This window comes from Crassostrea angulata, chromosome 6 (genome assembly GCF_025612915.1).
Source record: "Crassostrea angulata isolate pt1a10 chromosome 6, ASM2561291v2, whole genome shotgun sequence".
NCBI classification, from domain to species: domain Eukaryota; kingdom Metazoa; phylum Mollusca; class Bivalvia; order Ostreida; family Ostreidae; genus Magallana; species Magallana angulata.
In genome coordinates this window covers 26,311,466-26,362,565 of record NC_069116.1, presented here as the reverse complement: position 1 = coordinate 26,362,565, position 51,100 = coordinate 26,311,466, and the positions used below count along the sequence as shown (strand labels likewise).

At 31.4% G+C, this 51,100-nt stretch overlaps 6 protein-coding genes across 6 annotated transcripts in view; all 6 read left to right on the top strand.

Annotated features, from left to right (window-relative positions):
• The first annotated feature begins 8,159 nt into the window (after window positions 1-8,159).
• On the top strand, window positions 8,160-11,669 carry LOC128187998 (uncharacterized). Its single transcript, XM_052858745.1, has 6 exons — window positions 8,160-8,639; window positions 9,091-9,140; window positions 9,236-9,394; window positions 10,333-10,507; window positions 10,681-10,712; window positions 10,872-11,669. Exons 1-6 carry the CDS (start codon window positions 8,563-8,565, stop codon window positions 11,210-11,212), a joined length of 834 nt encoding a protein of 277 aa, XP_052714705.1. The 5' UTR covers window positions 8,160-8,562; the 3' UTR covers window positions 11,213-11,669.
• A 4,799-nt stretch (window positions 11,670-16,468) lies between these two features.
• Window positions 16,469-19,080, top strand: LOC128187999 (multiple epidermal growth factor-like domains protein 10). The gene is made up of 6 exons (XM_052858746.1): window positions 16,469-16,652; window positions 16,931-16,980; window positions 17,079-17,237; window positions 17,848-18,016; window positions 18,186-18,217; window positions 18,354-19,080. Exons 1-6 carry the CDS (start codon window positions 16,573-16,575, stop codon window positions 18,662-18,664), a joined length of 801 nt encoding a protein of 266 aa, XP_052714706.1. The 5' UTR covers window positions 16,469-16,572; the 3' UTR covers window positions 18,665-19,080.
• Window positions 19,081-20,732: 1,652 nt separating this feature from the next.
• LOC128187997 (protein draper-like) lies at window positions 20,733-24,471 on the top strand. Its single transcript, XM_052858744.1, has 6 exons — window positions 20,733-20,920; window positions 22,697-22,746; window positions 22,898-23,059; window positions 23,414-23,579; window positions 23,753-23,784; window positions 24,010-24,471. Exons 1-6 carry the CDS (start codon window positions 20,841-20,843, stop codon window positions 24,420-24,422), a joined length of 903 nt encoding a protein of 300 aa, XP_052714704.1. The 5' UTR covers window positions 20,733-20,840; the 3' UTR covers window positions 24,423-24,471.
• A 2,201-nt stretch (window positions 24,472-26,672) lies between these two features.
• LOC128187995 (protein draper-like) lies at window positions 26,673-33,252 on the top strand. Its single transcript, XM_052858742.1, has 7 exons — window positions 26,673-26,884; window positions 27,423-27,472; window positions 27,562-27,720; window positions 29,716-29,724; window positions 30,920-31,088; window positions 31,245-31,276; window positions 32,624-33,252. The coding sequence occupies exons 1-7, from the start codon at window positions 26,805-26,807 to the stop codon at window positions 33,052-33,054; spliced, it is 930 nt and encodes a 309-aa protein (XP_052714702.1). The 5' UTR covers window positions 26,673-26,804; the 3' UTR covers window positions 33,055-33,252.
• A 409-nt stretch (window positions 33,253-33,661) lies between these two features.
• Window positions 33,662-36,040, top strand: LOC128187994 (uncharacterized). Its single transcript, XM_052858741.1, has 6 exons — window positions 33,662-33,814; window positions 34,266-34,315; window positions 34,411-34,569; window positions 35,150-35,324; window positions 35,495-35,526; window positions 35,688-36,040. The coding sequence occupies exons 1-6, from the start codon at window positions 33,738-33,740 to the stop codon at window positions 36,038-36,040; spliced, it is 846 nt and encodes a 281-aa protein (XP_052714701.1). The 5' UTR covers window positions 33,662-33,737.
• Window positions 36,041-47,500: 11,460 nt separating this feature from the next.
• LOC128187996 (uncharacterized) overlaps window positions 47,501-51,100 on the top strand; it is a 5,901-nt gene continuing 2,301 nt past the window's right edge. Inside the window, exons 1-5 of the mRNA XM_052858743.1 lie at window positions 47,501-47,716; window positions 48,316-48,365; window positions 48,554-48,727; window positions 50,265-50,412; window positions 50,569-50,600. Coding sequence (XP_052714703.1) covers window positions 47,637-47,716; window positions 48,316-48,365; window positions 48,554-48,727; window positions 50,265-50,412; window positions 50,569-50,600 — 484 coding nt within the window. The 5' untranslated portion in view covers window positions 47,501-47,636. The remainder of the gene's footprint in view (window positions 47,717-48,315; window positions 48,366-48,553; window positions 48,728-50,264; window positions 50,413-50,568; window positions 50,601-51,100) is intronic.

Here is a 51,100-nt window from a genome sequence, read left to right as displayed (position 1 = left end):
TACACTTGTTTATCTTTCTTTACTTTCTTAAGAAAATATGAATTGCGTTCTTTATCATCTTATTCAGTAAATGAATTGAACATTGTTGTTGATTGTTTCCTGTTTTTATCAAAACAATAAATATTCATAAAAACCAAACCCTGATCTACTTGTTCATTTACAATAACAATTGCAAACCTCCATCAACAAAAATATTAGAACACCTAATTTGCGTCAAAACCACAAACAAATGCACTTCTGTTCAAGGTTGACTAATCAGTCTAGCTGAAGGTCTGTAGTTTCCGTCTAAAAAATTTGGATGAATGACTTGAGAACTACAGTGCCATTCATTGAAAAAATTGTGCATTCCTTGCGCATAAAAATGTGCGCTAGTTTTGGACTAATCAACCTTCTTTATTCACAAATTCTGTTTAAAAAATTAGCACATGTACCATTAAATTCTTCATGCAATTTTCTACTGATATCTCTCTTAATACTTGCTTCTGATAGTATTTTAAACGCCATCACCAGCCCTGTAAAGTAAGGTGCAGTTTGTTTACATGTAAAAATGGCAACTCTAGATCTTGATGAGAATTCAACATACATTTGGGTTATTTCTGAGATCAGTAGCATGTTCCAGAGACAGTCCGGGGCAAGTAAGAGACAATTAATATCAGTAATATAATTTGCATGAAGAATTAAATGGTACTTATTTTTTCCACAGAATTTGCAATCTGCTGAAATTGGATACCAGCTTGTGCTTGGAGTTAACCTGCGATGGACTGGTGTCCCATCCAGAAAAAGTAAATGATTCTCATCTGCTAAGCACCACAGAAACCGGGGATATTCAACGTCTTTATGCTCCTAATGGCACAGAGAAGAATTTGATTTAACGTTTCTTAAATGCTCCCCCAAATAAGGGGGGGGGGGGCTCCACTGTAGTTAATTATTTATTTATTTATATGAAAATTTATGAAAAATGTCCACTGAAAGAAAAAGTTGGGGTCCAGGCCCCCTGGTTCCCCTGATGCTACGTGCCTGAAAGGCAAGTTGCAGAATCCCACATGTAGTGTCATTGCCTCTGTTACAGCATCGATCAATCATTTTACATGCATGCACGTAAAAATGAACCATAACGTTATCCTTTCAAGTTATTTTTGTATCAACGAAAGGGATTGAATAGAAGCAAACTATTACGCATTAAAAATATGTTGTTGGTTGTAATTAGTTGTTGTAGTGCGGTATCATCAAAAAGTATTGACAATTAATATGTTCTTACCACTCTTTCTTCGTAAAATCAAGTAGGATATTTAAAGCGCACACTACTTGACAAACCTACTACAGTACAGATAACCACCTTCCGGATAGCATTTCAAATTAATATTGAAGAGATCTTTTCTTTTCCTTTTTCGATAACATGTCATTATGCAATAGAGACTTTGTAAAGATCAAGGAGTAAAGAAAAGGAGCAGTCTCTGAGAAATTTAAGAAAGTAACAATCAACAATTGGCATTATTATTATATATAACTTCAATTTCACTACTCATTTCCTAATTTTTTACATACCCCCAAAAAGTGGGGGGGGGGGGGGGGGGGGGGGCCAACTCAATGATAATTCCATTTTCTATATGTAAATTTTAAAAAATTTGTTGCTGCGAGAAAAAGTGGGGGGGCCAGGCCCCCCCCTGGCCCCCCCCTGATGCTACGTGCCTGTACATGTAGATAGTACGCCAGCCCCCCCCCCCCCCCCCCTTACCAGTTTATCAAATGAACACAAACTGCAAGTTCAAACATAATTTCAAATCGCGGAAATATATTTATTTCTCAAAGCTACTCGAGATGTTTTTGTATGATGATAGTATATACATGTATTTCAATGTATTTATTATGTATATGATATAGGATTGATTTGTAACAGTATATAAAAAAAATAGAAATCATGAAACCGCATCCCCTTACACCCGTACACAAAAGACTCAGAATAAATCACATGTACAAATGATTTACTAAACAGTAGATTTTTGAGAATTAAACAAAATCAAGGAGCGACCACTCTAACCTGACAAACAAAACAAAAAATTACAAATCCTTAGTTTACGGCTTAATTAATTAAAAAATTAAACAAATTAAGTTAACAATTTAATTGTATTATTTAGAGTGATAATAACAGAACAGAAATTTAGAACTGTTTCTCCTGATTTCGCTCTGTGTTCGGTATACTCTGGTGTATAAACCATGTTTGTCCCACGTACAAGCAACCGAAGAATACAATTGTGAGACTCATGCCTGCCGCGCAGGATTCAAATATCTAATGTTATTGCTTTATAATCCTCTAAATCGGAGAATAGTTTTTATAACTGAATTCAACAAATTTTAAAATATTACATAAATTTATATGAAATTTTCCTGTTGGCATCAAACATCTATATTTTTACCTCGTGTGTGAAATTAAATTGTAGACAACTGATAGGAAGTGACAACTGCGATGCAAATATGAAATGAGGACCGTTGCTCTGTTGATGGAATACATTTTATTGCACTGTACGTAAAACAATGCTGTCCCATTGTAGTGTCATCGTCATTCTTATGATGGCTATAAGACATAACGATGGAGGGTGCCTTGTTAATGACTGGTGAGTGTTTTTTGGACGCAGTTTAATAAATATATACACGCCAAAGTATCCAATGCGACTTACGTCTACCACTGAATGCCAAAATATGTTGTACTGTGTAAGAATGCAATCAAATTGATGTTATTTATGAATTCCATGCATTTTTTAATGCATATGTATTAATTACCTACCAATGCTATACTATTTAAATGATATATACGCACAAACTTTGCATATCAGGGGTGGATGATTTTTTACAAAAAAATATTGATTCAAACATAATACATGCAAAAAACATACAATTTTAATGAGACTAAATATTTATAATACAGATCACTTTTTTTTATCATAACGTTTAAAATTTTTCTAACAGGCCGCACTCATGTCAAGTCAACTTTAGAATAGGACCCCAAAGATGTGAACGTAAGATAGTTTACAAATCTATTTTTTTGGGCATAAAGTCATGTACATGTAGGTATCGATCTATAGATATATATTTATGTGACATTACAGCCTGTGAGTCGGGTAGTTATGGCTGTAACTGTTCAGAACCGTGTCCCTATGGTACATACGGTCAGGGATGTTACCATGTTTGTGATTGTTCTGATGAACAATTCTGTGATCCTGTAGTAGGTTGCACAAACAACAATACAATTATAGATGTAACAACAGGTAAATAATTTCAAAAAAAGAATAACTTTAAAAATTTGTAAGGTTTATAAAGAATGAAATGCAATAAACCAATATCATGTTAAGTTAACAAAATAAACAAATATTTTTCAAAAATAAACATTATTTAGTTATATATTGACTTTATAATTCATTACTTCTTTACTAAAATCATAAAGAAATCATAAATCAGACTACAATTACATAACAGAAGTATTGTATTCTTCTAGGTGTTAAACATAAAGTTGAATCAACACCACATGTGGAAGGCAATACGAAAGATTTGACAAGCACTCCTTCGTTAATGTCTGAAACAGACCAACTGTCAATTTTGACAGTTGTCGGAATAACCACTGGAGCTCTACTATCAATTGGTGTTGTTTCCAATGTAGTGTGCTTCCTTTTTCTATGCAGGTACACATAACTAAAACAAAATCAATGGTTTGTGGTTGTACAAGTATTGTAGGTAATGAAAATATCAATTTTTACTCTTCATAAATTTGCAAAATTTTCATGTTTTTGAATGACAATTTTTTTCCAAGTAAAAATGTGTAATCGGAAGCTTAATCACAATCATGATGTTCCAAAAATTTCAAGTTGAATAAAATAAATGTCATCTTAGCCAAGCGATACAGAATCATTTATGACTGTAATGCAAATGTATGATTGAATTTTATGCAGACGAAAATCAGGACCAATAACTCTTGAAAAAGGTACAGATTTTGCAAAACATTTTCGTAAACCAGTAAAGTTATTAAGTATCATAGCAAGACAAATGGTAGCAAAAATATCGTTTCAGTATGACATTTAATAAAATGATCTTTACGTACACATTTATATACCAAAATGTTAATCTATTGAAGTAAACCAAGATTTGAAATCAGCTGAAGGGGTACTTGAACTTGGAACCAGTGACGAAAACATCGATGTTCATTCATATCTAACGATCAGTGACAGGTCTGTCAGATTATATACAGATGTCCATTATAACGAGGCGGAGGAGGGAAAAAGTAGTCCATCCTTATCACTACACAGTAAAAAAGAGGACCCACGCATCGAAAGTAAAACATTGTCAAGTCCTTCCTTATCCCTTCACAGCAAGAAAGAAGAGGATGCAAGCATTAAAAGTGATACTAGTAAAATATCACAGGGTTATCTGACTCCTGTGACAACAGCCGAGGAAACCAAATCGGGTAGTCAACGATCTAGTGATTATGAAGAATTTGAAGAAATCGATAAATGTACAGAAAATTCTACGTAATCAATCCGAGTTTCAAGTCCGGTTCACTGTTCCCAAATGCAATATTAAACTTTAGACCTAAAGTTACTCTAAAGATAATGGGTGAATAAGGCGTGTAAACTGCCTATATGAGGATAGATAAGATACTATAAAATTAAAATATAAATAAATCTCATAATTTTTTTCTAAATTAAACTTCTAAGTCATTGAAAACAATGTATATTTACAATACCATCGATTTATAACCCTTAAATATGTTAAATATTTAAAATACTCTAAGTTGATTTAAACTGGCGTATGCGTGTCAAAACCTCAAAATAGTGTCATTTTTAGAACCTCAATGCCTTTACTTTTCTTTTATAGAGTGGGTCTGAGCTCCATATTTTTGTCATAGTCTATATAAGGTTTAAAGGAAATAAGATCGATTTCAATAAAAAAAAAACGTGGAGAGAAGACCCACTATATTTTAGAACTGTCATTTTGTATCCCAACAGTTGATCGTTTTAGAAAAAATACTTCAAGTTCGTAAATTCGTGGATGAAGTCGCAAAAAGCATTTAACAATGAAGTTTGTTGTGACTGAAATGGCTCAGTGGTTAGAGCACCAGACAGTAACTAACATTATAGAGGTTTTTAGGTTGTGGGTTCGATACTACAAAAACTTTAGAACTCATTTTTCTCCTTATCGTCTGTTTAAATATTCAAAACTGAATATAGTTAGAAACTCTGCTTTTGTAAACTTGTATTAGAACAATATCAAGTATATTTAGTTGGAAAAAATTAAATTTGAAATTGTATTTTACGACTAAAACAAATGGACATTTGCGCTATCTTGTTCCCCATCTTCTTTGAATGCTTTCAAGATGCCATTTTTTTTTCAGACAAAAATTAGTAATATTTTGTAACAGATCAATAAAAAGAATACAATAATACAAAACTTATAGGAATATTGTATTTGATATTAATGTTCAAATGTATATTTTATCCTCCACTAATTGTATGGGACATCATTGAAGGAGTATACTCAGATTTTATTCAATGCATTGTTTTTGTTGTTGTTTTGAAATATCAATATGCTATCTTTTCTCATATTAATATGCAATCTTTTAATTGATATCATTGTTCTAATGAATTAGTGTTGACAGTGTGATCATTTTCATCATTATTAAAATGTAAACTGATTTTGATTTACTTAAAAAAATGAAACACATGAATGTAACAATTAAAGGCGTTGTTTGCGGTACACATTTACAAGAGGATAAACATGCATGTGATGAAGTAATTCATTGGTTTTTAAAAAGGTACTTCACTTTACCTAGACTTGTACTTTTTAAGACACTACGTCACAAGATGCCGATTTAAATGTTTAGTTACATTGTTTATATAGTTCGATTGGGTAGTATAGCGTTGTAGCTCAGTGCTTGAAGTATTGGGCTTATGAACCGCGGATCATGAGTTCGAATCCGCCTGGAGCTTTTGCCCATGTTTACTGAATAAAATTTTCGAAAATGATACTTTTCATTGAATATTGCACAATTTTTTTTTTGCATATTTGACTTAAATATCTTTTTACCCATTATGATATTTATCATAATCAAGTAAATTTCTGCTGATTTGAGAAAATATTCCAAGGTGTAGTGAGCCACCTTAAATATATACATATGACGGAAAAATACTTTTATATAGTCTTGGACTGTTGGTCCCAGGCATATTTTCAATAATTTTACTAGACCCTCCCCCCCCCCCCTCTTGATCTGCACATGACTCTATAAAAAGTATTTTTGATCGTTGTATATGTGGCTGCTAATTTTCCGCATTTTAACAAATAAATCACAAGGACAATCAAGGTGATTGATCAGAATATTTAATTTTTTAAATGAAAGGGAAAGTCAGAATAGACACATAATCGAACTGATGTAATATTTCATCAATTTCATAGTTTTATTTTGTTTCCTGATTATTTTGATTTTATATTAAGACCGATTTTTTAAATAGATATTTTCTATGTGTATAACCGAGTTGTTTTTCTACAAGAAAGCGATTTTTATCAAGTTATTTATTAAACACAAATACATAAACACAAATTATATAAATTGTTAATATTAACGACCTGATTCAAGAATTCCTTTTCATCATGTTATGAAAAAAAAAATAAACAGGAGGATCGAAACGATATTTGCATCATAATGTTGGCTCCGAAAATGTTCCAATGTTTGTTTTTTTCCTGCATTTTTCTAAATTAACTGAAATAATTCATCACAATGTAACGAATGGTAAGGGATGCTCACATAAGGGCAAAAAATGCCACAAGTTTCAAAGATGCTCTCACGGTCATCATAGCGATGAACTTATATATAGTTTGTCCAAAAGTGCAAGATATTGGTACAATGAAGAATATTATTTTCGCACTTAAATGTATGTTTTTTTATCGATAGAAATTTGCCTAAATTTGCACATTATTTAACTGTGGAAAACCGGTACAAAAGAGATTAAAAGAGATTGAGTTATTAAAGATTGAATCAATTTTTACAGTACATGTACTAGTTTTCTATAGGGGGTTAAGCATACCTGGATCCCCTACTCCGAGGAGTGGGGTCATTTCTAATTACATGTATGTATCATTTTTAAACATATGAATATCTCTCTTCCTGTAAAATTTTACTGAAAATTAGAATAATTGTTGATAATCACATCGTTTCCTGCATGAACACTGAAATGAATTAAAGTTGAAGTGGAATTTTAAAAGCGGAAATAAATTCAACATTGTTGTATTTGTATACATGAACTAATAAAATGTAATTTCAAAATTGATATGATCGTTTGAAATACATTTTGTCGTATAGTATCAAACTGTATTATCCTAAAGAAAGGAGATCTAATAAAATATGACAAACTTGTGAATGATTTTCTTAGAAATACACCTTTGTGACTAAAAACAAATTAAGGAGAGACAAATCCAGCCTGACAAACTTTATATAATTTCGAAATGCTTACATCCACTCCCTTTTTTGTCCTCCATTTCTCAAGAAAATCGAATGCAATACATTCAGCTCTAAACTGAAATTTTACGCGATGTCAGGGTATCCTTTAACTTAAAAAATTGGTTAAAAATCATATATATTTTAATATGTTTTGTATTGACTTTGCATGGATTACTTATTGATCACCGAAACTGAAACTACACCAACAGCACGGACAATTTGGACATGTAGGGACTGACTCCATCATTCCAAGTAGTAACAGTTACCACAGTAGCTTTCAAATATATGGTACACTACCTGTTCCTTTTGTGTAACGTCATGATCGACAATAATAATATTTACAAACTTTTACTCACTTTACACAAACAATTGATACAATAATTCAGATATGAATGTAAATGTTATCCGTTTAAATGTTTTCTCTTATTATTCATACGCTCTATGCTGGCTACATGTACCTTCATGCCCGCATGAATCGCAAAAAAACCCCAAAATCAAAGACATATCACCCCACCCCCAACCCCTCAAAACACCCCACCCAAAAAAAAAAACCAACGAAAAAAAGCAAAAGGCCCCCAAAACCTTTTATTGTTTAAATTAAAGAAGTATAAACTAAGTTCACTATTCATATTACATTATCATTATACGTAAAACCTCAAGTAATCAACTTTTTTATATAGTTTGCTTTGGGTTTGGTGCAATCGATTCGAGTCGCTGCCCCACTTAAGAGAACTTTCCTACAATCTTAGCGCATTGATAGACATATATATCGTGTCAAGTATGTCTTATTAAAGCACCCAAACAATACACATGTTGGAACCTACAGTACTGTATGCTTACTGCGCAAACTTACAAATATGCATGGTTTTTAAATGCATAACCGCTTGAATATTCTCTAAACCGCGATCTATATTTTATCAGTGAATTAAACAAATTAATTGCAATATATATAGAGAGAATTTTCCTGTTGAAATCCTAAATCTATAGCTTGGCCAAACAATAGGAAGTGACATATGAGATGCAAATATGAAATAAGGACTGTTGATAGTTAGAATACAAGTCATTATACCATTCCAACAGCGATGGCATATTGTATTGTTATTGCACTTCTTATGGTAGTTGTACACTATAGTGATGGAGGATGCCATGTTAATGACTGGTAGGTGTTTGTTTAGACGTATTTTACTTTTTAGTTATCTGTATTTATATGTATTATGTCTATTCCAGAATTCGAACGTATTTTGCATGGTGTATGTAAGCAGCTTTTATATTGACCTAACCATGAAAATAGACAATCAACGCGCACTAAACATATTCATGCCATGCAAGTTCTATTAAATTTAAAATAATCTTAAAGATGATCTGATCATGTTACATTCAATATTCGAAAAAGATCGATGTTGCTTCTCAATTTATTTAGGTTAAAATTTAAAAATAAATTTTATATCACATCATTGTTATGATTATCAAATTTTATTTGATATGATATATTTTTTATGAACAAGGTTGTATAAAAGAGGGAACCTTGTTTTTAATTCAACATGTAAATATGACACAATTTTAACTACGACAATGACATGTTATCATAGCTTATATTATTTTCTTAACAGGCCGCACTCGTGTCAAGCCAACTTTAGAATAGGACCTCAAAGATGTGAACGTATGCTTTTTTAAAAGATTGGTTATTTAAAAATAAGCCACAACAAATGTACGTACTATCAATATCATTTTGTACATATTTACGTGTCATTACAGCCTGTGAGTCTGGTAGTTACGGCTGTCACTGTTCAGAACCGTGTCCCTGTGGTACATACGGTCAGGGATGTTACCATGTTTGTGATTGTTCTGATGAACAATTCTGTGATCCTTTAGTAGGTTGTACCAACAACAGTAGGACTACAGATATAACAACCGGTAATAAAACATTTAGCATATTAGGTACTGTGCAATAAAATTGCTTATGGGTGAAGTATGGTGTACCTCGAAGTCAAGTCAGATTAAAAATTAAGGAACAAATATATCTTTAAGAAATTATTTAACCTATAACATGTAACATACATTTTAATATATTTTAAATTTTAAATTTTAAATTACATGTACTGTTAAACCTCATTTGAAAGACAAGAATATAATGTGATTCCAGGTATAAGTCAGATTAAAAGCTAAACTTTAAATCGAACACTGAATGTTTTTGCACCAGATATGAAACAGGATTGAAGTTTGCACGGAAGTTTTCTATTCAGACTTGAAATAACTAAGCTTGTAAACCATACTATAGCATCACATGATGTACGGACAATTCCTTTTTGTGCAATGATTACTGGTTTGGCGGGCAGTGTAATTTGTCAATGACTATTTTAGTTGTGAACATTAAAAATATTGAGTAAATATGAAAATATCTGTTCACGCTGGTTTTTACGTTTGTTTTTAATCAAAGCCATTTTAAAGTAAAAGTACTTTTCAATAATTACAACCATTCTGGGGTACATGGCTTCATTATCTTCATGTTTTAACATTTAATATGGCTTTATATTTTAGGCACATGTAAAAATTTCAAAAAGCTATAAAGATTATGCCATAAACTCCAAAACACATTATTGGTCCCTAGAGTTTTTATAAAAAATCTTTTTGAATCGATCATATTCTAAATTTGTATTGAAAAGAGAAAACTAATAATACATGTCGCTTAGAATAGAAAGAGTAGTGAAAATTAAAAAATTGTATCTTATCACTTGCTATATACATGTGATTAAATGAAAATATTAATATTTTGATAAATTTACAAAATAAATTTGAATGTTACTTTTGATAGAATACAATTAATTGTGAAACAGTCTTGTATTCTACTGTAGGTAAAGTTGAATCTACGCCATATATTAGAAGTAATACAGGAGATGTGAAAAGCACCACTTCGTCGAAGAGTGATAAAGACCAACTGACAATTTTGACTATTGTCGGAATAACCACTGGCACGCTACTGTCAATAGGTGTTATTTCCAATGCACTTTGCTTCTGTTTCTTATGCAGGTAACTTAAAAACAAAATATACATGGGTAGCCGTCGTAGAAGTAATGTTATTTATGAAAATTAAACAAAGTTGTGTTCTCAAAAGCCAAAATAACTGCTGAAAATAATTTTACGTTGATCGATGCTGATTATGCAAAACGAAAAATGCACAATTTTGTTTTTTGTTTCTGCAGACGAAAATCAGACTCGTTTTCTCTTGAAAAAGGTATATATTTTAAATATTTTTTTAAACAAATTAACTCTATTGAGTATATTAATAAATGAATATGAAAACAATGCAAAAAGAATGTTTAGTTCAAATTAAACAAAATGTTTTTACTATACATATAAAAACATATTTGATAATATATGAATGACACCACAGATGTAAAATCAACTGAGGGGGTACTTGAACTAGGAACCAATGAAGAGGACATCGATGTTCATTCATATCTCACTATCAGTGATAGATCAGTCAGATTGTATGCAGCTGTCCATTACGACGAGGCAGAGGACAAAAAAAGTAGTCTTTCGTTATCACTACACAGTGAAAAAGAGGACTTAAGCATCGAAAGTAAAACAAGTCCTTCCGTATCCTTTCACAGCAAGAAAGAAGAGGATATAAGCATTAAAAGTGATACCAGTAAGATATCACAGGGATATTTGACTCCTGTTGTGACAAAAGCCGAGGAAACCAAATCGGATAGTCAACGATCTAGTGATTAGGAAGAATTTGAAAAAGTCACAAAGTGTTCAGAAAATTTCGAATCTCCAGCCAGCTTGAGTTTCAAATTAGGTACACTGGTCAAAATTGACAGTGTTCAACTTTGATTAAGGATAAGCCAAAAGAATCGCTAAAATAATACATTAAGATAAAAGTTTTTCTTCCCTCTTTTCATATGGATACCTAGGTTATGATCTTTTTGTTAAAGACGTTAACTAGAATTTATTTTTCTACTAGAAAAGGCAACTTTAACCTTAATTTTAAATTTTATGTGCCTTAAATAGAGTGTAATGCATAAATGAAATTAAAAATCATTATAATATTGAAAGTTTCACTCCTTTTGATAATTATGTGCAAAAAACAAATTTTAAGCCCTAATCGGTGATTTGTATAGGTAGATATATACATATATATGTCAAAATGATACATTGAGTCTGTGTTTATGCTATTGGGAATAAAAGTTGGAAACTTATAAAATATCATGAGCTGTGATCATTTTTTGCTGTACGCAGTGTGCTCGACCATTTGAATAATGCTATACGCCTACTGCTACAGTAACTATCAAAATCAGCAGAATTTAGTTTTCAGAGCAAGTTGAATCAACAGAATGGACATAGTTTGAAAGGTTAAAATGTATCTCAATTGATTAAAATATTGAAAAAATTTTTATTCTGAATGTTAATAAAAATCTGTTGGACATTTCGTAAAAAGTAGCAATACATACATTATATCTTGTTTGACCCGAATCGTTCTTTTCCTCAGTTTAAAATAGCTGACACGTATAAACTTTCTTTATGGACAAAACCAAGTGATAGATCATACTTATTTTTGGCTTGTAATTGTATTCTTGTGACATGTCAAAAAATGCTTCGAAAAATGATTTTATGAAAACAATTGTTTCTGTAGAATGCAACCAAGTCCTTTGAATGAATTAGCTAGTCATTTGCACATGGTATTCTTTGTGGTGACGATTTTTTGAAAATGGATGGATTATTAGATTACAATTTCATCCACATACATCTACGTTTTATATTGTTCTATCGTTATAATGACTTCATATGATATCGTCATTCTTATGATAGCTGTGCGACATAACGATGGAGGGTGCCTTGTTAATGACTGGTGAGTTAACGCAGTATATTTTATGCATGCAAAAGTATGTAGTGCGGCTTGGGTCTACCACTGCATGCAAAAATATGGGTTACTGCGTAAGCATGCAGTAAAGTTGATTTTTACTCCAACTTTAAGCAATTGTAAATGAGTGATCAATGCGGGCATTTATGTGTATTAAAATAATATATACGCACATCTTTGTATATCGGGGTTGAGGAATGATATTTTAATTTTGATTATAACTAACATGCGAACAAGATACAATTTAATTTGATGAGACTAAATATTTATAATACAGATCACTTTTTTTTTCATAATGTTCAAAAACTTCTTATAGGCCGCACTCATGTCAAACCAATTTTAGAATAGGTCCCCACAGCTGTTAACGTGAGTTAGTTTGTAAATCTAACTTTATATAAAGATCATGTAGGTAATAATAATATATATATATATATATATATATATATATATATATATATATATATATATATATATATATATATATATATATATATATATATATATATAGTGTTAAATCTAGGATTTGAAAAGGGCATGTTAAATAATGGTGAAAAGGGCACTTTTTTCTCCGCGGTAAATATTATAAAACCTTGAAAGGGGCACCTTTTTCTGCGAAATATTATGAATGATTAATCCTTGAAACAAGCGTATTATAAGGAAAATTTAGTATCGTAATCAAGTGTGACCTCAAAATCTGTAATGAAACAAGATTATTGAACAATAAATGATTTGCTTTTGCATTCACACAAGTCTTATTCAATATTTTATTTTCAATCTTTTTTTTTTCTTTTTTAAATTGATTTACATTTATTTTTATCCCTTAGAACAGTCATGGAATTGGTCTGACTAGTTTTAAAGTATAACGCATTAAAAATTCTTTATTTCATATGTAATACATGTATGTGAACTTAAACACATCTGTATCAGTAATGAATCATAGGACATGTATCATGTACACAATATTCTCTTTTGATATGGGGACAGGCATAGCATGGGTGTAAGCTATGCCTATCCACTTCTCAGTCAAAAGAGAAAATGTAGACAACTGATGGCAAAATTATTAATCCCCTTTTACCACAGAAATTTGAATATTCAAATTGTTGTTTTAAGCTTTTTGAAAACCAATTTGTATTAAAATCTGCATAACAATCTTTTCTTATGAATTAAACTTCTGAATTCTTCAAGAAGAAGAGTTACGTTTTCTGGAAAACAGAGAAAATTCTGGTTAATCTGACGATTGTTTAAAAGCTTACAAAAGAATAAGAAAATTTCACATCTAGATTTTTATTAAAATGTTTCATTAGTCAAAACATGGTTTTAGGTGTCTCAGTGTTAAAATTTCAAATAATCTCCACAAAATATATTCTTTTGTATTAATTCTATTTACAGATAACCTTACGATGTCTCAATGATAAGCTAGCTTGAGCCTACAAATTTCAAGGATATAATTCAGATGTTATTTATCAAATTATTGTACCAGTAATTAGGTGTCAAATCATTCATTTATACAGGACAGCTGTGTATACCCCCTCAGTTTGGGCCTCTCCAGTTTACCTGTATCGTCTATTGTCTCAGGTCACTCGTGCGTGAAGTCCAGCGAATTTGGGTTTAACTTTGCAATCAAAACAGAGGCTAGGGCAATGGTGGTTTTGAATTAAATTTACTTTCAATAATATGGGCATCTCTTTTATTTATTATTAAAAGGGCATGGCGTATAGAAAAAGGGCATGGGGCTGATGAAATGGGGCATGGCGCCGCGCCACGCTAGTTTGCTTTAGATTTAACACTAATATATATATATATATATATATATATATATATATATATATATATATATATATATATATATATATATATATATATATATATATATATATATATATATATCATCTATCTATCTATCAACCTATCAATCTCTCTCTCTCTCTCTCTCTCTCTCTCTCTCTCTCTATCTATCTATCTATCTATCTATCTATCTATCTATCTATCTATCTATCTATCTATCTATCTATCTATCTCACATTAGAGCCTGTGAGTCAGAGTGTTACGGCTGTAATTGTTCAGAACCGTGCCCGATTGTTACATACAGTCAGGGGTGCATCACATGTACCATGGTTGTGATTGTTATGGCGATGAACTCTGGTTCTTCCAACAAAACTAGGACTACAGGTATATAATAAAAAATAAGTATTTTAGAAAAAAATCATTCATTTAAAAAAATTAATCAGTATAATTTTTTAAAAGTACAATAGCAAATACAATAGATGAGACAAACACACATTCTGTCAATTCGTGTTCTTTCCAATGTACAAAAAATGTAGTTTGTGTCCTATTTCAATGCATATACAAGTGATTAAAACAAATATTATGAGTTGTGGTTGTACAAATATTGTATCCAACGTAAATATTGATTTTTTACTTTTTCACAAAACCACAAAATTTACAGTACTTTATACTTAACAATTATCTTTATAAATTAAAGTTGTACATTCAGCAGCTTGATCGCAATTTCTTGTTACAACATAGCATTTAAGTAGAAAAATTCTTATCTTGATTGTCAAACACTCCAGCACATTCATTTATGACTGCAATACCATTATATGATTGAGTATTAAAAGATGGTTTTTTATGCAGACGCAGATCAGGATCAATATCTCTTGGCCAAGCTATAGGCTATGTAGAACTTTTTCGTTCATTAGTGAAGATATTACATATGTAAGTATTAAAACAAGATAAATGATAGCAAACATATCGTTTTAATTTAATGTTCAATAAAATGATCTCAACATATGCATTTAAATAATTAACATGTTAAACTATTGAAGTCAACCCAAATTTGAAATCAACTGGAAGAGTACTTGAACATGGGACCAATGACGAAAACATCGAGGTTCATTCCTCTTTTACTATCAGTGAAAGATCGGTCATATTGTATGCAGCGTCCATTATGACGGGGCGGAGGAGGGAAAAAGTAGTCCGTCCTTATCACTACCCAATGAATAAGAAGAGGACCACAAGGTATTAAAAGTGATACCAAAAGATATCGGTATCACATTGCTGTCAGTCACCTGCTGTGACACCAGTCGAGTGATGATGAAATATTCAAGTAATCACAAAGTGTACAGAAAAATTTTAATACCCAGTTTTAGGTTTAAAAATTTAGTACACTGTTGATAATTGACAGAATTCAATTTTTATGAAAAAATTAGCCAAAGGAATCTTTGAAATGTTACATGCAGAACAAAAATTTTCATCATGTTTATATAAAAGTCTATATGTTTGTATAAAATAGCTTAGTGAAATCGCAAATCTTTGAAAAAGAAAATTTGATCGGACTCTTCGTCGACGAATGGCAACGCTACCGTCAATGCTATTCTACTTGTACTTGTGCGTTGTAATTTAATGTCAAAGAATTAATTATAAATGTACATCGATCTGATTAAAAAAACCATTGTAAAATCATTGAAATGTCACAACTTTAAGACGACATTGTCTGAATTGCAATAGTTTGATCTTTTTAAAGTTAAAACATAAATATATTAAAATATGAAAATAAAAACAACAAACACTCGCGTTTAAATAGCAGCAGAAATTGTTCATGTATGTAAATCAAACAGTACGGCTATTCAAAATTAATCGTATCGATGATTTGGCTCGACTTCGTTACTTTGTCAACTCAATTTAAGTTGTTTAGTATACTAAAGGGCTTGACTCAATAATCCGTAATATACATGTCAGATTGTTCAAACAAACGATGTCTGCCTACTTGTATACTTTAAAAGGATTTTAAAGGATATGTTGTGTATCTTTTTAATTAAAAAAAAAATAAGAAAGACCAAAAACATTCATTTGTGCATGCAATGGAGTCAAATATGATACAGAGATAAAAATATAAGATAAATATGGAAGATACAAATGATTCGGTTTTAACGGAAAACTGCTCTTACACGGACAAATCATTCACAATTAAATTTTCAACAATATTATAAACCATGGTGCCTTGTTTAACACCACTTTTCTAAAACTCTGTAACATGTGAAATCTCTAGGAGAAATGTAATTTTGTTAAATTTAAATGCAACATTCTTGAAAGCGGAAATTCCTGTTTATTTCAAATAACATATGCTAAATGATCTGTTCGGAATGCTCTGATGGAACTGAAATTGTTAAACACGCCTAAAGTAGACTTGTAGAAAAAGTCTATTTAATATTTATGGCAAACAGCAGAAATGATTAATTGTGAAAGTGTATTAGTGAGTGTCATTATATGCACGTGGAGTATCCATGAAGGATGTCATGTAAATGATTGGTAGGTGTGGTTCAATGACATGTAGATACGTAACTTAAGTGTAAGACAAACTCATAATAAATAAGTCACTATTATAATAATCTTTTGATGTGTTTCATTGACGTGCGTTGGGTTTTTTCTCTCTCCAGAATAGGCACCTGTTCATATTCTAACATTGCGTATAAAATTGATTTTGCTCTAATCATCTACGATAAGTTTGAAAGATTAAAAGTTATAGGAAGCTTAAAACTAACATGCAATATATGTCTGCTCTGTTTCACTCTTCGTGATCCAAACAGGCCAAATTCCTGTCAAGCCAACTTTATGATAGGATCTCAGGGCTGCGAACGTAAGTTTTAATTATTTAACTTTTTGACTATTTAAAAATTTAACCCAATCTAATGCAGTTTAGAAGCATTTATTTAGATACCTATAAAATCATTTCAGCTTGCGCAACTGGTAGTTATGGGTGTAACTGTTCTGTACGGTGCTTAGATAATACATATGGTCATGGATGTTACCATGTTTGTAACTGTTCTGCAGATGAATATTGCGATCCTGTTGAAGGTTGCACAATCAACGGTAGTACAATAAACCAAACAAAAGGTAATATTGTGTTCTAAAGATTTCACTTCCTCTGTCTAAACTTTTTCTATAGGCGACTGATATTAAAGGTTGAACTTAAATTGATCTGCAATCCAATGTTTGTAAACTGTATCAATGCCAGCAAAACTATAGATAACAAGATATATTTTCCGAATAAATTTGAAAACTCAAACTTATATGATTAACTGCATTTGCTAGTATTTAAAAATGTTTATATATGACAATGGACTGGCATAATACCAGCCGATTTTTCCTTCAAAATACCAATCAACCAAATGCGTATGTTGTATTAAAAATATCATATAATTATCAAAAGAAGAAATGTAAGTTTAGTGTTACATCATGATTTTTATACAAACTCAAGTACATTTGAACCGCAATATGTAAAGCAAAAATAATATTTTTATAAATATATCATTTTTATGTACATGTATTTCCAAATATAACATTTGTAATCATTTATATCTGACAGTTCTAGAAAAAAAATCAGATATTTACAAAATAATCAGTATCTTAATTCTCATATTATGTAATTAGACTCAAGACTAATCATTTTTGTATGGACGATGTTGTCTTTATGAAATCATTATGTTGTAATGTTTTATTACAGAGCTGCATAACACTACGCAATACCCGCTGAACGTTAGGAGGAATAATTTAACTATTCCATATGCAAAGGGTGATGCATACCAATTGCTGAAAGTTGTCGGAATTACCATAGCCCCACTACTGGTGCTAGGTGTTATATTTAACGTGTTTTGCTTTTGTGTCTTACACAGGTAATAACTAAATTATCACGAGTAACTTATACATATGTTTACAACAAAATAAACTATAAACAGAAAGACTGATGCACGTTTATGTAATATCACAACCAAAGTACGTATTCATCGAATATCTCTAACATAGTACAATATTGATGATTACACAAACTGATTTTTTCTGTAGACGGAAATCAGACAAATTTTCCCTTGGAACAGGTAAAAAAAAACTTTTTTAAAATTAGATTGCTAATAATCAAATGATATAATAAAATGTTTTAAACATATAATTCAATAGGTTTATTTTGTGTTATATTTTCTTTTTTAAAAATGTGATATGTGTTTTAAATTCTAGAAGCAAAATCTAAAGAAAATGTACGTGCATCTGGGACTGATGAAGTAAACAAAGATGTTTGTTCGTATCTAACAATAAGTGACAGGTCTGCAAGATCTTATGCAGATGTAAACTATGACGACATAGAAGAGAGGGATAAGAGTCCTACTACCTCAATTTGCAGCATAAAAGGAAAAACTAGCAACGAATGTGACGCCATCAATGTGTCAGAGGGTGATTTGAATCCTTGTGTAAAGACTGATCAGAAGGTGAAATCAGGCTGTCAAAGATCCAGTGATTATGAGGAAATGAACTTCCCTACTAAAACCTAAACACTTACTCATACATTTTTGGTTAAATTTAAATGGTTCATGTATTTGTTTTATTTATAAGGCGTGCAAAAAAATAAAATTCTAAATCGGTTAGCATAAAACTGTATACTTTTTTTCTTAAGCCTAATAATTCAGTGTTATTTAGTCACAATGTAATATGTAATTTTGAGTATTCTCAATCTTTGTTTGTAAAACTTGGTCATAGATGTAATGCCTAGGGTACCAAAATTACGTGATTAAAAATATGGCAGTCTTTTTAACCAGAGAATATGAAAATATCTACTTATATCGATCGTTATTTCACACACATGAAAGGTAATAACATTTCAAATATTTTTGAATGCAAAGTGTGTGGAATTCAAAGCTACTGCAATTTAAGCACCATAACGCAGACAGGGCACTCAAAGATTAAATAAAGATTTTTATTAAACTCAATATGTTTGAACACTTCGATGCAAATATGAGTCTATTTGTTGAAAATAAATTATGATTAAATGATGATTCAATGCTGAAATGAGTTATGATGATCTTGTTAATCCAAATTTCCAAATACAAATGTACTTGTTAAAATATATTGAAGTGGTTGGGTGTCTCTTAACTTTGAACGCAAATTATATCCTGGAATTGTATTATTTAAACAATAAAATGCGTTCTTTGGTGATTCATGCAGGATATAAAGGTGGCGACATTGCAGAAGAAACATATATACCCCGCGTTATATAGCGGATTACATAATGTTTTTGTATTAATCGCTACCTTTATAACCCACATGAATCATCAAAGAAAGCATTTTATTGTTTATATTTACACCTTTCTTTGAACAAATTAATTAACTGATTGTAAAAAGTAAGTAATTGTACATACTTTTTGTAAGTACCTTAGCTAAAAGAAGATGCCTAGCTAATCGTATCCCATGGGAAATCGAGTCTGACATTATCAGGATTATTTCGTGCTGTTTGGAATTTTTCATAGTTGCTGTAGGTTTCGACCAATCAATAAACGGGGCCTTTAGATTTTTAAACCTGTCTGTTTCTTCAGAGCTATGAATTACAATAAGTTTCCGTAAGAAATAGAAGGAATCATATCGATAGACGTAAATGTATGTAAATACAGTTTGTTCTCTTGTTTATCGTTTTTGCATTATTTAATTATTATCAGGGTAAATTATTATATTCCTGTTTATTTTTACATTTATGTTTGTCCTGTTCAGGTGAATGAATAACAAGGCTATATCTGTTGTTTATTTAAAAACAAGACAAAAGCTGTCAATGTGTCAGCAAACCGGGTTGTCTTTTGTGTGAACAGTATCTATAATCATTTGTCAACCCTGAATTAAAAAACACTACCTATCCAGAGAAGTGGGGACCCTATTTGCAAAGTTCTACGAGAAAATAACTTGTAAGTTCAACAGCTGGTAATTTTTTCATCAAATGCCAAAAATCAAAATCCAAGTAATATGCACATTTTTGATATATGTACAATTGATTTGCAAAAGAACAACTTCATATCTTGAAAACTGTAGAAGGAGTTATCCGTACAATAGGGGGAACCATGTATACAATATTCTGCGAGAAAACAGCTGGTATTTTTTCATAAATCATCAAAAATCAAAATCGAAGTAATATGCATCTTGAAAACTGTAGGAGTTATCCGTACAATAGGGGAACCCTTTTGTCAGCCGTCCACCCTCCATTTTCAGCACTTCAATGACTAGATTTTCCTTGGAAAACCCAGTTAAAAATCGAAATTTTACTTCAAAATAAACAATATTGTTTTCATTAAATGTATCTTGGACTAATTAGAGTAACTGCCTACATATGCTCTAATCTTACTTTTTTAAGATGAGCACTTTAAGATGTTTTGAATGTCTGAATTAATCTTTCCCGTCTATCGTTAAATGAATAATAGAACCAACTATCGATCATATCTCTGAGTGTTTAACAAGTACCTAATGTAGTTAATTGAAAATATTGCTATTTTCATGTGACTTTGTTTAAATTATGATGAAAAAAGGAAGTTCCGGTCGAAGTCAATTTTGTTCGCGGATCGAGTTTCACAGATCAATTAAGCATTTTTACATTTACCTAAAAATATTACAGGTTGAATAGGAACATTGGACCATAGAAAATCCAAAGATTTGCCTATTAGTTACACAGGATCTTACTGTTTGTAAGATATGATGATCTACGGTTGTGTTTTGACTGTAATTCTAGTACCCGTGCTTAGCAATGATGGAGGATGCCATGTGAACGACTGGTCAGTACTCCTATAAATACACAATGATAACGCATGGAACAGCAAAGGACGCTGGGTGGTCATTATTCATATCCATTTTATAAATTAACCATTAGATCTACTAAAAATTTAAATATGTGATTTCTTTAGCGTTACACTTTTATTTAGTATAATTATAAAAGATCCATAATTACATTTAATTTGTATTTTGCTTTGCTTTGTCTAGCGTAAAAAAGCCACGACGATCGAGGTCTCTTTATTTCATATAAGCTATATTCATACAAGATAAACAAATACTCAAGTTCATTCAAAAACATATTGGTAATTGAAGTGTTAAGCTTATTCTAACACTAAAATGAACTCAATATTTTAGTTTATCATTTCATTTGAATAACTACCATTGTATTAAAATCAATCATTTATGGTAATTTATCAAATGAAAATAAAAGATCTCCCTTTTTCTTATTTTGTAGCAAAGATTCTATCAATAGTTATGCCCACGGAATGAAAAACATACGCCTTTTCTATTAATACTGCATTTTCATAATCATGGAGTTTTCTGTTCCTATTTCAATATATATTGTTTTAATATTTTACTTTTTATTGATTTAAGGAATGAATTCAATATTTATTTGTTTCATACGATATAAAATGGTTTGGGGCAGTTTACGCTTTATAAACCGCGAAGCAGTTTATAAAGAAAGCTGTTACAAACCATTCTATATCGTATAAAACTAATAAATATTGAATTCATTTCTTGTAATTTTTTTTATTACCTCTTCATTGTAGATAAAAACAGTCATTTGACCTTTAAAATGACGTAAAATTGTACAAAATTCAAACGTAACGTCAGGCGTATTGATACATTTTTAACGTTAGTCTTACTATGACGTAGGCAACATTCTTTATACGATATATAATAATTTCTTAGCCAATCGGAAAGCGCGTTACAACCAGAATTTAATTATTTAGATTTTACTCCCACGGTTGTATGTTTAGGCATATTTTTTTACAATTAGTACAAATCAATATGTACTTTTTTGTTATAAACTGCTAAAATTAAGAGCTTACCAGGAAACGCCCTTGTATCATACTATAAGGAAGAAATAATTAAAACGAAACCATGCGTATGCATACACATAAAGACATACACAGTAGGAGAAAGTGAGATACAGGAAAAAGATTTTTCTTTAAAATGATATTCTTTATGATACACGTGAAGACTTTAATTTTAATTTTAATTTTAATTATAGGCAACTTTCCTTACTTGTGTAGCAATATACCTTCATTACCTGCTAAGGAGTTTTTGTCTCTCATTTCATTCGATATGCAGGGCCATGTTCTATGTATGAACAGTTTCGAAGGCAAGGCAAGCTACTGACAAACAAGTTGATAACACAGGGCTAGCAACAGCCTTGATTGAGATCATCTTTTTGTAAGTTCAATAGTCGATACAACGACCTTGTCAGCAAATACAATCTTCCACTGGATCGCATACTGACTGACGTTTTTCATACTCATTGTGACCATAATTAATTACCCAATTGTCTACGGAGTTTTCTGTTTTTCCCGATTACGACAAAGAGCACACGGCGGGTGTGACAGGTCAACAGAAGATGCTCACTCCTCCATAGCACCTGATCCTACCTCCAATGTTTTTGCTCTGCTCCTGTTTTGTATTTTTTCCTTTTGAATTTTGTTTTTAACACTATTCGTTATCACCACATGTCATTCACGTCTTATATAAATAAATAATAATCCATAATACATTGATGTACCATTTCTATTGTTACTTAGGCAACATTCGTGCCAAGCCAACTTTGTAGTAGGAGCTCAGAGATGTGAACGTAAGCAATGCTTACATAATCCTTACTAAAATTTATTATCTGTGCTATCAAATGAATAGTTAAATTGTCAAATTTAAACATTTGACGCTGAAGCTTTTGAAGTGATTTCCACAACCTATGCATTTATATCTAAACATTTATTTCATTTCAGCATGCAAGTCAGGTCGTTACGGTTGTAATTGTTCAGGCTCCTGTCCAGATAATACATATGGATCAGGATGTTACCACGTTTGTAACTGCTCTGATGAGGAATTCTGTGATCATGTTAATGGCTGTACAAAGAACAGTACTACAGTTTCAAATAAGCCTACAGGTGAATAAACAAAAGTAAAAACATAATTCCAGAAAACAGCAACTTTATTGTGAAAAACAGTCGATTATTTTTTTCACTTAAAGTTTATGCATTTGTAATTATTATTCGTCTTAATACAAAAAGGCTGCTACATAATATCATATAATTCTGTATTAAATATAAAGAAAACAATTAACATATTTGATTGGTCAAACAACATAGCCTCTAAACTCTGGATATGCGAAAAATATACTCAGCTATCAAAAGTAATTACATTCAAACATATTAAAAACTGAGTAGTCAGAAAGTAAGACTAAACATTTTTACATAAAAAAGCAAGTAAGGAATTGTTCTGTTTCTTCTTTATTTCAACAGATAGCCTACCAGTTGAATCTTCTTCTGTTTCTCCATATCAAGAAGGTGTATACGTAACAGCATCAAGACAAGGTGGAAAACATTTAATGAACCTAACAATGTCCCTGGTTGTTTCATCTCTTATTGTCATTGTCTTTTGTACAATGTTTGTTTGTATTTTAACAAGGTAGGTTGTGAATGCAAATCTTGATATGTTTTTCTTCGTAGAATAAAAAGATTTATTCTTCAAAATATTCACCCTTTTTTTGGAAATAAGCTCATACTGATAATACAACTTTTGCTTAGATTTCTTTAATGCAATCTAAATACACGTCCATCATGATTTTGTTTTTGTTTCAGAGTAAGCAAATGCTACTACAAATGTAAATATAGTAAGTAAAACGTAATTTCATTACATCTAGTTAGAACACAGAAGTGAAATAGTTAATCGGTGCTGTTTCATGCATAAGATTTGATTTTTATACCATCAAATGAATTTAACAAGCTTATCAAAAACAATTAACAAACTTACAAGTATTCTGTTTTAAAGATATCTTACTACTCCCTATTTTTTCCTACTGATTTTTGTTTAAACGTACTTTTATCCTACATTTTAGGTAAAATGTTAAATCGGTTGCAATCCAGCGCATCTAGAGCTGAAGACACGCACATATATTCTGACTACGAATTCACCGAATATAGGGACACTTCAAGTAGTGATCCTCTGAATACTGAAATTAACATCTATGACCAGTCTAGCAGAGCGAGTTACGATATTCTCGTCCTAAGGAATCAGTCATCGACAGTAAATATCTATGACTCAGATTGCAATTCTGATATTATACCACCGTGTTCAAAGCCAGTTTACGAATCTTTGCCTATCAATCATGCAAAAAAGGATTTGGACTTTGAATTAGAGCCAGAGTGTCTGTTGAATCTCTTCAAAGAGGAAGAGAAGGACGTGTCACCTTGTCACTTATCAAATCTGGATAATGTGCAATCTAAGTTCATTAGTGAAACAAAACTTTAGATTTTGATGTTTTCATTTTAATATGATACATTATTAAAATCAATGTCAACAATCTCTCTCTCTCTTTCTCTCTATCTCTCTCTCTGCATTTAAATTATTTATGAAATTTGTATTGAAAGGTTAATAAAGTTTGTAATTTCATTTTAAAAGTAAATGTTATTGGTTATTGAGCAGTGTTAGCCACTTCACTGCTTTTACAATTTATTAGAATATCCGTATCATTTAATAGTTATTCGTTTGATGAGATATCGGCGCTTCTGATTGGTTGAAAAATTTCTTTGATACCTGCATCAATAAAATTTTTGCCGGATCTACTTTTCTCAACTGTTCTGGTCTAACACTATTTATAGAACGGGTATTTCCAAGAAAAACACTGTCAACAAAATGTAAAGTTGTGTCTGTTTTATTGTCGGCAAAGAAAATGCAACCTCTTGAATATAAAAACTTGAAAGTTTAACCTTCAAAAATGAGCAAAACACATTATTTGATTCACGAAATAGAAAATTAAGCGTCTTCTCACGATTTCGTCTGCTTGAGATCAATCAACATTTACAACGAGGTTGGCTATATTCCTTTTCCAGGAATATTATAACGAACATATAGGCCTATAAACTTTCACGGTAACACTGCTGTTCAAATTTGGTAACGATAAGTTTTAAATTTACACACGTACATGATCGGTCATCGGAAATAGCGTCGTAAAGTAAAGCTATGAGTAATGCAACAACTCCTTCAGCGCATTCCAAGCGCCAGATATACCATTTAAGTACATCACTGGCTATCTAGTTACCACAACGTTTAAAAAAGTCGCTTATACATACTATTCTTTGTCGACATATCAGTTATTTTCGTCCACAATCGCCTTTCCTTGGATGGTTATGTCCAGTTGCATATTCCAGCGATCTCACATGAAAACTAGTTTTAATACGAGTTTTCTGCACAGTGAATAATAACACAAGCTATCGCATGTATTTTCCTTTCGTTTTCAATTCAGCCGGTTCAGATTTTAACTCACTATTTGTGTTTAATCCATTAAATTCAGCTCAATAGCTTTGCATCAGCTGAAGGTGCATCCATTTTGAATATCGTTGCTGTTGTTGTTTTGAATTCATACGCGCCGCTTCATTTACATTATTTACATTTTTGATCAATGACACTTCACATTTTTTTATTTGAAAATGTTTTATTAAATGATAAGAAATGAAGATAATAATTTTTCTATTGATCGACGTATCAAAGAAAAAATTGACCGGAAAACTTTTTCATCAATGCGCTACGCGCATTGATGAAGTTTTCCGGTCAATTTTTTCTTTGATACGTCGATCAATAGAAAAATTATTATCTTCATTTCTTAAGTCATATTTATGGATGGTGTCAAGCTGTTTTGCGTTGATTTTTTAAAAACATTAACAGTCAAATGGTTGAAAGCAACAGCTAATATAATATAAGATCTTTTAGTATGAATCCATGTGAGAAGTAAAAATCTAATGAATATTTTCACCATGATATAAACATTCTATATCAGTGGGAACTATGTGTTCTATATTGACTAAAAATAGGTTTAAAAAGCAATCATTCCTCAAACAATTTAATTTGTAGAGGTTTTTTTCAATTTGCGAAAAACCATTCACTGGCCCAATTCTCACTAGGAGACCAGGATGCTAAAAAACATTTACAAAATTATTCAAATTCGATAGTTTTATCTACATTTGTGGACATCAATGTTGGTGGATTTAGTGAAAATAACAGCAAAACATTACGTTAATGGACATTGCCATTCAGTGACATCAAAATCCAAAGAAATTGGTGTTCACCAAGAATTGAGGAAACCACATTTTTATTTTAACATAATAAGACTATTACCATGTTAATGGACAATTTATTTTTTCACATATTACGAACGTTTGTCATTCTGTATAGCGAAAAGAATTTTTTCTAGTAAAGTCTATGTCTCATGGGATAAAAACAAAGATGGTGCATGTGTGTTTTCTTTCTTTATAAATTTATCATAATTTAAAGTTCATACTCATCCTGCACTAAAGTTTAGCGGCTCTCATACAAACGCTTTAAAAAGCAACAGCACCGAGCCTGTAAGATTATGGAGGGTATAGATGGTTTCTGCTATGTCCCGTTTATTTTGCAATTCTAAAAAATACAATATGTATGTGCATGATTTATTATCCATTGCAATTATTGTCTGCTATTTTTAACACTGTCACATATGAAGAAGGAAATTCCGGAATAAATTACGCCAGCAATTCGCAGAAATCAGCTGTTATTAATCAGTCCATATGAAGTGAATATTACTGTTAGGAATTTAAAGATTTCAAGTTTACCTCAAGATATAGGTTCACCTTGATTAACTTTTATTGTGACTAGAATATGAGTGTTCGCGTTAGCATACTGGCTGTTCTTTCACTACATGTATGTAAAATCAATGGAGGACGCCACGTAAACGATTGGTAAGTACATCTAACTGTACTCGTATTTGCTGCATCTTAGACTGATGTGCTGATGAAAGCAATGAATACTATAATACATCATATAAATTCGTGCTTTATATTATCATTTCTAATGAATCTGAAAATTATCGCTTTGTACTTCCGACTCGTTTTGGAATTTTATTGAAACAAATCATTTTTATTTGCTATATCAACCCCCTAAATCTGCTTAAATAAGTAATTCAAAAGATTGTATAAAACTTTCATACGTTTCGTTCGTTCAACGTTAAAAGTCCTTGTCAAAAATCTTGCTTGTGGTTTTGGAGTTTTAATCTAACGTAAAACAATATTTTAAATGGACTGTTATTGAATTAGTATGCAACAACGAAAACATATTTGTAATCAAAATATTTCATACAATATCATAAAATGAACTATTACACACCCGGTAAATTTGAAGTCATAAAATATATGGACTAAATTGATTTATCATTGTTTCTTTAAAACACACTGAAAGATAGCATCCGCATTAATTAAATCTTACATTATTGTTCGCTAGGCCACACTCATGTCAAGCCAACTTTAGAATAGGACCCCAAAGATGTGAACGTAAGATAGTTAACTTTACAAATCGATTCTTTTTGGTATACAATCATGTAGGTATTGATCTATAAATATATATTTATTTGACATTTCAGCATGTGAGTCTGGTAGTTATGGCCGTAACTGTTCAGAACCGTGTCCCTATGGTACATACGGTCAGGGATGTTACCATGTTTGTGATTGTTCTGATGAACAATTCTGTGATCCTGTAGTAGGTTGTACCAACAACAGTAGGACTGTAGATATAACAACAGGTAATAAAACATTCAGCATATTAGGTAATGTGCAATAAAATTGCTTATGGTTGAAGTATGGTGTACCTCGAAGTCAAGTCAGATTAAGCATAAAATTAAGGAACAAATTACACTGTGCCGGATAATCTTGCCAGTGCTAAGGTGCCATTAACTGTTCAGAACCGTGTCCCTATGGTACATACTGTCAGGGATGTTACCATGTTTGTGATTGTTCTGATGAACAATTCTGTGATCCTGTAGTGGGTTGTACAAACAACAATACAACTACAGATATAACGACAGGTAAATAAAGTAAATAAATTTATTGCGTCATCCAGGCAATAAAAAATAAAATAAAAATAGTTGTTGCTTTCGACTTTGTGAAGGAGTTTAATATTGTAACTTCCAGTTCTTAACATGCCTATAAAACGTTAAATATGAAAATTTCAATTAGAACGTAAACCGCTTATTTTATCTTTAAAAGTTTTCAAACAACCAAGTTATCATGTGCAAGTTTAATAAAATCACTCGTGATCTATCATTGCTGCAATTCAGATAAATAATGCTTCTTGTTGAAAGTGAAGTTAATCTAAATATCTAAACTCACTTGTATGAATTTTTACACTGTTCATCAAATTCATAACTGAGCAATTTGAGATTTTATGCCTTACCTTAAGGATATAACACAGAGTAATGTGACGAATGGGTCAACATTTTTTTTCATCTTTAGCTAAAAATCCCAAATAAAGAACTTTTCTTTTTTAATAAAAAAAAATATTTTAGATATAATCTTATGTAATTCACTTATTAAGTTCGTTGTCCCGGGATGATTATTTAAAGAAAATGAAGAGCTAATGAACAGAATATTATTATGCTTACCATTATAAAAAAAACATAGAAAAAAGAAGTAAAGTTTACTTTATCTTGGTCAAAAACGATTGCTAGAATTCACAATTGTTACAAATTATCTCATAAACAGTAGATTGCAGTTAATTTAATTTACCAGACAAAAGATTTTAACCCACGTTGAATTTTACGAGGCAAGTGTAGACTCTATCATGCTATAAGTTTTTCAGTTTGCCTGCTAGGTGTCAAATATTAAAGAATAAAATATTCTTATGTTCCAAAATTGTTGGCCTTGCATATTCACCTTTTTGTGTTGTCCATCATTTGACCACAAGGCATCGGGTCATTAAAAAGCTTTCTATCTTCTTGCTTGCAGTTTTTATCTATTCCAAGGTTGCATATGTTGATATTTTAACTAGATATAACTACTGACGTAATTTTTTTTTAGAGTTTCATAGTTTCGGCATTTAATTAAAATCTGATTCTATCACATGCCATAAAAGGTGCACTTTATCTGTTGCTTTGAAATCTAACTATATCTACCTCTTTCCAAATTTGAATCAAACATGAGTCTTCTTAGAGTATTTATTCTATAATTAATGTGCTTTGACTGACACGGGTAATGTAAATAAACTTATCTATTGTATGTTATCATAATGCGAAACATTATTAGAAGAAATAAAAATCCTTAAATATTAAGCATTTGTTGATCAAAACTGTTACAAGTTCTTAAGAAGGGTTACTGAACAGAGTTCAATCCTACAAATGATAAGCATGCTTACATTGGATTTCTTTAGTGTCAGTTTACAAACATTGCTAAATATGACATTTTTCTTTTCTTTCTAAACAGGCAGAATGGGGCCATTCTTTGGTAAATATATGACTTAATCGATTCAAATTTGTTATCCTTCTTGTGGTTTCAGCTAGTAGTACAGTATCATTCGAATTAATCATGTGTATTCCCCTTGATATATCATTCGGGTTGTCATTTGATTGCAAGTTTTAAAAGCAAGGTTTTAAAGCGGTAAACTACTTGTGCATAAGTCTAGCACTAATAAAATTGTGGTTTATGTGAATATGAAGCGTTACGTTTGAAAATGTTGAAAGTATTGATAAGATAATTAAACTATAATTAGGCGGATAACACCATCAATTCAGTCTGTCTTCAAGCGTTTGAAGGTTAGGCCTAAAAAAGTTGTGTGTTTAGGGTAACCCGACCTAACCTACAGAAATGCCCCGATCCTAACATTTTTAGATGTCTGTTTTTATCCGATTGTAATTTTGATTTTATTTCTATTAAAAACCCGTCTTTAAATATGATACAAACATTCATATGAATCATGATTTTTTTAAAGTATATAGTCTCATAACTGCAGCGGTGTGTGCATACAAATTGAGTAACGCGCGTTAGCGCGTTATGAAAATTTGTATGCAAACATCGCTGCAGTTATGAGACTGTATAATTCAAAAAATCATGATTTAATGCTTAGATTTACATTATTTTAACTTCATGCCTTGTCTGCAAATGTGATTTATACCTTAAAATTTCTATCTTATCCTAAGGATAAGTTCATATTAATGGAAGAGCCACAATAACAGCCGCAAGCGTGAACTTTGATTTTCGGTTGTGACATTGCAGTTAACAGCGTTTAACGTTTGTGACGTCATAAAAAAACTCGTCATTTCAACCTTTGAGTACCCTGTGTGCATTGCAGTGTTATAACTGCCGTAGCTTTCAACACACTTTACAAGCAAAAAATGTGTGGAATGTTATAGCATTGAATCATTATTTTTTTTAAGTATACACTCTCTTAACTGCAGCGGTGTGTGCATACAAATTGAGTAACGCGCGTTAGCGCGTTATGAAAATTTGTGTGCACACACCGCTGCAGTTATGAGAGTGTATACTTCAAAAAAAATTTGTGAAGTATACACTCTCATAACTGCAGCGGTGTGTGCATACAAATTGAGTAACGCGCGCTAGCGCGTATGAAAATTTGTGTGCACACACCGCTGCAGTTATAAGGGGGTATAATTCAAAAAATCATGATTTAATGCTTATATTTACATTTTTTAACTTCTTGCCTTGTCTACAAATGTGATTCATACCTTAAAATTCTTATCTTAACCTAGGGGTAAATTAATATTAATGGAAGAACCACAGTAACAGCCACAAGCGTGAACTTTGATTTTCGCTTGTGACGTTGCAGTTTACAGCGTTCAACGTTTGTGACGTCATAATAAAACTCATCATTTTAACCTTTGACTACTTGTTGCTTTTAGAGGCATTTGAAGATCACCGAATTTAATGGAAAAACACATTAGAATGTAAATATAAATATATAAGTTTACAATGACTTTATCTTTTCTTTAGTAACACATTCGTCTGTAGTTACCCTTTCTTCTTCTTCAAATACTGCCAATCAACACAACACACACACGGAGTCCGGGGTTACTCCCCTACAGAGCCTCACCACGTCTCTGATTGTGTCCATTATGACCGTCATCGTCTTCAGCACGATATGTGCCTGTATTATTATCAGGTACACCGTATTTATAGCGTTTTTACAAAGTTACAATTATTGTTATTCATAATGTTTCTTAGAGCTAAACGAATTATTATTGTTAGAATATATTTGTTGTTTTTATTACCTAAATCCGAATTGGTTTAATTTAAATATGTTTTTTTTAAATTCTAGAGTAAGCAAACGGTTTTACAAGCGTGAATATCGTAAGTATTTATATAGACGATGACAGTAACAAAATACTAGTTATACAGCTACGAATTATTATGCCTTCTGTCAGTTTGTCATTATATATTCAATAATCATCTATTTTCGCGTAGTATCAAAGGATTTATATAGCGTAAGCATACTATGCCGAAATAGAGCACAGCAAATGTTTTCAACGAAAATCTATCTAGGGCCGACAGCGGGATTCGTACTCACGACGCTAAAATCATACCAGCTTTAAGTCCAACGCGTTTCCGCTACGCTAAATTAACCGTTATTAAAAGTAATGGTATTTATATATATTAAACGTAGATATGTACGGCTGACATCAAGAAATTAAAATTATTCATTTTTCCAAAAACACTTCATTATTGACGGTTATTTTAAAGTTAAAGTTTCTTATAAACTTTTGAACAAATTGATTGAACATTTTACAAAGAAATTGTACATGAGAATCACAAAAACGTTTTTTTAAATGACGCTTGATAAAGAATGTACAAGAAAAAAAATTCAATGAGATTTCGTCTGCTAAACATTTCGAGTTTTCTCGGTAAGGTAAAACGTCTCTCATTTCTTGAAAAGAACATAAACCTTTGTTGATTTTTCATTGTACAACAACTTGTTGATTAAATAAACAATCAAATCAATTGATTAATTTGAAGGAAAAAACAAACGCTTGCTTTTCCGGTAATTATTTTTAGGGACTTCTCAACACTCGAAAGTCACAGCTACTAGCAAAGCACGTCAGTATGTTCAACAGTCGGCATAATAATAATAGTGTTGTGTTGTGCATGTACTATGCCTAAATAGTAGTCAGGGTTTGATACATAGTGCACTCGCCTCCGGCGAGTGCACTATGTGTCAAACCCTGACAACTATTTAGGCATAGTACATGCACAACACAACACTATTATATAAATGGCGCATGCAAAGATAATCGAAATATAACGTTTAAAAAAATGTCTGCAATGGAACAAATTTTTGTAAAATTTCACATATTAAGTATGACATTAAATTTTCTAAAAACTGCACAAAGAAATTTAAATATGAAAAATTAAAACTGCTGTAAACCAAATTTTATTGAAAATGACTTTATTTATACCTTTTACCAATGTTAATTACCTATTCAGTGCGCCCTGTCCGCGACCAAGACAATGCTTGGATATGCAACAATTAATGTTGCTCCCGCAATTCTTTCGAAAGTTACTGTTGGTTTACAGTTATTACTGTATTATTGTCATTAATAAACTGTATTGATATTCAATTTAATTGGTGTGAATTTATATTTGTTGTTTGTTTGTGCTATTATAAAGTAAGATGTTATATCCATATTTATTATTTTGAAGGAAAACTACAAAATCTTTGGCAATCCAACGAGTCGACAGCTGGGGATTCAAACATATACTCTGTGTACGATTACACTGGCTCCTTTGTCGCTCCGAGCAGTACTCTCCCACCGATACTTGATAACAACATGTACGACCAGTCGGACCAGTCCAACACAGTCACCTACAATATTCTCTCCCTCAGGAATTTCCCATCGACAATAAATGACTATGACGAAGACTGTAATTCAGTCATGCTACCGCCTCGTTCAAAGTTCAGTGGTTGTGAAAATGAAAAAAGAGAGTCTGACTTCGATATAGAGCCAGAGTGCCTATTGAATCTGTTCAAAAAGGAGGAGGGCGATAAGGCACCTTGTCGCTCGTCTAATCCGGATATTATGCAATCCGAACTCGATGGGGAAAAAGGATCGTATCATAGTACGAGTTTTTAGTTAATAATGGTTATTGTATGTACGTGTCCTTTGGTTTTTTTGTTTTTTGGGGAAATTGGACGGTTTTATTCTGCTGAAATATTATATAACATTGACAGATTAAAAGTGAAATACATGTACATGTACATGGCTAAATGTTTATTAGGTTAAAAAAAATTGTCGGGAAAACAGGAAGATTTGCATCATCAAATTGATATCTGAATTTCAAATTTTAAATTAAAGAAGTCTAAACTAACTTCACTATTCATATTACAATATCGTTATACGTAAAACCTCAAGTAATCAACTTTTTTATATAGTTTGCTTTGGGTTTGGTGCAATCGGTTCGAGTCGCTTTCCTACAATCTTAGCGCATTGATAGACATGTATATCGTGTCAAGTATGTCTTATTAAAGCACCCAAACAATACACATGTTGGAACCTACAGTAGTGTATGCTTACTGCGCAACCTTACAAATATGCATGGTTTTTAAATGCATAACCGCTTGAATATTCTCTAAATCGTGAAATATATTTTATCAGTGAATTAAATAAATTAATTGCAATATATATGGAGATAATTTTCCTGTTGAAATCCTAAAAATATAGCTTGGCCAAACAATAGGAAGTGACATATGAGATGCAAATATGAAATAAGGACTGTCGATAGATAGAATACAAGTCATTATACCATTCCAACAGCGATGGCATATTGTATTGTTATTGCACTTCTTATGGTAGTTGTACACTATAGTGATGGAGGATGCCATGTTAATGACTGGTAGGTGTTTGTTTAGACGTATTTTACTTTTTAGTTATCTGTATTTATATGTATTATGTCTATTCCACAATTCGAACGTATTTTGCATGGTGTATGTAAGCAGCTTTTATATAGACCTAACCATGGAAATAGAATATCAACGCGCACTAAACATATTCATGCCATGCAAGTTCTATTAAATTTAAAATAATCTGAAATATGATCTGATCATGTTACATTCATAATTCGAAAAAGATCGATGTTGCTTCTCAATTTATTTAGGTTAAAATTTAAAAATAAATTTTATATCACATCATTGTTATGATTATCAAATTTTATTTGATATGATATATTTTTTATGAACAACGTTGTATAAAAGAGGGAACCTTGTTTTTAATTCAACATGTAAATATGACACAATTTTAACTACGACAATGACATGTTATCATAGGTTATATTATTTTCTTAACAGGCCGCACTCGTGTCAAGCCAACTTTAGAATAGGACCTCAAAGATGTGAACGTATGCTTTTTTAAAAGATTGGTTATTTAAAAATAAGCCACAACAAATGTACCTACTATCAGTATCATTCTGTATATATTCACGTGTCATTTCAGCATGTGAGTCTGGTAGTAACGACTGTAACTGTTCAGAACCATGTCCCTATGGTACATACGGTGAGGGATGTTACCATGTTTGTGATTGCTCTGATGAACAATTCTGTGATATAGAAGTAGGTTGCACAAACAACAATACAACTACAGATATAACAACCGGTAATAAAACATTTAGCATATTAAGTGCTGTGCAATAAAATTGCTTATGGGTGAAGTATGGTGTACCTCGAAGTCAAGTCAGATTAAAAATCAAGGACCAAATATATCTTTAAGAAATTATTTAACCTATAACATGTAACATACATTTTAATATATTTTAAATTTCATGTATTGTTAAACCTCGTTTAAAAGACAAGAGTATAATGTGTTTCCATGTATAAGTCAGATTAAAAGCAAAACTTTAAATCGAACACTTAATGTTTCTGCACCAGATTTGAAACAGGATTGAAGTTTGCACAGAAGTTTTCTATTCAGACTTGAAATAACTAAGCTTGTAAACCAAACAATAGCGTCACATAATGTACGGACAATTCCTTTTTGTGCAATGATTACTGGTTTGGCGGGCAGTGTAATTTGTCAATTACTATTTTAGTTGTGAACATTAAAAATATTGAGTAAATATGAAAATATCTGTTCACGCTGGTTTTACGTTTGTTTTTAATCAAAGCCATTTTAAAGTAAAAGTAATTTTTTTTTATAAGTACACAGTCTTGTGAAACAGTCTTGTATTCTACTGTAGGTAAAGTTGAATCTACGCCATATATTGGAAGTAATACAAGAGATGTAAAAAGCACTCCTTCGTTGAAGAGTGATAAAGACCTACTGACAATTTTGACTATTGTCGGAATAACCACTGGCACACTACTGTCAATAGGTGTTATTTCCAATGTACTTTGCTTCTGTTTCTTATGCAGGTAACTTAAAAACAAAATATACATGAGTAGCCGTTGTAGAAGTAATGTTATTTATGAAAATTAAACAAAGTTGTGTTCTCAAAAGCCAAAATAACTGCTGAAAATAATTTTACGTTGATCGATGCTGACTATGCAAAACGAAAAATTCACCTTTTTTTTTGTTTCTGCAGACGAAAATCAGACTCGTTTTCTCTTGAAAAAGGTATATATTTTAAATATTTTTTTAAAACAAATTAAATCTATTGAGTATATTAATAAATGAATATGAAAACAATGCAAAAAAAATTGTTTAGTTCAAATTAAACAAAATGTTTTTACTATACATATAAAAACATATTTGTTAATATATGAATGACACCACAGATGTAAAATCAACTGAGGGGGTACTTGAACTAGGAACCAATGAAGAGGACATCGATGTTCATTCATATCTCACTATCAGTGATAGATCAGTCAGATTGTATGCAGCTGTCCATTACGACGAGGCAGAGGACAAAAAAAGTAGTCCTTCGTTATCACTACACAGTGAAAAAGAGGACTTAAGCATCGACAGTAAAACAAGTCCTTCCTTATCCTTTCACAGCAAGAAAAAAGAGGATGCAAGCATTAAAAGTGATACAAGTAAACTATCACAGGGGTATTTGACTCCTGTTGTGACAACAGCCGACGAAACCAAATTGGATAGTCAACGATCTAGTGATTATGAAGATTTTTAAGAAGTCACTAAGTGTTCAGAAAATTTCGAATCTCCAGCCAGCCTGAGTTTCAAATTGGGTACACTGGTCAAAATTGACAGTGTTCGACTTTGATTAAAGATAAGCCAAAGGAATTGCTAAAATAATACATTAAGATAAAAGTTTTTCTTCTCTCATATGAATACCTAGGTTATGATCTTTTTGTTAAAGACGTTAGCTAGAACTAATTTATTTTTCTACCAGAAAAGGCAACTTTAATCTTAATTTTAAATTTTATGTGCCTTAAATAGAGTGTAATGCATATATGAAATTAAAAATCATTATAATATTGAAAGTTTCACTACTTTTGATTACAAATTTTACGCCCTAGTCGATGATTTGTATAGGTAGATATATACAAATGTATGTTAAAGATAATTCTATCACGCATAAATAGTCAGATCCTACAACACTCGAAATTCCCAAATCCACAGCAACAAGGCTTCCAAAAAAATCTCGGCTGCTTAACAGCTTCCTTTGATCTACAGGAAACAGTCTTCCATAACCTTGAACAAAATAATAATGTCTATGTCAGCTTTCTTGATACAAGTAACGCTTTCGATACTGTCTGGAGAAATGGAATTCTATTTAAACTTTTCAATCTTGGAATCACTGGCAAAACCTGGTCATTGATACAAAACTGCCATTCCAACACGGTCAGTTCAGTGGTTGTCAATCAGACACGATCGAGATGGTTTTCTGTACACCAAGGCGTGCGGCAAGGTGGTGTATTATCTACTTTTTTGTATTTAGTATTTATCAATGATCTGATAAATGACTTGGAACTCAACAGTCCAAACTCTGGTGTTCTTGGAGTAAGAAGCAGCTGTCCTTCGCTAGCTGATGACCTTTCGTTCATCTCCACTTCGCCAGTGCAGCTTCAGAGATTATTGGATGTTGCATACTCATATTCGTGCAAGTGGCGTTTTAAATTCAACGCGTCAAAATCCTGCGTATTAACATTCTCTGCTAAGTGCAACAATCGGAAAATGTGAATTCTTATGGCATCTTGGACAAACTGAAGTACCACAGAAAGAGTCGTACAACCACTTAAGTATTACCATCAACTCTAAGTCCAAACTATCGGTCGCGATATCTGATGCGTGTAAAAAGGGCAAAAAATCTTATTTTGCATTATCTGACATTGGATCCAAGTACTTAAAACCTGCAACAGTGTCTCACCTTTATAAATGTGTAGTTCTTTAATCGGTTTACATCTGATATATCCGAGTCACTTTTCAACGTTCAACCTATATCAGCAGAAATTGACACAAGAAAACTGCTTTTCTTCGGAAGACTCTGTCGCTTGGATTACGATGCCCTGCCGAAAAAAATCTTTCTCACTCGGTTGATGTCCTTTATGCTATGTTTGTCGGATTTATCCCGGACATCTTAACAATCCTTCATCTTTATGACCTTGCAGACTACTTACAAAATTGGCTGTTTCATGGTACTTTCCCAACCAAAGACTCATGGAAAAAAATTGTCAGACGAACTGTGAAATCGTCTCATAACAGAGATCGAGAGAGACGCATGTCCTATGATTCAGACTTTTCCTTCTTCCGAGAAATTTTTTCCAGGTTTATACCTTCATCTATATGGAAATTACCATCAACTCCCGACGAAATCAACTTGTGTAAAATTTATTCCCAAATTGTGTTCAAATATGCATTGTAATTATCATGAAAATCTATCTGTGTGTTGTGCAATCGCGCATTCAGGGATGTCTTCTGCCACTGCTCATGTACGTGTCCAGTTACTTCCGATCTTTGTAATAGGTGGTGGAGCGTAATTATCAATTCTTTTGATATTCCACTAATTGCAGAAATAAGTGGTCTCTTTGAAGATGACCTATATATGACTCTTATTGGTCGCCATGCATCTACTCCGCTGGACAAGTCACTCCATGGGTCCCCCGACCAATTTTCGTTTAGTGCGTTCATGTGCCGCCCGATACTTCAGAGCCCTCCGTTCAAGTGCAATGTGAGCTCATAACTTCCAGTCCTGACGAAATTTTTGTGAACAATAGTGCAGTATACAACCACGTATATTTTATGTATATATGTTTATGTTAGTCATCTTTTTTTTCACCCTTTTCCTTATTATCTGATGTTTTCTGAAAATTTATAACTTGTATGTATTTTCATTATCTCCTTAAGGAGGAAATAAAGAATGAATAAATGAATGTTTATGTGTTTATGCTATTGTGAATAAAAGTTGGAAAATTCCAAACATATCATGAGCTGTGATCATTTTTTTGCTGTACGCAATGTGCTCGACCATTTGAATAATACTATACGCCTACTGCTATAGTTACTATCAAAATCAGCTGAATTTAGTTTCCAGAGCAAGTTGAATCAACAGAATGGACATAGTTTGAAAGGTCAAAATGTATCTCAATTTATGATTTAAATTTTGAAAAATCTTATTCTGAATGTTAATAGAAATCTATTGGACATGTTAGTAAAAAGTAGCAATACATACATTAAATTTTGTTTGACCCGAATCGTTCTCTTCCTCAGTTTAAAATAGCTGACACTTATAAACTTTCTTATGGACAAAACCAAGTGATAGATCAAAGAACATGCTTATCTTTGGCTTATAATTATATTTATGTGACATATCGATAAACAAATGCTTCCAAAAATGATTTTATGAAAACAATTGTTTCTGTAGAATGCAATCCAGTCCTTTGAATGAATTAGCTAGTCATTTGCACAGGGTATTCGTTGTGGTGACGATTTCTTGAAAATGGGTGGATTCTTCGATTACAATTTCATCCACATACTGTAAAACGAGAAAATTTGGCGCATACGTATTTTAGCGCAAACGCAAGTGCCAGTACATTAGCGCAATTATATTTTAGCGCATGCATCTTTTCTTTAAAAAAGAATACAAAAAATGTTGTTGTTTGATAAACGATGTGCACGCCCAAAATTTAGTTTTGTGTTCACTCAAGCACGTGAACACAACGACTTTGATTTCTATCTCGCATGCACGGTAAACTGTCGTTGAAAACAATACACTTACTTCTATGTAAATCGTCAGTAGATAGATATGAAAACTTCATTTATTGACGATGATGTGTAATTTTTGTTGGTAAACAAATTTGAGTTATCGGACTTTGAATTTAACGTGTCGACTTGGATAATACTAGAAGAGTCCCGAAACTAAAAGTGAAATCGAATGCTACATTTACCATGAGTTTCGATCACCATGAGAGAATCTTTTTCACTAATTTTACTTTAAACAAAATAGGTATCGTTTTGTTATCTTTATATCCACTAATCAGAGAACAAAGAAATTATGATCAATTATGTATTGTCAGCGTTAACGATCGCCACGCTTAATCACATTTTCACCTCGAGGCGCTAAATGGAAGTGGCATGGGGAGAACCCAAATTTTCAAGGTGCTAATGAGAGATATTAAAAAGCAATTAAAACTGAATTAATTAATCCATGTTTAGGCACTTATACCCGATAACCCATACCGTTTACCTTTGTAATTGTTTAAACAAACAGAACCGACAGCATCTGATATTTATAAATGAACACTTCTATATAGCCTTAGAAATGGACTGACGTTATTGTTTTGCAACTTGAAGAAATTTAATACATATGGAAAATCGTTGGCGCACTATTAATTTTAGCGCTCAGAGGCAGTTGCGCCAAAGGCGCTAAAATTTGTAGTGCGCCATATTTTCTCGTTTTACAGTATATCTACGTTTTATATTGTTCTATCGTTATGATGAAGTCATATAATATCGTCATTCTTGTGATAGCTGTGCGACATAACGATGGAGGGTGCATTGTTAATGACTGGTGAGTGTACGCAGCATATTTTATGCATGCAAAAGTATGTAGTGCGGCTTGGGTCTACCACTGCATGCAAAAATATGTGTAACTGTGTAAGCATACAGTAAAGTTTGTTTTAGCTCCAACTTTAAGCAATTGTAAATGAGTGATCAATGTGGGCATTTATAAGTATTAAAGTGATATATACGCACATCTTTGCATATCGGGGTTGGGGAATGAATTTTTTAAATTTTGATTATAACAATACATGTGTACAAGATACAATTCATTTTGAAGAGACTAAATATTTATAATACATATCATCTTTTTTTATCATAATGTTCAAAAACTTCTGATAGGCCGTATTCATGTCAAACCAATTTAAGATTAGGTCCCTACAGATACGAACGTGATTTAGTTTGTAAAATCGATTATTGTACAAAAATCATATAATTGTTCAGAACTGTGCCCCATCGTATTATATGGTCAGGGGTGCTACCATGGTATGATTGTTATGGCGACGAACTCTGGTTGTTCCAACAATACTAGGACTACAGATATAATAAAAATACAAATATTGAGTGGTGGTTTTACAAATATTGTATCCGACGTAAATATTGATTTTTTACTTTTCACAAAACCACAAAATTTACAGTACTTTATACTTATCAATTATATCTATAAATTAAAGATGTATCTGCACAGGTTAATCACAATTTCTTGCTTGTTCCAAAATATATTAAGTAGATCAATTCTTATCTTTATTGTCAAACACTCCAACACCATCATTTATGACTGCAATACCAGTGTATGATTGTATATTTCAAGATGAAGTCTTATGCAGACGAAGATCAGGAACAATATCTCCTTGCCAAAGTATAGACTATGTAAAAAAAATATTTGTTGATAATTAAAGTTATTAAGTATTATAGCAAGATAAATGACAGCAAACATATAGTTTAAGTATTATGTTTGATGAAATCATCACAACGTATTCATGTATATACTTAAACATGTTAATCTATTGAAGTCAACCCAAATTCGAAATCAACAAGAGGAGTACTTGAACTTGGAACCAATGAAATAAAAATATCGATGTTCATTCCTATTTTACAAACAGTAACAGATCGGTCAGATTGTAACAGCTGTCCTTTGACGAGGCGGAGGAGGGAAAAAGTAGTCCGCTCTCATCACTACACATATATGATACCGAAAAAAAAATTAAAAGATAATTATGGAAGATATAAATGAATCGGTTTTGATGGAAAACTGCTCTTACATGGACAAATCATCCACAATTAAATTTTTAGCAATATTATATACCATGGTGCCTTGTTTAACACCACTTTTCTAAAACTCTGTAGCATGTGAAATCTCCAGGAGAAATGTAATTTTGTTTAATTTAAATGCAACAATCTGGAAAGCGGAAATTCCTGTTTATTTCAAATGACATATGATAAATGGTCTGTTCAGAATGATATGATGGAACTGACCAAGCCCAAAGTGAGAATTGAAGAAAATGTCAATATAAAATTTACGGCAAACAACAGAAATGATTAACTGTAAAAGTGTATTAGTTAGTGTTGTTATATTCACGTGGAGTATCCATGAAGGATGTCATGTAAATGATTGGTAGGTTTTTTTCATGTAGATACGTAACTTAGGTGTATAAGACAAACTCATAATTAATACGTCACTATTATAATTATCTTTTGATGTTTTTCATTTCAACACTAACTATCGAGGAGATTGACGTTTAGTGCAGATATGCGTTGGGTTTTTTCCCTCCAGAATAATACTGAAACGCATCGGGGCCTACACTTATAAATTGTCCTTCTTTTTATTGTATTGTCAACATATGAATTATTGTGACCTATTATTTATGCAAATTAATTGAATTGTATCTTGTTATTTCTATATAATTTAAATCACCATATTGAATTTTACCAGTTTTATTGCTATCTGGGTTTTCGATTTTAAAAAATATGAAGCATGAAATGTTGATTTTTGAATGTGAACTTATTATATTGAGATAAAAAATGGGACAAAGAACAATAAAATAAATGCTTTATATCCATGTCGATATCAATATGCTTTTTAGGGAATATATTGCGAAAATTTTATGTAATGAACTTCGCGGACGTGGGAGTTCTGAAAGTGACTAAATTCTAAATATAGCTGTAGACGGCACATGAATAAAAAACAAAGAGCAGTAATAACTTTATAAAAATTGCAATTAGTATTTGTTATCGTAGTTAGAAACATGTTGTATGATCTATATTTAAGCAGTTGTATATGATAGGAGATGTTTGAGTTACTGTCAAATAAACATCTATAATATACAGATATACAATAATTGAATTTGCGTTTAAATAATATTATGCATGAACTGATAGCATGGGCGTTGCCTTATCTTCGTTCTATAACAATATTTTTTGGAATATGTTTTCAAGAAATTAAATCATATTTATGTCTATATACCTATAATGTATACATTTCATTGTTCTATGTCTACATTTCTTTCTCGATACAACTAAAACTCACTCTTAAAATATTATTTTTAACTACGTATTTTGTTTAATCGATATAGCAGATATCAAAAAGCTGATCATTTACAAAATACTGATTTAAAATATGTTAACTCAACTTGATGCAATGCAAAATATTTGCATAATTAAAACCACATAATAGTTTCGATGTTGTTAAGACGATAAAAAGAATGACAATGTATACGTTATAACATAACAAGTGTAGGGCCCGATACGCTTTCGTAGAATAGGCACCTGTTCATATTCTAACTTTGCGTATAAAATTTAATTTTGCTCTAATCATCTAAGATGAGTTTGAAAGATTAAAGTTATAATAAGCTTAAAACTCTGTTTCACTCTTCATCATCCCAAACAGGCCAAATTCCTGTCAAGCCAACTTTATGATAGGATCTCAGGGCTGCGAACGGAAGGTTTAATTTTTTAATTATTTAACTATCGAATGCAGTTTAGATGCATTTATTTAGATATATATAAAATCATTTCAGCTTGCGCAACAGGTAGTTATGGCTGTAACTGCTCTGTACGGTGCTTAGGCAATACCTATGGTCAGGCATGTTACCATGTGTGTAACTGTTCTGCAGATAAATTTTGCGACCCTGTAAAAGGTTGCACATTCAATGGTAGTACAATAAAGCAAACAAAAGGTAATAATGTGTTCTAAAGATTTCACTTCCTCTGAACTTTTTCTAAAGGCGACCGATATAAAATGTTGGACTTAAATTGATCTTCAATGTTTGTAAACTGTGTCAATGTCAGCAAAACTATAGATAACAAGATATATTTTCCAAATGAATTTTAAAACTCGGTTGAATAGATTTTCAGTGAAGCACAGACTTATAATTAATTGCATTTGCTTATATTTAAAAATGTTTATATCTGACAATGGATTGATATAATAGCGCCGACTTTTTTTCAAAATACAAATCAAGCAAATGCGTATGTTGTACTAAAAATATCATATCATTACCAAAAGAAGATATCTTTTTATTTTATTTAAAAAATATGTTTTGGATCGACAAAAAAGGAAGATATAAATTTACGTTTAGTGTTACATCATGATTTTAATACAAACTCAAATACATTTGAACCGCAATATGTAAAGCAAAAATAATATTTTTATAAATATATCATATTTTTTATGTACATGTATTTCCAAATATAACATTTATAATCATTTACATCACACAGTTCTAGAAAAAAAAATTCAATCATTTACAAAATAATCAGTATCTTAATTAATTCTCATCTTATAATTAGACTCAAGACTAATCATTTTTGTATGGTAAATGTTGTCTTGATGAAATCATGATGATGTATTGTTTTATCACAGAGTTGCATAACACTACGCAATACCAGCTGAACGTTAGGAATAATAATTTAACTTTATCATAATCAAAGGGTGATGCATACCAATTGCTGAAAGTTGTCGGAATTACCATAGCCATACTACTGGTGAAAGGCGTTATATTCAACATGTTTTGCTTTTGTGTCTTATATAGGTAATAACTAAATTATCACGAGTAACTTATACATATGTTTATAACAAAATAAAACTATTAACAGAAAGACTGATGCACGAAGATGTAATACCACAACAACTGCACGTATTCATTGATATATCCAGCATAGTACAATAATAATGATTAAATAAACTGTAGACGGATCTCAGACGAAGTTTCCCTTAAAACAGGTAAACAAATTTTTAATCAGATTGCCATAAAATAATCAAATGATATAATAAAATAGTTTAAACATATAATTTAATAAGTTTATTTTGTGTTAAATTTTCCTTTTTAAAAATGTGATATGTGTTTTAAATTCTAGATGCAAAATCTAAAGAAAATGTACGTACATCTGGGACTGATGAAGAAAACAAAGATGTTTGTTCGTATCTAACAATAAGTGACAGGTCTGCAAGATCTTATGCAGATGTAAACTATGACGACGTGGAAGAGAGGGATAAGAGTCCTACTACACCAATGTGCAGCATAAAAGGAAAACTAGCAACGAATGTGACGCCAGCAAATGTGACGCCAACAAATGTGACAACAACAATGTGTCAGAGGGTGATATGAATCCTTGTGTGAAGACTGATCAGAATGTGAAATCAGGCTGTCAACCATCCAGTGATTATGAGGAAATGAACTTCCCTACAAAAACCTAAACACTTACTCATACATTTTTGGTTAAATTTAAATGGTTCATATATTTGTTTTATTTATAAGGCAAGCAAAAAAATAAAAATTTTAATGAGTTAGCATAAAACTTTATAATTTTTTTCTTAAGCCTTTTTAAAAATGTGATATGTGTTTTAAATTCTAGATGCAAAATCTAAAGAAAATGTACGTACATCTGGGACTGATGAAGAAAACAAAGATGTTTGTTCGTATCTAACAATAAGTGACAGGTCTGCAAGATCTTATGCAGATGTAAACTATGACGACGTGGAAGAGAGGGATAAGAGTCCTACTACACCAATGTGCAGCATAAAAGGAAAACTAGCAACGAATGTGACGCCAGCAAATGTGACGCCAACAAATGTGACAACAACAATGTGTCAGAGGGTGATATGAATCCTTGTGTGAAGACTGATCAGAATGTGAAATCAGGCTGTCAACCATCCAGTGATTATGAGGAAATGAACTTCCCTACAAAAACCTAAACACTTACTCATACATTTTTGGTTAAATTTAAATGGTTCATATATTTGTTTTATTTATAAGGCAAGCAAAAAAATAAAAATTTTAATGAGTTAGCATAAAACTTTATAATTTTTTTCTTAAGCCTAATAATTCAGTGTAATTTAGTCATAATGTAATTATGAGTATTCTCAATCTATGTTTGTCAAAACGTTTTGGTCATTGATGCAATGCCTTGACTACCAATATTATGTGATTGAAAAAATGGCAGACTTTTTAACTAGAGAATATTAAAATATCTACTTATATCGTTTTTCACACACATGTAAGGTAATTACATTCCAAATATTTTTGCATGCAAAGTGTGTGGAATTCGAAGCTACTTCAATTTAAGCACCATAAAGCAGACAGGGCACTCAAAGTTTAAATAAAGATTTTTATTAAACTCAATATGTTATGAGTCTATATCTTGAAAATAAATGATGATTCAATGCTTAAATGAGTTGTGATGATCTTGGTAATCCAAATTTCAAATACTTGTTAAAATATATTGAAGCTGTTGGGTGTTTCCTAACTTTGAACGCCAACAATGTCAAGGAATTGTGTTATTTAAACAATTAAATGCGTTCTTCGGTGATTCATGCAGGATATAATGTTGGTGACATTGCAGAAGAAACATATATACCCCGCGTTATATAGCGGATTACATAATGTTTTTGTATTGATCGCTACCTTTATAACCCACATGAATCATCAAAGAAAGCATTTTATTGTTTATATTTACATCTTTCTTTGAACAAATTAATTAACTGACTGTAAAAAGTAAGTAATTGTACATACTTTTTGTTAGTACCTTAGCTAAAAGAAAATGCCTATCTGATCGAATCATATGGGAAATCAAGAACAACTTCATATCTTGAAAACTGTAGGTGGAGTTATCCGTACAATAGGGGGAACCATGTATGCAATATTCTGCGAGAAAATGACTACGTTCAACAGCTGGTATTTTTTCCTAAATTATCAGAAATCAAAATCGAAGTAATAAGCATCTTGAAAACTGTAGGAGTAATCCGTACAATAGGGGTACCCTTTTGTCAGCCGCCCACCCTCCATTTTCAGCACTTCAATGACTCGATTTTTCTTTGGAAAAACCGGTTAAAAATCCTAATTCTACTTCAAAAAAACCCCCAATATTCTTTTAATTTAATGTATCTTGGACTAATTAGAGTAACTGCGTACATAAGCCATAATCTTAGTTTTTTAAGATGAGCACTTTAATTTGTTTTGAATGTCTGAATTAATTTTTCCCTTTTATCGTTAAATTAACAATAGAACCAACTATCGATCATATCTCCGAGTGTTTTACAAGTACCTTATGTAGTTAATTGAAGATATTGCTATTTTCATTTGACTTTTGTTTAAATTATGATGGAAAAAGGAAGTTCCGGTCGAAGTCAATTTTGTACGCGGATCGAGTTTCACCGATCAATTAAACATTTTTACATTTAATTAAAAATATTTCAGGTTAATAGGAACATTGGACCATAAAAAATCCAAAGAATTGCCTATTAGTTACACAGGATCTTACTGTTTGTTTGTAAGATATGATGATCTACGGTTGTGTTTTGACTGTATTTCTAGTACCTGTGCTTAGCAATGATGGAGGATGCCATGTGAACGACTGGTCAGTACTCTTATAAGTACACAATGATAACGCATGTAACAGTTAAGGAGGCTAGGTGGTCATTATTTATATCAATTTTATAAATTAAACCTTAGATCTACTAAAAACTATTCTCTTAAAATAAATCATTTATGGTAATCTATCAAATAGAAATGAAAGATCTTCCTTGGTTTTATTTCGTATCTAACATTCCATCAATAATTATGTCAAAGGAATAGAAAACGTACGTCTTTTCCATGAAAACTTAACTTATAAATCTTGGAGATTTCTGCTCCTATTCTAATATAGACTGTTTAAATAATAATTCATTTCTGTGGTTTGACTTACGTTTTAAATATTTTTGATTTAACGGATTCAGTTGTATGTTTTAGGCATTTTATTTACAATTTGTACGAATTAATATGTACTTTTTGTAATAAACTGCTAAAATGAAGAGCAGAGCTTACCAGGAATAACACTTTCATCTTACTGTAAGGAAGAAATCAATTAAAATGAAACCATTTACATACCTATATATACTCATACAAACATACCCAGAGGGAGAAAGAAAGATACACAGAGAAAAAACAGAAAATAAATGAAATAGCATAAAGATTATTTATGGTGTAGATGGTTGCTACGTGCACCATGTCCCGTTTATATTACGATTCTAAAAAATACAATACATGTATGTAGATGCATGATTTATAATCAACTGCATTTATTTTATGCTATTTTTAACACCGTCACATATGAAGAAGGAAATTCCGGAATAAATTACGCCGGTCACCGGTAATTCGCAGAAATTTTAATCATGATCAGCTGTTATTAAGCAGTCGATATGAATTGAATATTACTATTGGGACTTAAAAGATTTCATACTTACCTCAAGATATGAGTTCACCTTGGTTAACTTTTATTGTTACTAGAATATGAATGTTCGATTTAGAATACTAGCTGCTCTTTCACTATATGTAAGTAATATCAATGGAGGATGTCATGCAAACGATTGGTAAGTAAATCTAATTGTATATGGTTTTAATGCATCAAACACCGATGTGCCGATGAAATCAATAATTACTATAAATTCATGCTTTATATATTTATTTCTAATGAACCTAAAATAAAGTATCAATTTCTTCTTCCCACTCATTTTGAAGTTTCATACAAACAAATGGTGGTTACTATATTGACGCCCCCTCCTGGGCCCGCTTACGCAAATAATTAAAATACTAAGATAAAACTTTTATGGGGGTTGTTTGTTCAAAGTTTTGAGAAGAGGGGTCATATACTTACAGTCAAATATCCTTGGTCAGAAATCTTGGTTTTGATTTTGGAGTCTAACCACCCCCCCCCCCCCCCAAAAAAAATAGTTTTTAAAGATAAAACAATATTTCAAATGGAATGTTAATAAATTATTATGCAACAATGAAACATTTTAATCAAAATAATTTACACATAATCAGTGCAATAATCTGGTACCTACCTAATAAATAATTATATATTTATGTTATTATACAATGAATTAACTCATCCTTGTTTCTTTAAAACAGACTGAAAGATAGCATTTGCATTAACTAAATAATTAATTCCTACATTTTTGTTGCCTAGGCCGCACTCATGTCAAGCCAACTTCAGAATAGGACCTCAGAGATGTGAACGTGAGCATACTCTTAGCATGAGGATCGTTAATTAACATTAATAATAGTTAACCTTTTAAAAACTGTATAGAACTTTCAGTTAAAATAAATTGCATAATAAGAAAAATACTGTATATGTAAGGAACTTTGATTATATACACAACACAATGTTTATTTGTTTACATGAAACTGGGTATTGTTAATTACAGCCTGCGAGTCGGGTAGTTATGGCTGTAACTGTTCAGAACCATGTCCCTATGGTACATACGGTCAGGGATGTTACCATGTTTGTGATTGTTCTGATGAACAATTCTGTGATCCTGTAGTAGGTTGTACCAACAACAGTAGGACTGTAGATAATACAACTACATATATAACGACAGGTAAATATAGTAAATATAATTATTACGTCATCCAGGCAAAAAAAAAATTTAATAAAATAAAACGCGTGAACATGCTGACAATACCAGAGGGAGTTTCAACGTCTTAGGGTACTTTTGAGTGATATATGAATGACTTTTCCCCGTGGCAATTTCAGTTCAAATCATAAATATGTAAAAGTGTTTGTTTGTTTATTTTTATTTTGTTTTGTGTTTTTTTAATTTGTTTTTGATTTTGTTTGCTTTTTAGGGGGTGCACATCTTATAAAAATATAACTTGCAGTTATGCATAAATTAAACATGAAGTGTAAATTTTTGTTAGTTCAAAAATTAGCTGTTATTTTTTGACAATGTCAAAGAGTTGAATATTTTAACTTCTAGTTTCAAACATGCCTCTTACGCCTTAAATACGAATATTTCAATTTGAAACTGCTTACTTTCACTTTAAAAGTTTTATAACAATCAAAATGTCATGTGCAAGTATGATATATTCACTCGAGATCTACCATTGCTGCAATTCAGATAAAGAAAGCCTTTTGTTAAAGGTGAAGTAACATGTAATATGAATATACTTACTTAAATGAATTCTAAAAGTTTTTTTAACCAACGTCTTTGAAGAAATTCATAATTTTGCTATTTGAGATCGTATGCCTTATCATTAATAACACAGATTAATGTGACGAATGGGTCAACAGTTTCTAAAACATTGGGTATGGTCTAAAATTCCCCATAAAGAACTTTTTTAAATTTAAAAAATCACATTGAATTAAATTTTACATAATGAACTTATTAAGTTTGTTTTCAAATTATTCTGCTTTTAATTTCTCCCGGGATGATTATTCAGAGAACGATTTGCTAATGCACAGAATTCAATTTTGTTTACTATCATAACAAAAACAAAGAAAAAAGGAAGTAAAGTTTACTTTATCTTGGTCTAAGCTGTTCTAGGCTGTAAACTAAATATGACATTTTTCTACCTTAATTGGCAGAACGTGACCATTCTTTGTTAAAACTATGACTTAATTGATCCAAATTTGTTATCCTTTTTTGAGGTTTCAGCTAATAGTGCTGTGTCATTCGCATACAGTTGAAAACAAATTTTATAGGCAAGGTTTTAGAGCGGTCAGTGCACTAGACTGGCACTGATAGGATATAGAGTGGTTTCTGGGTATATGAAGCTTTATGTTTGAAAATGTTATAAGTATTGATAAAGATATTTAATCTATAATAATTACCATCAATTCAGTCTGTCTTCAAGCGTTTGGAGGTTGCTTGTATGGTCTATTCTCTATGGCATAATTACATGTATGACCATATGCTACATGTAAGTTGTATTAAGTAAAGGCTTGAGTATACACAGCTAGTGTATAATATATTCAAATAATGAACCATTTACAATCAAGCGTAGATGAAAATTTCCAACTATCAGATGCAAATAACTAATAGAGAAGCTTTTAGATTCGACTAATTATTTTTTTGATTGAAATTAATATTGAATTAGTTCACATAAGTTTACAATGACTTCATCATTTGTCTGTAGTTACCCTTTCTACTTCAAATTCTGCCAATCAACACAATCCACCCACGGAGTCCGTGGTGACTCCCCTACAGAGATTCACCACGTCACTGACCGTGTCCATTATGACCGTCATCGTCTTCAGCCCGATATGCGCCTGTATTCTCATCAGGTATACTCTTATAACGTTTTTACAAAGTTACAAATATTGTTATTCATGTTATTTCATAGCTAAACGAATTATTATTGTTTAAGAATATATTTGTTTTTTTTATTACGTATATCTGAATTGGTTTAATTTAAATATGTTTTTCCTTTTAAATTCTAGAGTAAGCAAACGGTTTTACAAGCGTAAATATCGTAAGTATAAGCGATGATATTCAAACCATACCAATAATATAGCTGCAGAATGTTGCATTCTCAAAGAATAGAAATTTAGTGTGTAAAAACTGTCTGCACTAAATTGAATGCTTTGGTTAACTTTTTTTATAAAGATTGAAAATTATATTTCAAATAACTGTGTACATCTTTTTTAAAAAGATAAAATAGAGTAAAACTTAAAATAAAAAAAAACTGCTGTAAACCAACTTTTATTCGCAACGATTTTATTTTAACGATTTAATAGTGTCAATTACTTATTCTGGGTGCCTCGTTTTGCAGCCAAGACTATGCTTTAATATATATAAAACAATCAATGTTAAATCTTTGCATGGCTCCCGAAATTCTCGCGAAAGTTTCTCGCAAGCAAATAATAGTTGGTTTATAGTGGTTACTGTATTATAATTATACTTTATTGCTATTTAATTGGTGTGCATTTATTCTTTCTGCAAGAAAACGACGGTATCCTAACATCCAGACAT

Coding starts and splice junctions, on each gene's coding strand:
- LOC128187997 (XM_052858744.1), top strand. CDS start 20,841: ATGATGATCTACGGTTGTGTTTTGACTGTAATTCTAGTACCCGTGCTT. Junction 23,060..23,413: donor AGTTTCAAATAAGCCTACAG/GTGAATAAACAA, acceptor TTATTTCAACAG/ATAGCCTACCAGTTGAATCT. Junction 23,580..23,752: donor TTTGTTTGTATTTTAACAAG/GTAGGTTGTGAA, acceptor TTTTTGTTTCAG/AGTAAGCAAATGCTACTACA.
- LOC128187995 (XM_052858742.1), top strand. CDS start 26,805: ATGAGTGTTCGCGTTAGCATACTGGCTGTTCTTTCACTACATGTATGT. Junction 27,473..27,561: donor AGGACCCCAAAGATGTGAAC/GTAAGATAGTTA, acceptor TTGACATTTCAG/CATGTGAGTCTGGTAGTTAT. Junction 31,089..31,244: donor TGTGCCTGTATTATTATCAG/GTACACCGTATT, acceptor TTTAAATTCTAG/AGTAAGCAAACGGTTTTACA.
- LOC128187998 (XM_052858745.1), top strand. CDS start 8,563: ATGGCATATTGTATTGTTATTGCACTTCTTATGGTAGTTGTACACTAT. Junction 8,640..9,090: donor GGATGCCATGTTAATGACTG/GTAGGTGTTTGT, acceptor TTTTCTTAACAG/GCCGCACTCGTGTCAAGCCA. Junction 10,713..10,871: donor CTCGTTTTCTCTTGAAAAAG/GTATATATTTTA, acceptor ATGACACCACAG/ATGTAAAATCAACTGAGGGG.
- LOC128187994 (XM_052858741.1), top strand. CDS start 33,738: ATGGCATATTGTATTGTTATTGCACTTCTTATGGTAGTTGTACACTAT. Junction 34,316..34,410: donor AGGACCTCAAAGATGTGAAC/GTATGCTTTTTT, acceptor GTGTCATTTCAG/CATGTGAGTCTGGTAGTAAC. Junction 34,570..35,149: donor AACTACAGATATAACAACCG/GTAATAAAACAT, acceptor ATTCTACTGTAG/GTAAAGTTGAATCTACGCCA.
- LOC128187999 (XM_052858746.1), top strand. CDS start 16,573: ATGATTAATTGTGAAAGTGTATTAGTGAGTGTCATTATATGCACGTGG. Junction 17,238..17,847: donor TACAATAAACCAAACAAAAG/GTAATATTGTGT, acceptor GTTTTATTACAG/AGCTGCATAACACTACGCAA. Junction 18,017..18,185: donor TGCTTTTGTGTCTTACACAG/GTAATAACTAAA, acceptor TTTTTTCTGTAG/ACGGAAATCAGACAAATTTT.